We start from the raw sequence: 72,089 nt of genomic DNA, 5'->3' as shown, positions 1-72,089 counted from the left end.
AATACTATGTCAAGTTGATTATCAATATATCATATATGTTGTTTATGTTCTTGCATGCTCTCCGTTGCTAGTAGAGGCTCTGGCCAAGTTGATACTTGTGACTCCAAGAGGGAGTATTTATGCTCGATAGTGGGTTCATGCCTCCATTAAATGCAGGACGGATGTGAGAAAGTTCTAAGGTTGTGGATGTGCTGTTGCCACTAGGGATAAAACATCGATGCTTTGTCAAAGGATATTTGTGTTGATTACATTACGCACCATACTTAATGCAATTGTTTGTTGTTTACAACTTAATACCGGAAGGGGTTCGGATGATAACCTGAAAGTGGACTTTTTAGGCATAGATGCATGCTGGATAGCGGTCTATGTACTTTGTCGTAATGCCCTGATTAAATCTCATAGTACTCATCATGATATATGTATGTACATTGTTATGCCTTCTTTATTTGTCAATTGCCCGACTGTAATTTGTTCACCCAACATCTGTTTATCTTATGGGAGAAACACCACTAGTGAACTGTGGACCCCGGTCCTATTCTTTACATCTGAAATACAATCTACTGCAATTGTTCTTTACTGTTCTTCGCAAACAAACATCATCATCCACACTATACATCTAATCCTTTGTTTACTGCAAGCCGGTGAGATTGACAACCTCACTGTTACGTTGGGGCAAAGTACTTTGATTGTGTTGTGAAGGTTCCACGTCGGCGCCGGAATCCCTGGTGTTGCGCCGCACTACCCTCCGCCACCAACAACCTTCAACGTGCTTCTTGGCTCCTACTGGTTCGATAAACCTTGGTTTCTTTCTGTGGGAAAACTTACTGTTGTGCACATCACACCTTCCTCTTGGGGTTCCCAACGGACGTGTGTCTCATGCGCATCAGCCTCCAAGAGCACAGGTTTGTAGAACAGCAGCAAGTTTCCCTTAAGTGAATCACCCAAGGTTTATCGAACTCAGGGAGGTAGAGGTCAGAGATATCCCTCTCAAGCAACCATGCAATTAAGATACAAGAAGTCTCTTGTGTCCCCAACACACCTAATACACTTGTCAGATGTATAGGTGCACTAGTTCAGCGAAGAGATATTAAAACGCAGGTGGTATGGATGGTGGTAAACGGTAATTGCGATCTGAAGTAAATATTGCAGGAAGTAAAGATGCAGTAAAACAGTAAATAAGCGATGTTTGCAGTATTTGGAAACAAGGCCTAGGGATCCTACTTTCACTAGTGGCCAATCTCAACCTTGCAATCATAATTGAATATAAATATAAGCACTTCATACGTCTCCAATGTATCTATAATTTCTTATGTTCCATGCTAGTTTTATGACAATACCTACATGTTTTATTCATACTTTATATCGTTTTGATGCATTTTCCGGAACTAACCTATTAACAAGATGCCGAAGTGCCAGTTCCCGTTTTCTGCTATTTTTGGTTTCAGAAATCTTACACAGGAAATATTCTCGGAATTGGACGAAATTAATGCCCACGATCTTATATTTCACGGAAGGTTCCAGAGCACCGAAGAGGGGCCAGAGGGGAGCCAAGGGGCCCCACCCCACAAGGCGGCGCGGCCAAGGGGGGGGCGCGCCCCCCTATGGTGTGGGTCCCCTGGGACCCCTCCGAGGCTGCCCTTCCGCCTATAAAGTCTCTCCGTCGCGAAAACCCTAAAGAGAGAAGCCACAAGACGAGAAAAGTTACGCAGCCGCCACCATCGCGAAGCCAAGTTCGGGGGACAGAAGTCTCTGTTCTGGCACGCCGCCGGGACGGGGAATTGCCCCCGAAAGCCATCTCCATCGACAAAAACGCCATCTTCATCGCCGCTGCTGTCTCCCATGATGAGGAGGGAGTAGTTCTCCCCCGAGGCTAAGGGCTTTACCGGTAGCTATGTGGTTAATCTCTCTCTCCCATGTACTTCAATACAATGATCTCATGAGCTGCCTTACATGATTGAGATCCATATGATGAGCTTTGTAATCTAGATGTCGTTATGCTATTCAAGTGGATTTTACTTATGTGATCTCCGGAGACTCCTTGTCCCACGTATGTAAAGGTGACAGTGTGTGCACCGTGTCGGTCTCTTAGGCTATATTTCACAGAATACTTGTTCACTGGGTTATGATTTGAGTTGGATGTCTCTATGAAATTGTGGTGTGTTAGTACCTCCTATGAATGCTCACAGTGACAGCGTGGGGTGTTTATTAGTACTTGGGAATACATCTTTAAGGTTTGCTTTTGTAGCCCTACACGGTGAATTAATGTTCGTTATCCCGCCAGAGAGTAATTCAGAGTAGCATGATGAAGTGCTTATTTATATTCAATTATGATTGCAATGTTGAGAGTGTCCACTAGTGAAAGTAGGATCCCTAGGCCTTGTTTCTAAGCATTGAAATACCGTTTCCAACAAGTTCTGCTACATGTTTACTTGCTGCCATATTTATTTCAGATTGTTATTACCACTCATATTCATCCATATTACTTGTATTTCACTATCTCTTCGCCGAACTAGTGCGCCTATACATCTGACAAGTGTATTAGGTGTGTTGGGGACACAAGAGACTTCTTGTATCTTAATTGCAGGGTTGCTTGAGAGGGATATCTCTGACCTCTACCTCCCTGAGTTCGATAAACCTTGGGTGATTCACTTAAGGGAAACTTGCTGCTGTTCTACAAACCTCTGCTCTTGGAGGCCCAACACTGTCTACAGGAATAGAAGCGTGCGTAGACATCAGCACTTCATCATACTACTCTCCTGTTGAATAAAGAACTCAAATTCATTGGGCAAGTGTGCAAAAGCACACCTCAAAGGCGTATTCCCAAGTACTAATAAACACCCCACACTGTCACCGTGAGCATTCATAGGAGGTACTAACACACCACAATTCATAAGGGAGTTACACACGGCGCACACACTGTCACCATTACACCGAGGTCACAGTAACTCCAAAGTTCACATAATAAAACACTTGAATAGCATATGACATCTAGATTGCAAAGCCTATGATCACATAGATGAACAAATAAGTGCTACTCTCAAACACTCTCTTGTTGGATAACAAACACCATTCATTGTGTAGGGCTACAAGAGCTCCCTCAAGCCGGAGTAAACAAGCTCCACAACATCCGGAGTTCATATTTAAAGTAACCTCTAGAGTGCATAATAGACAAGAGTAACATCAACATATTCATAAATATCACACCATGGGAGAGAGAGATGAACCACATAGCTACCGGTAGAGCCCTCAGCCTCGGGGGAGAACTACTCCCTCCTCATCATGGGAGACAGCAACGGCGATGAAGATGGCGGTGGTGTCGATGGAGATGATTCCGGGGGCAATTCCCCGTCCCGGCGGCGTACCGGAACAGAGACTTCTGTCCCCCGAAACTTGTCTTCGCGATGGCGGCGGCTACGGAACTCTTCGTGGAATATCGTCGGTTGTTTTAGGGTTTTCACATCTGGGAGCATATATAGGCGAAGGGGCTATGTCGGTGGAGTCCCGAGGTGGGGTCCCCACCTGGCGGCGCGGCCAAGGGGTGGCCCGCGCCCCCCTAGGGTGTGGGCTCCTAGTGGCCCCCCCTCGTCTCTCCTTCGGACTCCGTGAAGCCCCTGGAAAAATAGGAACGTGGCCTTTTGTTTCGTCCAATTCCAAGAATATTTCCTGTGTAGGATTTCTGAAACCAAAAACTGCAGAAAACAGGAACTGGCGCTTCGACATCTTGTTAATAGGTTAGTTCCGGAAAATGCACCAAAACGATATAAATTATGAATAAAACATGTAGGTATTGTCATAAAACTAGCATGGAACATAAGAAATTATAGATACGTTTGAGACGTATCAGGGGGCGCGGCCCCACCCCTGGCCGTGCCGCCTTATGGGGTGGGCCCCTCGGGCGCCCCCCGAATCTGCCCCTTCGCCTATATATTCTCTCCATCGCGAAAACCCTATAACCGAGAGCCACGATACGAGAAAAGTTACTGAGACGCCGCCGCCGCCAATCCCATCTCGGGGGATTCAGGAGATCGCCTCCAGCACCCTGCCGGAGAAGGGAATCATCACCGGAGGGCTCTACATCACCATGCCCGCCTCCGGACTGATGCGTGAGTAGTTCATCCTTGGACTATGGGTCCATAGCAGTAGCTAGATGGTTGTCTTCTCCTCTTGTGCTATCATGTTTAGATCTTGTGAGCTGCCTATCATGATCAAGATCATCCATTTGTAATGCTACATGTTGTGTTTGTTGGGATCCGATGAATATGGAATACTATGTCAAGTTGATTATTGATCTATCATATATGTGTTGTTTATGTTCTTGCATGCTCTCCGTTGCTAGTAGAGGCTCTGGCCAAGTTGATACTTGTGACTCCAAGAGGGAGTATTTATGCTCGATAGTGGGTTCATGCCTCCATTGAATCTGGGATAGTGACAGAAAGTTCTAAGGTTGTGGATGTGTTGTTGCCACTAGGGATAAAACATCGATGCTTTGTCTAAGGATATTTGTATTGATTACATTACGCACAGTACTTAATGCAATTGTCTGTTGTTTGCAACTTAATACTGGAAGGGGTGCGGATACTAACCCGAAGGTGGACTTTTTAGGCATAGATGCATGCTGGATAGCGGTCTATGTTTTTTGTCGTAATGACCTAAGTAAATCTCATAGTAGTCATCATGATATGTATATGCATCTCTATTTGTCAATTGCCCAACTGTAATTTGTTCACCCAACATGCTATTTATCTTATTGGAGAGACACCACTAGTGAACTGTGGATCCCGGTCCATTCTTTTACATCTGAAATACAGCCTACTTCAATCATTGTTCTCTGTTGTTCTTTTCAAACAAACATCATTCTCCACACCATACGTTTAATCCTTTGTTTACAGCAAGCCGGTGAGATTGACAACATCACTGTTAAGTTGGGGCAAAGTATTTTGATTGTGTTGTGCAGGTTCCACGTTGGCGCCGGAATCCCTAGTGTTGCGCCGCACTACACTCCTTCACCAACAACCTTCACGTGGCCTTCATCTCCTACTGGTTCGATAACCTTGGTTTCTTACTGAGGGAAAACTTGCTGCTGTACGCATCATACCTTCCTCTTGGGGTTCCCAACGTACGTGTGCTTTACCATCACAAGCACTAACCATCTCCAGTTTCCAACAATGGTAACACACAAAGTCCTATGAACACCCTTTCTTATACTATTGATGGTGATACTCTATGTGATATAAATTTATCTAATCTATGGGAGGATCAAGATGATGTAAAATAAATAGATGATACCATAAGCTTATTATATCATTTGTCTTTCTGTGGTGATTCTATTCACAACAATGTTGTTTAGTCTACTTTTGATGCTTGCAAATATTATGAAAGAGGAAGAGATAAGAGTCCTCTTTATGTTTCCATGTTATTTAAAATGCAAGGTACTGATCATTATATTCCTTGGATACCTCTAAGTTGATGTTATTTATTCATATATAAAATTCCAACGCATAGGAAGAGAGTGAGACTTAAAAGTTAATGGGTTTAAATCTTGTGGTGTGCTCCATATGCTTTCAAGTAAAACTTAGTTTGAGCACACCTTTATATTTAGTAACACTTTGCTATTCATTGACGAAGCTATTTATGAAATACTTCCATCTTAAATTTATTATAAATTCATAGTGCAAAGTTCTTGTCAAAGTCTTTTAGAAGTATTGCGATAAACTCCAAAGTCCATGTTATCTTTATTACCGTCATGCTCGAGTACGAGCATAGGTTAAGCTTCGGGATAATGATGCATGTAAAATGCATGCATGAACTTTGTAGTTTATTGCCATATATTTCCAAATATTTGCATATTATATAATGTTATTTTCATGCTTTATATTGTTTTGGGGGATTTTCTAAACAATCCTCTCTCCTCCAGTTTTAACTCTGTCTGGCAAAAAACACCATCTGTTAGTATTTTTAACTTTCCATGAGCTACGAGACACGAAAAAGGGCAAGGTCAGAGGACACTTTGGAATTTTCGAGAAAAACAAAATGAACTAAAGTGGGACACCACGAGGTCAATGGGCTGGGATAAAGGGACTGTGGCGCGCCTTCCCCCTATAGGGGCGCCACATGTGCTCATATCCCCCTCGTCCATCCGATTCGCTTCAATCTTGCGCCCACGGACTTCGTTTGACCTAAAAACTCCTATATATATGACCCCCTAGGATTTCCTGCAGGCTACGATGGCGTAGATAAAAACACATAAATAGAGAGTCAGCATGCTGCTTCAGATGGAGATCGGAGGGGGAAACGCTGCCGAAATCGCCTTCGGTGGACTCCACCCCCCTTTGGCGTGTTCATCATCATCTTCATGAACACCCTCTGCACCATCTTCATCTAACCTTGTAATCTCTCGGCAAACATGATGTGTGAGGCAATATATTGTTTTCCATGATGTATTATACCTATATATCTTAGTTTGAGTAGTGACTTGTTCTTGGCAATTGTAAGATAATTTGTTGATGGTTGCATATAAGTATTTGTTATATTCTATGATTATCTCTTATAATTCTATATGAGTGCACACATATGTTGGGGAATGAATAAGGTTGTCACCGTTGCATGACGATAGGAGGAGGGACAGCCGGAGCTTGAAAAAAAAACCATGTCCCAATTCTTAGATTCATGTTATATTAGTTCATCATGGTTAATCAACAAGGGGTATAACTATGGGGACCTTTAAACTTACAGCGGTGGTTGGACTTTGTATCTTAATAATCCCCTTGTGTTTCTCTTAACTAGCCTTGGTATCAACCACCAGGAGTGTATTTGCTCATATTAATGGTTGCACCTATGTATGGCTCCTCTCTAGAAGAAACTCTAAGAAGACTATACTAAGCTTCACTAATTGTGACAATCACACAAATAAAATAGTAATTTCCAGAACACTTACAACCTTGAGTTTCTTCCTCTTACCCCAATTCACCTCACTTTACTTATCTTTCATTTGTGTTACTTCTTGCATTTCATAATTTCAGTACTTGTAGTTTTATAGTAGAAACCTCTTCACACACTATGGATCCTAGCTTTGCATAGAAAGACCATATAAGTGGGTTATAGGGATTTAGAAATAGATAGTTTACCTTCAGCTCCTCGTGGGTTCGACAATCAAATACTTATCGAATTGTACTGTGGGGATCCCCTACACTTGGGGGTTATCACGTCCATGATAAAAAAAACATGATCATCAATTGACACATGAGCTAGTCCTAGAGGCGAGACTAGGAACACCTTGGTATTTAATATTTATTCTCTGCACGTGATTTTAAGTGTTTCCTTTGAATCTCTAATTCAAGAATCAAAGCAATTATAGCATAAAGGTAGAGACTTTATTCATCACTTGGAATTGAATAATAACATTTATTATTGCCTCTAGGGCATAATTCCCTCAATTGGCATGCTAAGTGACATCACCCATATGATAGTTCACATGTTAACTTTGTGTCTTATCACATGTTGGACCTATAAACATTTACCACTCAAGCATGACAATTTTGTGAGTAACATGATGACCATTGTTATGAGAGAGGTCAAGTGAACCCATGAACCTAGTTCGATCCATTGCTTATATATAAGTGTAAATCCTTTGTCTCGTTCTCTTATATATTGTAGACGATTGAGACATCTGTGAGTTCCCTTACATCATAAACTTGTTGCAGTAAAACTTGAAAACAACCAATCACCCACTTTTCCTTTAAAATGTTTAGTGCATATATACCTAGAATCGTGACACACTAGTTGGAATAGATAAATACCTTTACCTTGTTGCTCCCGCGGTTAGATACCCTATACTTTCACACTAAGAGGTGCTACAACTATTCCCTACACTCGAGGGTTATCAATGATCTTAAGTCTTATACTTTGAAACTTGGGAGTATCATAATCATTTCAGATGGTATATATGTGTGTTTCTTTAGAATTAGCTAGTTCCTATGTTATAGTTTATCCAACATGAACGTTGTTTAAGAAAAACATTGACCATAAAGTTTGCTAAGAAAAGATGAATACTACGTCTTAATAATTATACCAATATAAACTTCTTTTGAATATTAATTCAATCGATATGAATTCAATGTAAGGTGTCAAGTGGGATCCCACCTAAATCTCACCTATAGTTGATTTTAGTTGTTATTGTGTAAATCTGATACAAAATTAACAATAGAAAAGCCAAATTACACTATAAGAGAGACTTAGGTGGGATACCACTTGACACACTAATCCAATAGTGTATCTTTTATGCCATTTTTTACAACATTAATAAACAAAAAAATTATATAAAAAGCTACATGCACACACGTTAAACTCCACGACTAGGAAACCATGACCATCAATCAACACATGAGATAGTCCTATAGGTGGGACTGGTTATTCTCTACACATGTTTTTGAGTTTTCCTTTGAATATGTCATTCAAGAATCAAAGCAGATATATCATAAAGGAATAAACTTTAATCATAACATGGAAGTAAATAATACTACTCCCTCGGATCAAAATTAATTGACTCCACTTTGTCTAGATACAAATGTATCTAGTTAACAAATGTGTCTAGGTATATCCCTATCTTGACAAAGTGGAGTCAAATAATTTTGATCCGAGGGAGTACTTATGTTTTCCTCTAGGGTATAATTCCGTCAATTGGCATGGTAAGTGATACGTCTCAAACGTATCCATAATTTCTTATGTTCCATGCTAGTTTTAGGACAACACTCACATGTTTTATATACATTTTACATCATTTATATGCATTTTCCGGCACTAACCTATTAACGAGATGCCGAAGCGCCAGTTCCTGTTTTGTGCTGTTTTTAGTTTCAGAAATCCTACACAGGAAATATTCTCGGAATTGGACAAAATTAACACCCAGGGTCTTATTTTTCCACGGAGTTTCCAGAAGACCGAAGGAGATATGGAGTGGGGCCACGAGGTGGCCACACCATAGGGTGGCGCGGCCAAGGAGGGGCCCACGCCGGGCTATGGTGTGGGCCCCTCGAGCGCCCCCCGACTCTGCCCTTCCGCCTACTTAAACTCTCCGTCGTGAAAACCCTATTACCGAGAGCCACGATACGGAAAAAGTTCCAGAGACGCCACCGCCGCCAATCCCATCTTGGGGATTCAGGAGATCGCCTCCGGCACCCTGCTGGAGAGGGGAATCATCAACGGAGGGCTCTACATCACCATGCCCGCCTCCGGACTGATGCGTGAGTAGTTCATCCTTGGACTATGGGTCCATAGCAGTAGCTAGATGGTTGTCTTCTCCTCTTGTGCTATCATGTTTAGATCTTGTGAGCTTCCTATCATGATCAAGATCATCTATTTGTAATGCTACATGTTGTGTTTGTTGGGATCCGATGAATATTGAATACTATGTCAAGTTGATTATCAATCTATCATATATGTGTTGTTTATGTTCTTGCATGCTCTCCGTTGCTAGTAGAGGCTCTGGCCAAGTTGATACTTGTGACTCCAAGAGGGAGTATTTATGCTCGATAGTGGGTTCATGCCTCCATTGAATCTGGGAAAGTGACAGAAAGTTCTAAGGTTGTGGATGTGCTGTTGCCACTAGGGATAAAACATCAATGCTTTGTCTAAAGATATTTGTGTTGATTACATTACGCACCATACTTAATGCAATTGTCTGTTGTTTGCAACTTAATACTGGAAGGGGTGCGGATGCTAACCCGAAGGTGGATGATACGTCTCAAACGTATCTATAATTTCTTATGTTCCATGCTAGTTTTATGACAATACCTACATGTTTTGTTCAAACTTTATATCATTTTGATGCGTTTTCCGGAACTAACCTATTGACGAGATGCCGAAGTGCCAGTTCCTATTTTCTGCTGTTTTTGGTTTCAGAAATCCTAGTAAGGAAATATTCTCGGAATCGGACGGAAATCAACGCCCAGCACCTTATAATTCCACGAAGCTTCCAGAACACCGGAGAGGGGCCAGAGGAGAGCCACAGGGCCACCAGACAGTAGGGTGGTGCGGCCCAAGGGGGGGCGCCCCCCTATTGTGTGGCTGCCCCGTAACCCTTCCGACTCCGACTCTTCGCCTATAAGAAGCTCCCTGACCTAAATCTTCGATACGGAAAAGCCACGGTACGAGAAACCTTCCAGAGCCGCCGCCATCGCGAAACCAAGATCTGGGGGACAGGAGTCTCTGTTCCGGCACGCCGCCGGGACGGGGAAGTGCCTTCGGAAGGCTTCTCCATCAACACCACCGCCATCTTCATCAACGCTGCTGTCTCCCATGAGGAGGGAGTAGTTCTCCCTCGAGGCTAAGGGCTGTACCGGTAGCAATGTGGTTAATCTCTCTCCCATGTACTTCAATACAATGATCTCATGAGCTGCCTTACATGATTGAGATTCATATGAGCTTTGTATGACTATTAGTGTATGTGCTACTCTTGTGATGTTATTAAAGTAGTCTATTCCTCCTTCACGGTGTAATGGTGACAGTGTGTGCATCGTGTAGTACTTGGCGTAGGTTATGGAGTTAATTATTACTATGATAGTATTGATGTGATTTATTCCGCCTTCATAGTGTAAAGGTGACAGTGTGTATGCTATGTTAGTACTCGGTTTAAATTGCAAAGATCTATTATGCTCTAAAGGTTACTTAAATATGAATGCCGAATGTTGTGGAGCTTGTTAACTCCGGCATTGAGGTGCTCTTGTAGCCCTACACAACGAATGGTGTTCATTATCAAACAAGAGTATATGTAGCACAAAGGAAGAGAACTTATTTATTTATGTGATCAATGTTGAGAGTGTCCACTAGTGAAAGTAGGATCCCTAGGCCTTGTTTCCAAATACTGCAATTATCGCTTGTTTACTGTTTTACTGCAACTTTACTTCCTGCAATATTACTACCATCAACTGCACGCCAGCAAGCACTTTTCTGGTGCCGTTACTACTGCTCATATTCATTCATACCACTTGTATTTACCTATCTCTTCGCCAAACTAGTGCACCTATACATCTGACAAGTGTATTAGGTGTGTTGGGGACACAAGAGAATTCTTGTATCGTGATTGCAGGGTTGCTTGAGAGGGATATCTTTGACCTCTTCCTCCATGAGTTCGATAAACCTTGGGTGATCCACTTAAGGGAAACTTGCTGCTGTTCTACAAACCTCTGCTCTTGGAGGCCCAACACTGTCTACAAGAATAGAAGCACCCGTAGACATCAGTGGACTTTTTAGGCATAGATGCATGCTGGATAGCGGTCTATGTACTTTGTCGTAATGCCCTGATTAAATCTCATAGTAATCATCATGATATGTATGTGCATCTTTATTTGTCAATTCCCAACTATAATTTGTTCACCCAACATGCTATTTATCTTATGGGAGAGACACCACTAGTGAAATGTGGACCCCGGTCCATTCTTTACATCTGAATACAATCTACCGCAAACTCTGTTCTCTACTGTTCTTTGCAAACAAACATCATTCTCCACACCATACGTTTAATCCTTTGTTTACAGCAAGCCGTTGAGATTGAGAACCTCACTGTTAAGTTGGGGCAAAGTATTTTGATTGTGTTGTGCAGGTTCCACGTTGGCGCCGGAATCCCTGGTGTTGCGCCGCACTACACTCCTTCACCAACAACCTTCGCGTGGCCTTCATCTCCTACTGGTTCGACAACCTTGGTTTCATACTGAGGGAAACTTGCTGCTATACGCATCACACCTTCCACTTGGGGTTCCCAACGGACGTGTGCTTCACGCGTTATCAGTAAGTGACATCACCCATATGATACTCAACTCGTCAACTTCGTGTCTTATCACATGTTGGACCTACAAACATTTACCATTCAAGCATGACAATTGTGTCAGTAACATGATGACCACTGTTATGATTGAGAAATTGTTGCGGTCAGAAACCCACCGGCGAGCAGCGACGGGCAACACAGTAGAGCCGGGAGGCTCCCAGGACTGCGGCTGGCCCTGGTCCCTCCGAGCGACGGCCCGCAAAGACTCGGCACGCACGTCCGATGCTGGTCCAAGGGCGTGCCACCTGACCTATACCTGGTCAGGAAGGTGATGGATGTGCCTCGCTTAGTTTCCTGCATGGCATACACGTAAACATTAAATACGAGCCTCGATCGGCTCTCAGGTTGTCCTGTAGATCGGCTCAAAGAGCCGATCCACCCATGATCCGTACGGGGTGTACGAATATATGGTGGTCCTGCTTGATCAAAATAAAGCTAAAACGACCTACTACGATTTAGGGTTTTCACCACATAATCGGAACATCCTACTCGTGATTGAGCCTGGCGGCCACGCACGGTGATCGTAAGCCGACCCTAGACAAGGCCTAAAAACCAACACGAGGTTGATCCCCGGAACATCCTGTCTAGGGCTAGCAAACTACACCCTACGCGCCACTGGATCCTTCAACCCGTTTGTAAGGCCTAACTATGCAGATATTAAACTAATCCTTGAAGAACAAGGAGCAACCATAACGGATCGGATCTACTAAATAATGATCAAGCGGGGTGCCGCCCTTACACCTAAGATAGGCGTAAGGGCGGCTAGATGTCTAAGGGTTGCACGACGATAGCATATGATACGATGAACAATGCTAACCCTAACACATCTAAGATAACTACGTTGCTCGCCATCAAAAAGGCTTCAGTACGAGCAACGCATGGATAGCGAATAAACGTGTACTGCCTAGATCGCAAGATGCGATCTAGGCAGCATGATGCTTACCTGGAAGGAACCCTCGAGACAAGGGAGTTGGCGATGCGCCTAGATTGGTTTGTGGTGAACGTGATTGTTGTTTATTTCATAAACCCTAGATACATATTTATAGTCCGTAGACTTTCTAATCGTGGGAACAATCCCAACCGGGCACGAGCCAAACTCTATCTAACCGACACGTATCCTACTATATTACAGATACACGGGCAAACTAGCCCAAACTTTGCATATAAGGCCGATTCACGTATTTCTTCCGTGTATATTCTTCAAGCCCATCTTGATCGCGGCCCACCTCTGACTCGGTCAAATTCTGGTGATAACACATGCCCCCCTGGTTTTGGAATTGATAATTCCAAAATCACTCCGCTCTTTCTTCGTCGGGTCATGTCGTGGCAGAACCGTCGCAGTATCCTTCATCATGATGCCTTGCCTCTTCCACTTCCGCGTGTCCTGGCAAAATTGTTTTTTTTTTATTGGGCACCACTTCCTCGGAAACTGCTGTGGCATTGAATTTCCACTATATCCCCTTTTATTTAACCGCTCTGAACCATTCGCCACTTCATCCCCTTGCTCTGTTCTAGCCATCGGCACCAAGAAAACCCCCAATCTCAGAGCAATGTCTTCCTCCTCTTCCTCCTCCGCCTCATTGGACCTCTCCTCTCAGTCCTACTCCTCCTCATCCTCCTCCTCCCGCGAGCCCACACCAGAATGGGATCCGGTGGCAGCTCAGATGGCGGCGTACAATGAGCGCGCCCCAGAGGAGTGGGACCAGGAGGACCACGCCTCCTCCGTCTGGTCCGAGGACGACAAGTCCTTGACCAGCGGAGATGAAGATCTCCAGTTCCTTGCTGATGGGGAACTGGAGCCAGGGAGCGAGGACGACTCGTTCTCCTAGGACGATTACACCTCCTCCGAGGCAGAGGAGGAGGAAGACGACGACGACTCCCTCGAGGACTACCCGCCGGCGAAGCGGTTCCGCGCTGGGTCAGACGACGACGATGACGATGACGACGATGATGAAGATGAGGAGGCCCCCACTGGGGGCCGCTGGAGCAGCGACGAGGAGCCCGCCGGCAGCAGCGCCGACGAGAGTTCTGACGACGACGAGGGCAGCAACGGCCCGTAGACTCCTAGTAGCATAGGCCTAGTAGTAGTAGTAGATCGGCCAGTAGGCCTTCCTTTTGTTCTTCCTTTCTCGAGCAATCGGCTCTTTCTTTGTAAGAAATCCTTTATCGATTTTGCCGATTGTCAAACAAAGTTGATGTACAAAGAGCCGATGGCAGGGCATCGGCTTATGCCATAAACATGCTTTAAGGCCATAACAGTTGCCTATTCATACGGTTAACAGATCCCATTCGTGTCCACACCATCCTCCGATCTCAAACGCACAGATACAGCAAATCTAATAAGAAAATTATCTCAGATGCCATGAACTCTGGTATGAAACCGATCTGTTAACCTGCTCCATTGAGCTTTGTTCCTCTAGAGTCGATGGCTACGCATCGGCTTTTTCATTATTCTCAAGTCGATGTCTGCGCATCGGCTATGATTCGTATAGCAAAAATATTTTTTACTGGCCGATTTCCAATCGGCCCCCCTCATACTTCTTTTACTGGTCATCCCACATGCTTGGGAAATACTTCTTGAGGTATTGACCATTGACGGCTACTGGGAACTTAACGCTGTCCAACTGCTCCAGCATGTATGCATTACCCTTCAAGGCCTGGACGACTTTGTACGGACCGTGCCAATTAGGAGACCATTTGCCATATGCTTTGTCCTTGGTTCCTAATGGCAACACAGCTTCCCATACTAGATCACCAACTTGAAACTCCTTTGGTCTAACCTTCTTATTGTATGCACGAGCTACCCTGGCTTTGTTCTCTTTAATCTTCTCCAATGACCAAAGTCTAAGTTCTGTTGCGTCCTCAATAGTGTCACTCATCAAAGCTGCATATTCTTCAGCTGTTAGATCATTCTGAAACGTGACACGTCTTGATCCAGCCGTAATTTCCCAAGGTAATACGGCTTCCTGTCCATAGACGAGTTGGTATGGCGAAGTTTTTATAGCTCCATGGCATGACATGCGGTAGGCCCACAAAGCTTCTGATAACGTTTCATGCCAATCCCTAGGGTTCTCGTCAATTTTTTCTCTTGATCAGCTTGATCAGGCTCTGATTGGACGCTTCAGCTTGCCCGTTGGCTTGAGCATAGTATGGAGATGATCGGATCAGCTTAATCCCCATGTCATCACAGAACTTTCTGAATTCTTTAGAAATAAAGACCGAACCTCCATCGGTCGTGATGGTTTGGGGAATCCCGAACCTATGAATGATGTGTTCTTTCACAAACTTGATCACATCTTCTGATTTCACCTTCTTCATAGGGACGGCCTCCACCCACTTGGTGAAGTAATCTGTAATAACCAAAATCCATTCATGTTTTTTACTCGACGCCGGATGGATTTTGCCGATCATATCCATGCCCCACCCTCGAAATGGCCAAGGCTTGATGATAGGGTTCATTGCTGATGCGGGTACCATCTGAATCTTCCCGAACATCTGGCACGCTTGGCACCCCTTGTAGTACTTGAAGCAATCTTCAAGCATGGTGGGCCAATAAAACCCTGATCGCCTAATTAGCCACTTCATCTTATGAGCCGACTGGTGAGTTCCACAGGCGCCTTCATGCACCTCATGTAAGAGCCGATTAGACTCAGTTGGTCCCAGGCACTTGAGTAGTAACCCTTCCAACGTCCTGTAGAACATGTCGTCTCCTATGAGGACATACTTCATGGCCTTGTATCTTATCCGTTTAGGTGCCCCCCGAGCCGAATCTTTTAAGTAATTGAAGATTTCGGCTCTCCAATCATCCTGTTCCAGGAACTGCACCTGAACTTCTGACCCGTCTGATATGTCCTTATAGCCTGACGCCATTTGTGCGAGATCGTTGGCCTCGGTGTTTTGGGATCTTGGGACCCAATTAAAGTTCATGTACCGAAACTGTGTCATCAACTCACGGCATTCCATCCAATATGGGAAAAGCGATTCACTCTCGCACTTATATTCATCCGTGAGCTGGTTAATCACCAACTTTGAGTCTCCAAAAAGCTCTACCGCTTCTGCCCCGGCTTCCAGCAGCAACTCCATTCCCTTACGCACTGCCTCATACTCAGCGACATTGTTGGTGCAAGGGGTAGATAGTCTGATGGAAAAGGAGTATGTTGCCCCCCGAGGCGACACGAGCAGAATGCCAATGCCACAACCATCGTCACAAGCCGATCCATCGAAGAACATAGCCCATGCACGTATAGATAGTGCTGCTATATTGGTATTGATCCGTTCAGCTATAAGGTCGGCCAACGCTTGTCCCTTGACCGCTTTCGCAGGCTGATACCGAAGATCGAACTCCGACAACGCAAACATCCACTTACCAAGTCGGCCTTTCAAAACAGGGGCCGACAGCATGCGCTTGACAACGTCTGACTTGCATATGACGATGATCTCTGCCGTCAAAAGGATGTGATGAAGCTTGGTGCAGGTGAAGAACAGGCAAAGGCAAAGCTTCTCGACCTCAGGATACCTTGTCACTGATACGTCTCCGACGTATCGATAATTTCTTATGTTCCATGCCACATTATTGATGTTATCTACATGTTTTATGCACACTTTATGTCATATTCGTGCATTTTCTGGAACTAACCTATTAACAAGATGCCGAAGTGCCAGTTCCTATTTTCTGCTGTTTTTGGTTTCAGAAATCCTAGTAACGAATATTCTCGGAATCGGACGAAATCAACGCCCAAGTTCCTATTTTCACCGGAAGCATCCAGAACACACGAGAACCGCCAGAGAAGGGGGACAGGGCCACCAAACCACACCCCGGCGCGGCCAGGGGGGGGCGCGCCCCCCTATAGTGTGGGCCCCCCAGAAGCCCTCCTGCGCCGCCTCTTCGCCTATATAATGCCCCTGGATCGAAAACCCTGATACGTTCGACGAAAACCACAGAAACCTTCCAGAGCCGCCGCCATCGCGAGGCCAAGATCTGGGGGACAGGAGTCTCTATTCCGGCACGCTGCCGGAGCGGGGAAGTGCCCCCGGAAGGCTTCTCCATCGACACCGCTGCCATCTCCACCGCCATCTTCATCACCGCTGCTGCTCCCATGAGGAGGGAGTAGTTCTCCATCGAGGCTCGGGGCTGTACCGGTAGCTATGTGGTTCATCTCTCTCCTATGTGCTTCAATACAATAATCTCATGAGCTGCCTTACATGATTGAGATTCATATGATGATGCTTGTAATCTAGATGTCATTATGCTAGTCAAGTGAGTTTTACTTATGTGATCTCCGGAGACTCCTTGTCCCACGTGTGTAAAGGTGACAGTGTGTGCACCGTGTGGGTCTCTTAGGCTATATTTCATGAGAATCACTTATTCAACTTTGTTGAATGGCATAGTGAGGTGCTTATTTATATCTCTTTATGATTGCAATGTGTTTGTATCACAATTTATCTATGTGCTACTCTAGCAATGTTATTAAAGTAGTTCTATTCCTCCTGCATGGTGTAATGGTGACAGTGTGTGCATCCGTGTTAGTACTTGGTTTATGCTATGATCATGATCTCTTGTAGATTGCGAAGTTAACTATTACTATGATAGTATTGATGTGATCTATGCCTCCTACATATGCATGAAGGTGACAGTGTGCATGCTATGTTAGTACTTGGTTTAGTCTTTTGATCTATCTTACACTCAAAGGTTACTTAAATATGAACATTTAATTGTGGAGCTTGTTAACTCCGGCATTGAGGGTTCGTGTAATCCTACGCAATGGTGTTCATCATCCAACAATAGTGTAGAGTATGCATTTATCTATTCTGTTATGTGATCAATGTTGAGAGTGTCCACTAGTGAAAGTGTAATCCCTAGGCCTTGTTCCTAAATACTGCGTTACTACTGCTTGTTTACTGTTTCACTGTGTTACTACTGCTGCAATACTACCACCATCAACTACACGCCACAAGCTATTTTTACGGCACCGTTGCTACTGCTCATATATATTCATACCACCTGTATTTCACTATCTCTTCGCCGAACTAGTGCACCTATTAGGTGTGTTGGGGACACAAGAGACTTCTTGCTTTGTGGTTGCAGGGTTGCATGAGAGGGATATCTTTGACCTCTTCCTCCCTGAGTTCGATAAACCTTGGGTGATCCACTTAAGGGAAAACTTGCTGCTGTTCTACAAACCTCTGCTCTTGGAGGCCCAACACTGTCTACAGGAAAAGGAGGGGGAAGTAGACATCAAGCTATTTTCTGGCGCCGTTGCCGGGGAGGAAAGGTAAAAGGTACTCACACTCCGGATCTCGGCTACTAAGCTATTTCCAGTACTGTAAGTACTCGAAGCTATTTCCTTTAGATCCTGCAATTGCAACTTTTTGTTTCTTGTTTACACTAGTTTGGCATAATGGACAAGAATGAGCTTCTTATGCTATTTCCTGATTTAAAACATGGATTGTTTGATGCGAAAATTAAAAAACCTATGGAATCTTATTTGCATGCTGGTAGTAATATTAGTATGAACGCTTTGAACACCATTGTTGATAATGATATAGAAAGTTCTAAGCTTGGGGAAGCTGGTTTTCATGATCTATTTAGTCCCCCAAGCATTGAGGAGAAAATTTTCTTTGATGATACTTTGCCTCCCATATATGATGATTATAATGATAGTGGTCTTTTGGTGCCACCTACTATGGAGAGTAAATTTTGTTGTGATTATACTATGCCTCCAACACTTGATGAGAATAATAATGATAGCTACTTTATTGAATTTGCTCCCACTATTACTAATAAAATTGATTATGCTTATGTGGAGAGTAATAATTTTATGCATGAGACTCATGATAAGAATGCTTTATGTGATAGTTATATTATTGAGTTTGCTCATGTTGCTACTGAAAGTTACTATGAGAGAGGAAAATATGGTTGTAGAAATTTTCATGTTACTAAAATACCTCTCTATGTGCTGAAATTTTTGAAGCTACACTTGTTTTATCTTCCTATGCTTGTTACTTTGCTCTTCATGAACTTGTTTATTTACAAGATTCCTATGCATAGGAAGCATGTTAGACTTAAATGTGTTTTGAATTTGCCTCTTGATGCTCTCTTTTGCTTCAAATACTATTTCTTGCGAGTGCATCATTAAAACTGCTGAGTCCATCTTAATGGCTATAAAGAAAAGAACTTCTTGGGAGATAACCCATGTGTTATTTTGCTACAGTACTTTGTTTTATATTTGTGTCTTGGAAGTTGTTTACTACTGTAGCAACCTCTCCTTATCTTAGTTTTGTGTTTTGTTGTGCCAAGTGAAGCCTCTAATCGAAGGTTGATACTAGATTTGGATTTCTGCGCAGAAACAGATTTCTATCTGTCACGAATCTGGGCTGTTTTCTCTGTAGAAAAATCAGAAAAATATGCCAATTTACGTGCGTGTTCCTCAGATATGTACGCAACTTTCATTAGTTTTGAGTTTTCTGATCTGAGCAACGGAAGTATTTATTAAAAATTCGTCTTTACGGACTGTTCTGTTTTGACAGATTCTGCCTTTTATTTCGCATTGCTTCTTTCGCTGTGTTGGGTGGATTTCTTTATTCCATTACCTTCCAGTAGCTTTGAGCAATGTCCAGAAGTGTTAAGAATGATTGTGTCACCTCTGAACATGTGAGTTTTTGATTATGTACTAACCCCTCTAATGAAGTTTATGAGAAGTTTGGTGTGAAGGAAGTTTTCAAGGGTCAAGAGACGAGGATGATATACTATGATCAAGAAGAGTGAAAGCTCTAAGCTTGGGGATGCCCCGGTGGTTCACCCCTGCATATATTAAGAAGACTCAAGCATCTAAGCTTGGGGATGCCCAAGGCATCCCCTTCTTCATCGACAAATTATCAGGTTCCTTCTCTTGAAACTATATTTTTATTCGGTCACATCTTATGTGCTTTACTTGGAGCGTCTGTGTGCTTTTGTTTTTGTTTTTGTTTGAATAAATGCTTGTGTGGGAGAGAGACACGCTCCGCTGGTTCATATGAACACATGTGTTCTTAGCTTTTAGTATTCATGGCGAAGTTTCTTCTTCGTTAAATTGTTATATGGTTGGAATTGGAAAATGCTACATGTAGTAATTTCCTAAAATGTCTTGGATAATGTGATACTTGGCAATTGTTGTGCTCATGTTTAAGCTCTTGCATCATATGCTTTGCACCCATTAATGAAGAAATACATAGAGCATGCTAAAATTTGGTTTGCATATTTGGTCTCTCTAAGGTCTAGATAATTTCTAGTATTGAGTTTGAACAACAAGGAAGACGGTGTAGAGTCTTATAATGTTTTCAATATGTCTTTTATGTGAGTTTTGCTGCACCGGTTCATCCTTGTGTTTGTTTCAAACAACCTTGCTAGCCTAAGCCTTGTATCGAGAGGGATTACTTCTCATGCATCCAAAATCCTTGAGCCAACCACTATGCCATTTGTGTCCACCATACCTACCTACTACATGGTATTTCTCCGCCATTCCAAAGTAAATTGCTTGAGTGCTACCTTTAAAATTCCATCATTCACCTTTACAATATATAGCTCATGGGACAAATAGCTTAAAAACTATTGTGGTATTGAATATGTAATTATCCACTGGGCCGGTGCGCCGGCAATGATTCTTGGGCCTGGCCCGAATCGACTGCGGCCATGCTAGGATGTTTCCCCGGCGCGTCTTTCCCGGAGGTGCGCCGGCAGTAGTCCTTCATCGCCGACGCGGCTGCAAAGTGGTGCGCCGGCAACCATTTCCACCGGCGCATGTCCAAGGTGGTGCGCCGGCACCACTTGCCTCCACCTATAGGCTTTTCCCTAGTAGTGTTATCTCTTATTAAGTTGCTTGTTGTGCGATGACCATGTTCACTGGGGACGCCATCAACTACTCTTTGTTGAATTTGATGTGAGTTGCTATGCATGTCCGTCTTGTCTGAAGTAAGAGAGATCTACCACCTTATGGTTAAGCATGCATATTGTTAGAGAAGAACATTGGGCCGCTAACTAAAGCCATGATCCATGGTGGAAGTTTTAGTTTTGGACAAATATCCTCAATCTCAAATGAGAACATTATTAATTGTTGTTACATGCTTAAGCATAAAAGAGGAGTCCATTATCTGTTGTCTATGTTGTCCTGGTATGGATGTCTAAGTTGAGAATAATCAATAGCGAGAAATCCAATGCGAGCTTTCTCCTTAGACCTTTGTACAGGCGGCATAGAGGTACCCCTTTGTGACACTTGGTTAAAATATGTGCATTGTGATGATCCGGTAGTCCAAGCTAATTAGGACAAGGTGCGGGCACTATTAGTACACTATGCATGAGGCTTGCAACTTATAAGATATAATTTATATGATACATATGCTTTATTACTACCGTTGACAAAATTGTTTCATGTTTTCAAAATCAAAGCTCTAGCACAAATATAGCAATCGATGCTTTTCCTCTATGGAGGACCATTCTTTTACTTTCAATGTTGAGTCAGTTCACCTATTTCTCTCCACCTCAAGAAGCAAACATTTGTGTGAACTGTGCATTGATTCCTACATACTTGCATATTGCATTTGTTATATTGCTTTGCATTGACAATTATCCATGAGATATACATGTTATAAGTTGAAAGCAACCGCTGAAACTTCATCTTCCTTTATGTTGCTTCAATGCCTTTACTACGAATTATTGCTTTATGAGTTAACTCTTATGCAAGACTTATTGATGCTTGTCTTGAAGTACTATTCATGAAAAGTCTTTGCTTTATGATTCACTTGTTTACTTATGTCATATACATTGTTTTGATCGCTGCATTCACTACATATGCTTTACAAATAGTATGATCAAGGTTATGATGGCATGTCACTCCAGAAATTATCTGTGTTATCGTTTTACCTGCTCGGGACGAGCAGAACTAAGCTTGGGGATGCTGATACGTCTCCGACGTATCGATAATTTCTTATGTTCCATGCCACATTATTGATGTTATCTACATGTTTTATGCACACTTTATGTCATATTCGTGCATTTTCTGGAACTAACCTATTAACAAGATGCCGAAGTGCCAGTTCCTGTTTTCTGCTGTTTTTGGTTTCAGAAATCCTAGTAACGAAATATTCTCGGAATCGGACGAAATCAACGCCCAAGTTCCTATTTTCACCGGAAGCATCCAGAACACACGAGAACCGCCAGAGAAGGGGGACAGGGCCACCAAACCACACCCCGGCGCGGCCAGGGGGGACCGCGCCCCCCTATAGTGTGGGCCCCCCAGAAGCCCTCCTGCGCCGCCTCTTCGCCTATATAATGCCGCTGGATCGAAAACCCTGATACGTTCGACGAAAACCACAGAAACCTTCCAGAGCCGCCGCCATCGCGAGGCCAAGATCTGGGGGACAGGAGTCTCTGTTCCGGCACGCTGCCGGAGCGGGGAAGTGCCCCCGGAAGGCTTCTCCATCGACACCGCTGCCATCTCCACCGCCATCTTCATCACCGCTGCTGCTCCCATGAGGAGGGAGTAGTTCTCCATCGAGGCTCGGGGCTGTACCGGTAGCTATGTGGTTCATCTCTCTCCTATGTGCTTCAATACAATAATCTCATGAGCTGCCTTACATGATTGAGATTCATATGATGATGCTTGTAATCTAGATGTCATTATGCTAGTCAAGTGAGTTTTACTTATGTGATCTCCGGAGACTCCTTGTCCCACGTGTGTAAAGGTGAAAGTGTGTGCACCGTGTGGGTCTCTTAGGCTATATTTCATAGAATACTTATTCACTGTTGAATGGCATAGTGAGCTGCTTATTTATATCTCTTTATGATTGCAATGTGTTTGTATCACAATTTATCTATGTGCTACTCTAGCAATGTTATTAAAGTAGTTCTATTCCTCCTGCACGATGTAATGGTGACAGTGTGTGCATCCGTGTTAGTACTTGGTTTATGCTATGATCATGATCTCTTGTAGATTGCGAAGTTAACTATTGCTATGATAGTATTGATGTGATCTATGCCTCCTACATATGCATGAAGGTGACAGTGTGCATGCTATGTTAGTATTTGGTTTAGTCTTTTGATCTATCTTACACTCAAAGGTTACTTAAATATGAACATTTAATTGTGGAGCTTGTTAACTCCGGCATTGAGGGTTCGTGTAATCCTACGCAATGGTGTTCATCATCCAACAATAGTGTAGAGTATGCATTTATCTATTCTGTTATGTGATCAATGTTGAGAGTGTCCACTAGTGAAAGTGTAATCCCTAGGCCTTGTTCCTAAATACTGCGTTACTACTGCTTGTTTACTGTTTCACTGTGTTACTACTGCTGCAATACTACCACCATCAACTACACGCCAGCAAGCTATTTTCTGGCACCATTGCTACTGCTCATATATATTCATACCACCTGTATTTCACTATCTCTTCGCCGAACTAGTGCACCTATTAGGTGTGTTGGGGACACAAGAGACTTCTTGCTTTGTGGTTGCAGGGTTGCATGAGAGGGATATCTTTGACCTCTTCCTCCCTGAGTTCGATAAACCTTGGGTGATCCACTTAAGGGAAAACTTGCTGCTGTTCTACAAACCTCTGCTCTTGGAGGCCCAACACTGTCTACAGGAAAAGGAGGGGGAAGTAGACATCAGTCTCCGCGTCCAACATCCTTCTGCTGAGGTAGAAAACGACCTTTTCAACACCCTCATAGAGTTGGACCACCACCGAAGCGATGGACGTGTCAGCTACTGACAAGTAGATATAGAACGACCTGTCTTGTTGGGGCGGAACTAGCACAGGCGGTGTTGTCAGATACCGCTTAATCTCATCAAACGCCTGCTGCTGTTCTGCCCCCCAGTGAAACTCGTCATCAGATTTAATTTTCACCAGTGCTATGAACGGCTCGATTCGTCCTGACAGGTTAGAGATGAATCGTCGGACAAAATTGATCTTGCCGATAAGACGTTGGAGCTCCTTCTTCGTGGTGGGCGGCTGCATGGTACGCACTGCCTCTTGACTTTTCAGGCCGATCTCAATTCCCCGTTCATGAACCAGAAAACCTAGGAACTGACCAGCCGTCACACCAAAGGCACACTTCTTTGGATTCATTCTCAGTCCGAACTTCCGAGTTCGGTCTAGGATGCGTCGCAAATCATCCAAGTGTCCCTCCATGGAGACAGATTTGACTACCACGTCATCGATGTAGATTTCCACCAACTTGCCGATCAGATCGTGAAATATATAATTCATGGCTCTTTGGTACGTTGCACCAGCATTCTTCAACCCAAAGGTCATGACTACATACTCAAACAAGCCTACTGCCCCTGGTACTCTGAACGCGGTCTTGTGTATATCTTCTGGAGCCATGAAGATTTGGTTATAGCCGGCGTTGCCATCCATGAAGCTCAACACCTTGTGGCCAGCAGCTGCATTGATCAACGTTTCTGCCACAGGCATCGGATATTCATCTTTTGGAGTGGCTCTGTTGAGATCTCGGAAATCGATGGCCACACGCCATCGGCCGTCCTTCTTCTCCACAGGAACGATACTGGAGATCCATTCAGCATACCTGCATGGCCTGATGAACCCGGCGGCCAACATCTTCTCGATCTCTTTCTTGACCTCTTCCAGAATTTCGGCCTTCATCTGACGTGCTCGTTGTTGGAACGGCCGAAATCCCTTCTTAAGGGGGAGCCGATGTTCAATGATGCTCCTGTCTAGTCCAGGCATCTCTGTGTAATCCCACGCAAAGCAATCTGGGTATTCTTTTAACAGAGCTATCATCTGACCCCTAAGATGTGGATCTAACTTCTTGCTGATAAAAGTTGGTCGCGGCTTATCCCCAGGACCGATGTCGACTTCTTCTAGCTCATCAGCCGATGTAAACCCATACCCTAGCTTTCCGTCACCTGTGAGGTCGACACCACATACAGGGAGAACGTGTGGTAAGGGTAATACGGGCCGATTGCTAGAATCGGCCTTCATCTTGATTGTAACCAGGACTCTTTGGAAGTGTCGGAGCCGATCGCGTGGAACGGCTTCCTCCTTGTCCTCGCTATGAGAGCAGCTGCCCTCGTCTCTGTCCTTACCAGGGTGGCGCCCAAGTCCTACCATGTTGATGTTGAACGAGAATCTTGGCTGGCACCCCCCAGGGTACGTGCATTCCACCATGTCAACGGCGTATGGCGGTGAATTCGGCACTTCTGGTGCTGCCAACGCGAATGGCAGCGGCGGTCGGGACTGGAGTGGCATCTCTCCCTGGTAAGTCCCTAGAGCTGGTCCTGACGGAGAGTACTGATGCCTCATGATTTCCTGGATCACCCGAAGAGCGACACGCTCCAAAGTGTTCACCAGGCTCTCAGAATGGCGGTGCAGCGAGTGAGCTACCATGAAGTTAATCTCCTGACGCAGGGACCTGGTGCGTTCTTCTGACGGGGCGGACAGGTCCACTCCATCGAGCGCGCCTTCATGTGAGAACCCTTTCCACCTGATGCCATGTGAGCTGGTTCTGTGAAAAGAGCCGATGAGGTCGGCTTCGAGGATCGCTTTGACCTCGTCATACTTCTTCTTGAGCTCCTCGGTCAGATCCTCGTACGTGACTGGGGTGCTTTCCGCCATCTCAAATGTAGATGGCGATGAGGTTGATGTCGAAGATCGTCCCACCGGGCGTGCCAGAATGTGTTGCGGTCAGAAACCCACCGGCGAGCAGCGACGGGCAACACAGTAGAGCCGGGAGGCTCCCAGGACTGCGGCTGGCCCTGGTCCCTCCGAGCGACGGCCCGCAAAGACTCGGCACGCACGTCCGATGCTGGTGCAAGGGCGTGCCACCTGACCTATACCTGGTCAGGAAGGTGATGGATGTGCCTCGCTTAGTTTCCTGCATGGCATACACGTAAACATTAAATACGAGCCTCGATCGGCTCTCAGGTTGTCCTGTAGATCGGCTCAAAGAGCCGATCCACCCATGATCCGTACGGGGTGTACGAATATATGGTGGTCCTGCTTGATCAAAATAAAGCTAAAACGACCTACTACGATTTAGGGTTTTCACCACATAATCGGAACATCCTACTCGTGATTGAGCCTGGCGGCCACGCACGGTGATCGTAAGCCGACCCTAGACAAGGCCTAAAAACCAACACGAGGTTGATCCCCGGAACATCCTGTCTAGGGCTAGCAAACTACACCCTACGCGCCACTGGATCCTTCAACCCGTTTGTAAGGCCTAACTATGCAGATATTAAACTAATCCTTGAAGAACAAGAAGCAACCATAACGGATCGGATCTACTAAATAATGATCAAGCGGGGTGCCGCCCTTACACCTAAGATAGGCGTAAGGGCGGCTAGATGTCTAAGGGTTGCACGACGATAGCATATGATACGATGAACAATGCTAACCCTAACACATCTAAGATAACTACGTTGCTCGCCATCAAAAAGGCTTCAGTACGAGCAACGCATGGATAGCGAATAAACGTGTACTGCCTAGATCGCAAGATGCGATCTAGGCAGCATGATGCTTACCCGGAAGGAACCCTCGAGACAAGGGAGTTGGCGATGCGCCTAGATTGGTTTGTGGTGAACGTGATTGTTGTTTATTTCATAAACCCTAGATACATATTTATAGTCCGTAGACTTTCTAATCGTGGGAACAATCCCAACCGGGCACGAGCCAAACTCTATCTAACCGACACGTATCCTACTATATTACAGATACACGGGCAAACTAGCCCAAACTTTGCATATAAGGCCGATTCACGTATTTCTTCCGTGTATATTCTTCAAGCCCATCTTGATCGCGGCCCACCTCTGACTCGGTCAAATTCTGGTGATAACAGAAATCAAGTGACACAAGTAGACAATAGGCCTTTCGTCAGGCCCCTTTAGTCTCGGCCATATTCTAGGCCGGGACTAAAGGCCTAACCACATCGCCCCGAATCCGTCCAAGCGTACGGTACCCATTGATCCTGGTTCGTTAGGAATCATTTGTCCCAGTTTAGGATACAAACCGGGACTAAAGGGTTCTGCGACCCGTTGCGCCTGCTGGCACCCCCTTTAGTCCCGGCTGGTTACACGAGCTGGGACTGAAGTCAAACCGTTCATTCCCACGCGGAAGCCGAACCTCGTCGCCATTACTGGCGCGGAAATCGATCATCACGCGCCGGCCGGCCACGTGAATTTGGATCGCCGGCTGATACTTTGCAAACGTATGTATAATTTTTGATGCTCCATGCTTGTTTTCTACCAATTCCCTTATGTTTTATGTGCATTTCGATACACTTTTTAGCATTTTCTGGAACTAACCTATTGACATAGTGCTACAGTGCCAGTTCCTGTTTTCTGCTGTTTTTGTGTTTCAGAAAGCTTGTACAGGAAATATTCTTGGAATTGCATGGGACAAAAACCCAGGACCTTATAATTTCGAGGGGAAGCCTGAGCCAGAAGGAGACACACAGGGGAGCTGCCACGTGGTAGTACACATGGCAGGTGCGGCCCCACCCCTGGCCGCTCCTGGCCCGTGTACTGGCCACCCCAGCCTCCGCTGACATCGCCCTTCCGCCTATTTATTCCTCGTATCGGGAAAACCCCAGGGACCAGAGCCTCCATCCACGAGAAGTTCCGACGCTGCCGTCTCAAACCCTATTTCGGGGGGTTCCTGCTGCCTCCCCCGTGGAGATGATCTCCATGGGGGAGGGCTCTGAAGAAGCCATGAAGGAGGGAGTTGATGGGCTACACTCCACGCTGCCCTCTCCGCCATCACCACCGCCATCTCCATCGCCAACTCCTCCTTGTACTCAGGGGTCCATCCTCTCATAAACCTCTGTACCGCCCTATGTAAACATGGTGTTCGATGCTATATTCTATCCTATGATCTATGTCATGTTTCATAGTTTATTTGTTCTTAGATTGGATGGGTGATTTTCTTTGATTCATTAGAGTTGTGATATGATATGTTATTGTCCTTGGTGTCCATTATATTTGTGCGCGCATGGATCAAACACCTATGGTTGGTTATTTGTAACGAAGCGGGGGGGGGGGGGGGTCTGCCGGAGCAACAGAAACCTGAGAACGCGAACCGATTAGTTGCATGTATGGGAATAAATGGGACATAGAACTTAAGGCTACGGTTGGGGAAATCTTAATGCTTGTTAGTAGTTACGGATGTTTGCTAGCAAGCCAATCATATACTGCTTGCAATCCCAAGTAGCGGAGTGCATGTATATTTAGCCTCTCCCACATAGAAAGCTCCTTCGAGGACAGTGAATCCGAGACCGTCACTATTTTGTCTTGAGCAAAGCCACCACCATTACCACCACTTTTCCACACTCATGTTACTGGTTACTTAGTTTATTTTACCGCTGCAGCACTAACATTTATTTCCATGTATTTATTTTCAAGCAAAGTCACCTCTCAAACCCGTGCCACCGCTGTAGTTTTATTTCCTAGATATTGCAAATGTTTAGTGCGCGTAGAGTTGTATCAGTGGTTGATAGAACTTTAGAGAATGTTTATCCTACCTTTAGCTCCTCGTTGGGTTCGACACTCTTACTTATCGAAAAGGCTACAAACGATCCCCTATACTTGTGGGATATCAAGACCTTTTCTGGCGCCGTTGTTGGGGAGCAATAGCGTGGGATGGATATTTTTGTGTGCACTTGTTTGCTTTATATCTAAGTAGTTTTACTTTCAGTACCATGTTGTTCTCTATGCTTGCATCATAGGGAATGTGAATTACCAAAATCAATTAGTAGTAGTTTTTTATCAAAAAAGTTTTCAAAAAGGAAAGTGATTGAAAAGATGGGTAATGGTGAATTGGGGGTCGACCTTGAACAATTATGTTCATGCCTATGAAACCAAAACAATTATTTCCATGGAAGCTTTTCAAAACCTGTATATATGGTGATTATTGTATATATTGTACATAGTCCTCTGTATATAAAAATATCATGTATAGTTACTAACTAGTTTGTTTATAATGCAAGTTTGGCACTTTGTTGCTTAGAAACAGATTTCTGTGCGTTACTGTAGAAACTTTTAAAAATCACCAGAAGGTGATCTTGGTCTGAAATTTCTTGAGTGCAAAGTATTGATTGTTAGCTAACTTTCATTAGTTCTGACTTTTCTGATTTGAGCCGTGTAAATAGGGTTACAAATTAGATCTTTACGGACTTTTTCTGTTCAGATAGATTTACTGTGCTTGACTGTGAAAAATGGTGAAACATCTCAGAGCAGTGTATTAATCTGAATTTTTTTGTGAATAACCCTGAGTTTATGATCTGTTTTTCATTAGTTTTGAGTTTTTCTGTTTGAGCTACTTAACTACCTCTTTGAATGCCATCTTTACAGATTGTTCAGTTTTGACAGATTTTCATGCTTATTGATTATTGTGCTTATAATTAATGTTTATAACCTTTGTTTGATCGACAATTGTTATAAATTGGTTGTTTTCCAGTAGTTAATATTAATGTAAACTTTTCAAAGCTTGAACATGAGTGGATTTTATTTAATGAGTATTAATTTACTAACAAGTTTTGTGAAGTTTTATGTGGATGTAGCTAATTATTGATGATATGAATAAGAAGACACAAGAGCTCAAGCTTGGGGATGCGTAGGTGCATCCTAAGAACTAATTCAAGATTACACAATCATCTAAGCTTGGATATGCCCGAGTCATCCCATATTCATCAACTACATTAGGTTTTCTTTTCCATACTCTTTATTACTCATCCACGGCTGGTTTTTAATAAAGCCTAGCTCAAACATGTTAAAGAAAAGCACTTTTGGGAGATAACTTAATTTTATTTTTGCTTTGTTGAGTATGGGAAGTTATTACTACTGCAATAACCTCTTCTTATCATTTTTCTTTCATTTTTGTGCCGAGAGTATCCTCTAATGGAAGGGAAATGATGTCTGGGGTGTTTGCTTTTCTGAATCAGATTCTGTGCTGTCACGAAAACAATTCGTGAAAATAGCCAGAACATTATTTTGAGCTGCCAATTTTTGTTCTTATGCCCCAGTATGTTACGTAACTTTTTTTTAATTTATCCCTTTTTTATTTGAGCAACATAACTATTTCTTGAATTTCGATCTTTGCCTGCCGGTCTGCTTTGACGGATTTTTTCCATATTTTTCATTTGCTTCATATGCTCCCTCTTTTTGAGTTCTTTTGTGAGAATGAGCTTTAGAAAGAAGTAGTTACTGTACCACATGTATAAATGAGTGTTTGATATGTGTCTCTACTGAAACCTTGCTGGTTTGGTTCTAATGTTATTTGCACTAATGTTGCTGATCAATTGTGTTAAGTTTTGTATGAAGAAAGTTTTCAAGTGTAGGAAGAGAAGAATGATGCAATGAGATGAAGCATGGACAAAAGTTCAAGCTTGGGGATGTCCCCTGGACACCCCAAGAAATATCCAAGAAGTACAAGCGTCAAAGCTTGGGGATGCCCAAGGCATCCCCTCTTCATCAACAAAAGCACCAGGTCATTTTTCAATACACTATATTTTCATTGCTTCATATGATATGTGTTGTTCTTGGAGCGTCTTTATTTTCTTTGTTTGTTTTATTTTGTTTTGTTTTCTGTAATAAACTTGGGTGGATCCTATTATTCTTGTGTGGGAGAAAGACACGCTCCGTTTCAATTGCCTAGAACACTTTAGTTTTCATTCCTATTTCTTTTCTAGTGTTCTAGTTTGCTAGTACTGCGTTTAGATCTTGTTTTTTCTACTCATATCTTGTTCAGAGCTTTTAGGTTCTCATTATTTATGTTTGAATAGCTCTCTGGTCTTTTTCTTATTTATCATCTATGAGAGTGTTTTCAAATAAGTCGGTTGGCGTTGGATGCATAAAAGGGTTTCATGTGAATAGTGATGCAAATAGAGGCATGTTTAGACTGTGGCATATATTTTTGCATGTCATGATAGATGTTATTTTCATGTTGAGCTTATTTATTATCTCTATATCTTGATTAGTCTCAAATAGCTGAGAGTGTTTAGTGTGCCATTGAAGGTTTTCATGCATTGTTTTTAGCATACAATAGAAAAGCATAATATTATGGTATATATTCTCCTGTGAATGTTTTATTTGGGGCGACTTGGCACATGTTTTGCAACATGTGATACGTCTCCAACGTATCTATAATTTCTTATGTTCCATGCTTGTTTTATGACAATACCAACATGTTTTAGTCATACTTTATAATGTTTTTATGCATTTTCCGGGACTAACCTATTAACAAGATGCCGCAGTGCCAGTTCCTGTTTTCTGATGTTTCTGATTTCAGAAAAGTTAGTTTACGGATATTCTCGGAATTGGACGAAACAAAAGCCCACGGTCTTATTTTCCACGGAGTCTTCCAGAACACCGAAGAGGAGACGAAGAGGGGCCACGAGGCGGCCACACCATAGAGGGGCACGGCCCCACCCCTGGCCGCGCCGCCATATGGGGTGGGCCCCTCGGGCGCCCCCCGACTCTGCCCCTTCGCCTATTTACTCCTTCTGTCGCGAAAACCCTATCACCGAGAGCCACGATACGAGAATAGTTCCAGAGACGCCATCGCCGTCAACCCTACCTCGGGGGGTTCAGAAGATCGCCTCCGGCACCCTGCCAGAGAGGGGAATCATCACCGGAGGGCTCTACATCACCATGCCCGCCTCCGGACTGATGCGTGAGTAGTTCATCCTTGGACTACGGGTCCATAGCAGTAGCTAGATGGTTGTCTTCTCCTCTTGTGCTATCATGTTTAGATCTTGTGAGCTACCTATCATGATCAAGATCATCTATTTGTAATGCTACATGTTGTGTTTGTTGGGATCCGATGAATATGGAATACTATGTCAAGTTGATTATTGATCTATCATATATGTGTTGTTTATGATCTTGCATGCTCTCCGTTGCTAGTAGAGCCTCTGGCCAAGTTGATACTTGTAACTCCAAGAGGGAGTATTTATGCTACATAGTGGTTTCATGTCTCCATTGAATCTGGGGGAGTGACAGCAACCCCTAAGGTTGTGGATGTGCTGTTGCCACTAGGGATAAAACATCAATGCTTTGTCTAAGGATATTTGTATTGATTACATTACGCACAATACTTAATGCAATTGTCTGTTGTTTGCAACTTAATACTGGAAGGGGTGTGGATGCTAACCCGAAGGTGGACTTTTTAGGCATAGATGCATGATGGATAGCGGTCTATGTTCTTTGTCTTAATGCCCTAAGTAAATCTCATAGTAGTCATCATGATATGTATATGCATCTCTATTTGTCAATTGCCCAACTGTAATTTGTTCACCCAACATGCTATTTATCTTATTGGAGAGACACCACTAGTGAACTGTGGACCCCGGTCCATTCTTTTACATCTGAAATACAACCTACTGCAATCGTTGTTCTCTGTTGTTCTTTGCAAACAAACATCATTCTCCACACCATACGTTTAATCCTTTATTTACAGCAAGCCGGTGAGATTGACAACCTCACTGTTAAGTTGGGGCAAAGTAGTTTGATTGTGTTTGTGCAGGTTCCACATTGGCGCCGGAATAACTGGTGTTGCGCCGCACTACACTCCTTCACCAACAACCTTCACGTGGCCTTCATCTCCTACTGGTTCGATAACCTTGGTTTCTTACTGAGGGAAAACTCGCTGCTGTGCTCATCATACCTTCCTCTTGGGGTTCCCAACGGACGTGTGCTTTACCGTCACAAGCAGCTACTTTTCTGGCGCTGTTACACCCCAGGGATTTCTAACTCCCTACACGCCAGCAACTACTTTTCTAGCGCCGTTGCCGGGGAGATCAAGTCACGCTGCAAGGGGAGTCTCTCACACCCAATCTCTTTACTTTGTTTATTGTCTTGCTTTATTTTATTTTCTGTTTTGTTTGCTTTCTTTATATCAAAAACACAAAAAAATTAGTTACTTGCATTTACTTTATTTATCAGTTTACCTTTGTTTATTTCATCATGCTTCTCCCTAAGTTCACTTTGAAAGATATATCAGTAGGGTGTGGGTCTATCATTGGAAGAGATAATATAGAAGAATTTTTCACTCATGTTAGTAAGGTTAAAGATTTTGAAGATAGATCCTTGGTGGAACTTGCTCCTAATTATGAAATTGCTACTGCCTCTTTAGTGCACATGTCGGAAGCCAGATTTGTTAATCTTAATCCTATAATGCAACATATGTTTCTTACACTCTGTGATATGGAAGAAGGAGAGAAGAAATATTTTGTTTTAGAAACCCTTCTTAAAGAATTTGGTGATGTAGCTAGAGAAGCTAGAAAGGTCTTTATTCAACATAAGATGCTTGGCTTTTATACCAATTTTGCAAATACCCTTGAAAAGATGGAAAAAGATAGGCTAAAGTACACTAATGAAGCCAATTGTGAGGGGGAGACTAAAGTACCAATACCTTATAAGCTCATAGGAATGCATGAGGCACTAGAAAAGAATTTTGATTCGATTGTTCCTGAAAATTTATTTGAGGAGGATAGTAAGCCTAAAAGTAATGAGAGAGGAGCTTCTGAAACTTACATAGATAAGATACAATGCATTGTTGATAAAACCCCCAACTCCTCTGTTGATGCTTCTTCTCTTGATAATACTTGATTTACACTTTCTGCGCCTAGCTGAAAGGCGTTAAAGAAAAGCGCTTATGGGAGACAACCCATTATTTTATTCCTGCAATTTTTGTTTTATATTTGAGTCAAGGTGCTTGTTACTACTGTAGCAATACCTTTTTATCTTTATTTTATTGCATTGTTGTGCCAAGTAAAGTCTTTGGTAGTAAAGTTGATACTAGATTTGGATTTCTGCGCAGAAACAGATTTTTAGCTGTCACGAATTTGAGTTGATCTCTCTGTAGGAAACTCATAAAATGCTGTAAACATTCATGCGTGATCCTCAGATATGTACGCAACTTTCATTCAACTGGAGCTTTTCCATCTGAGCTTGTTAAGTGCCTCGAAAAAATTCGTCTTTACGGACTGTTCTATTTTGACAGATTCTGCCTTTTATTTCGCATTGCCTCTTTTACTGTGTTGAGTGGATTTCTTTGCTCCATTAAATGTCAGTAGCCTTGGTTAATGTCCAGAAGTGTTGGGAATGATTGTGTCCTTGCTGAACATGTGAATTTTTGATTATGCACTAACCCTCTAATGAGAATGCTTTGAGTTTGGTGTGAAGGAAGTTTTCAAGGATCAAGAGAGGAGGATGATATGATATGATCAAGAAAAGTGAAAAGTCTAAGCTTGGGGATGCCCCCGTGGTTCATCCCTGCATATTTCAAGAAGACTCAAGCGTCTAAGCTTGGGGATGCCCAAGGCATCCCCTTCTTCATCAACAACTTATCAGGTCACCTCTAGTGAAACTATATTTTAATTCCGTCACATCATATGTGCTTTACTTGGAGCGTCTGTGTGCTTTTATTTTTGTTTATGTTTGAATAAAATCAAATCCTAGCAATCCTTATGTTGGAGAGAGACACGCTCCGCTTTTTCATATGAACACTCGTGTTCTTCGTTTTTCATGTTCATGGCGAAAGCTGAAAGCCGCTGCACTTATTGTTATTTGGTTGGAAACAGAAAATACTTCATATTGTGTTGAATAATTTGATACTTGGCAATTGTTTTGAGCTCTCAAGTAGATCATGTTTAAGCTCTTGCATCATGTAGTTTAAATCTATTAATGGAGAACTACTGTAGAGCTTGTTGAAATTTGGTTTGCATGATTGGTCTCTCTAAGGTCTAGATATTTTCTGGTAAAAATGTTTGAACAACAAGGAAGACAGTGTAGAGTCTTATAATGCTTGCAATATGTTCTTGTGTAAGTTTTTCTGTACCGGTTTATACTTGTGTTTGCTTCAAACAACCTTGCTAGCCAAAGCCTTGTACTGAGAGGGAATGCTTCTCGTGCATCAAAAACCTTGAGCCAAAACCTATGTCATTTGTGTCCACCATAACTACGTACTATGTGGTATTTTTCTGCCATTCAAAAGTAAATTGCTTGCGTGCTACCTTTAAAAAATTCATTCCTTGTCTTTGCAATACATAGCTCATGGGAAAGTAGCCTAAAAAAACTATTGTGGTAATGAATATGTCGCTTATGTATCTTAGTTCTTATAAGTTGCTTGTTGAGCGGTAACCATGTTATCTGGGGACGCCATCAACCTGTTACACCTTTGTTGAATATCATGTGAGTTGCTATGCATGTTCGTCTTGTCTGAAGTAAGGGAGATTTTCCATGAGTTGAAATGGTTTGAGTATGCATATTGTTAGAGAAGAACATTGGGCCGCTAAACCAAAGCCATGTATCATGGTGGAAGTTTCAGCTTGGACATTAATCCTCAAATCTCTTATGAGAATGTTATCTGTTGTTGAATGCTTAAAGCATAAAAGAGGAGTCCATTATCTGTTTTCTATGTTGTCCCGGTATGGATGTCCTCAAGTTGAGATCTATCAAAATCGAGAAATCAAATGCGATTTATCTCCTTGGACCTTTGTACAGGTGGCATAGAGGTACCCTTTTGTGCCACTTGGTTGAAACATATGTAATGCAATGATAATCCATGGAAGTCTGAGCTAATTAGGACAATGTGCGGGCACTATTAGTATTCGATGCATGAGGCTTGCGACTTATAGGAGGTTTTATACATAACACATATGAATTATTACTACCGTTGACACAATTGTTTCCATGTTTTCAAAATAAAAAGCTCTAGCACATGAGTAATCCCTGCTTCCCTCTGCGAAGGGTCTTTTCTTTTACTTTATGTTGAGTCAGTTTACCTACTTCTTTCTATCTTAGAAGCAAACACTTGTGTCAACTGTGTGCATTGATTCTTACATGTTTACTTATTGCACTCATCATATTACTTTGTGTTGACAATTATCCATGAGATATGCATGTTGAAAGTTGAAAGCAACTGCTGAAACTTAAATCTTCCTTTGTGTTGTTTCAAAACCTCTTATTAAGAATCTATTGCTTTATGAGTTAACTCTTATGCAAGATTTTTGATGCTTGTCTTGAAAGTACTGTTCATGAAAAGTTTTTGCTATATGATTCAGTTGTTTAGTCATTATCTTTTTGTTAGCAAACTATAGACCATTGCTTTGGGTCACTTCATTCATCTCATATGCTTTACAAATAATGTTGATCAAGATTATGTTGCTAGCATGTCACTTCAGAAATTATTCTTTTTATCGTTTACCTACTCGAGTAGGAACTAAGCTTGGGGATGCTTATTACGTCTCCAACGTATCTATAATTTCTTATGTTCCATGCTTGTTTTATGACAATACCAACATGTTTTAGTCATACTTTATAATGTTTTTATGCATTTTCCTACTAACCTATTAACAAGATGCTGCAGTGCCAGTTCCTGTTTTCTGCTGTTTTTGATTTCAGAAAAGTTAGTTTATGGATATTCTCGGAATTGGACGAAACAAAAGCACACGGTCTTATTTTCCACGGAGTCTTCCAGAACACCGAAGAGGAGACGAAGAGGGGCCACGAGGAGGCCACACCATAGGGGGGCGCGGCCCCACCCTTGGCCGCGCTGCCATATGGGGTGGGCCCCTCGGCCCCCCCCGACTCTGCCCCTTCGCCTATTTATTCCTTCCGTCGCGAAAACCCTATCACCGAGAGCCACGATACGAGAATAGTTCCAGAGACGCCGCCGCCGTCAACCCTACCTCGGGGGGTTCAAAAGATCGCCTCCGGCACCCTGCCGGAGAGGGGAATCATCACCGGAGGGCTCTACATCACCATGCCCGCCTCCGGACTGATGCGTGAGTAGTTCATCCTTGGACTACGGGTCCATAGAAGTAGCTAGATGGTTGTCTTCTCCTCTTGTGCTATCATGTTTAGATCTTGTGAGCTGCCTATCATGATCAAGATCATCTATTTGTAATGCTACATGTTGTGTTTGTTGGGATCCGATGAATATGGAATACTATGTCAAGTTGATTATTGATCTATCATATATGTGTTGTTTATGATCTTGCATGCTCTCGGTAGCTAGTAGAGGCTCTGGCCAAGTTGGTTCTTGTAACTCCAAGAGGGAGTATTTATGCTAGATAGTGGGTTCATGTCTCCATTGAATCTGGGGGAGTGACAGCAACCCCTAAGGTTGTGGATGTGCTGTTGCCACTAGGGATAAAACATCAATGCTTTGTCTAAGGATAATTGTATTGTTTACATTACGCACAGTACTTAATGCAATTTTCTGTTGTTTGCAACTTAATACTGGAAGGGGTGCGGATGCTAACCCGAAGGTGGACTTTTTAGGCATAGATGCATGCTGGATGGCGGTCTATGTTCTTTGTCGTAATGCCCTAAGTAAATCTCATAGTAGTCATCATGATATGTATGTGCATTGTTATGCCCTCTCTATTTGTCAATTGCCCAACTGTAATTTGTTCACCCAACATGCTATTTATCTTATTGGAGAGACACCACTAGTGAACTGTGGACCCCGGTCCATTCTTTTACATTTGAAATACAACCTACTGCAATCATTGTTCTCTTTTGTTTTCTGCAAGCAAACATAATTTTCCACACCATACTTTTAATCCTTTGTTTTCAGCAAGCCGGTGAGATTGACAACCTCACTGTTAAGTTGGGGCAAAGTAGTTTGATTGTGTTGTGCAGGTTCCACGTTGGCGCCGGAATCACTGGTGTTGCGCCGCACTACACTCCTTCACCAACAACATTCACGTGGCCTTCATCTCCTACTGGTTCGATAACCTTGGTTTCTTACTGAGGGAAAACTCGCTGCTGTGCTTATCATACCTTCCTCTTGGGGTTCCCAACGGACGTGTGCTTTACCGTCACAAGCAGCTACTTTTCTGGCGCGGTTACACCCCAGGGATTTCTAACTCCCTACACGCCAGCAACATGTTATGACTACATTCCAGTCAGTTATTGCCTCTAAGATCATTTAGTTTGCAACTTGTGTATCACTTTATGCTTTGATTAATATATTTTGTCGCTGTGCATGATTATGACCATTATGCTCTCTTAGTTGGTCGCACCCGGTCTTTTTCTAGCCTCCATTTGTATGAGTGTTTTATTCATGCATCCAACCACCAAAAACAAAATATGCCAAAGTGTCCACCATATCTACCTATATGTGGTATTTCATTGCCATTCCATAGTAGTTTGCTCATGTGCTACCTTTAAAAACATTCAAACCGCTCCTCGTTTTGTGACATTGTTTTTATCTCATGAGGAAGTAAATTAAATTGTGGTTGTCGTCTTCCATATTATTTAAGTAACTCAACGACTCGTGAGCTTCAACTTGCTTGTCACATAGAAAAGTATATAAAAATAAGAAGAGTTGGTTTGACCACAACTTCCAATAGGGGAAGAAAATAGGAAAATTATAAGAAAAGGGAACTCCTCCATGGTTTGTGATTGCTTGGTCGGCACCCGAGGATTCGTTTAGCCATGGTATGTGTAAGCAAAGATTGGGAGGAGTGTCATTATTTTATAAGTAGTATAAATGAAAAGAGGCTTCACCCAAATATTTCGGAACCGCTCTCAAACTTGCTTAGTATGGAAGATGACAATAGCTCTTTTTACTACTCGTTGACATGAACAACCACCTCTCAAAAGCAACTTTTACCTCCACTGTATCAATAAAAAGATCTAGCACATGAGTGATCTCACTTGCCTCTCAAAGAGAGACTATCTTTTACTTTAATGTTGAGTCTCCACCTTCTTGTTTATGCACCACTTTTGAGAGCATAGTTGTCATTCTTAGTTTTATGTGCATGGTCCCAAGATTTTTATTGACTGATTCATAATTATGGTATCACTTGTTCTCAAACTTCTTGTTTCTAGTCACTCTCTTAAATTTTTAAAGGTGTCCTAGCATTTATGTTTTGCTACCACTTATGGGACAAGCTGAGTACCACTTTATTATGCATCTATCCTATACTCTTTACAATCACTTTGCTTTCTATGCACTTTATACATTATCTTTTGTTTGATTACTCTTCATGATTATAACATGGTTATTAAGTTTTACTGCAAGATTATATCTACCATGTCTATGTTAGAGTGATTATGATCCCAGCTATTTTGCTTTTGTAAATTGATTGATCAAAGTACTGTGACAGCATGTCACCTTAAAAATTATTTGTTTGTTATCACTTACCTAGACGAGGACGAGCAGGAGTTAAGCTTGGGGATGCTGATACATTGCAAACGTATCTATAATTTTTGATGCTCCATGCTTGTTTTCTACCAATTCCATTATGTTTTATGTGCATTTCGATACACTTTTTAGCATTTTCCGAAACTAACCTATTGACATAGTGCCACAGTGCCAGTTCCTGTTTTCTGCTGTTTTTGTGTTTTAGAAAAGTTGTACAGGAAATATTCTCGGAATTGCACGGGACAAAAACCCAGGACCTTATAATTTCGAGGGGAAGCCTGAGCCAGAAGGAGACACGCAGGGGAGCTGCCACGTGGCAGTCCACAGGACAGGCATGGCCCCACCCCTGGCCGCGCCTGGCCCGTGTACTGGCCACCCCGGCCTCCGCTGACATCGCCCTTCCGCCTATTTATTCCTCGTATCGGGAAAACCCCAGGGACCAGAGCCTCCATCCACGAAAAGTTCCGACGCCGCCGTCTCAAACCCTAGTTTGGGGGGTTCCTGCTGCCTCCCCCGTGGAGATGATCTCCATGGGGGTGGGCTCCGAAGAAGCCATGAAGGAGGGAGTTGAGGGGATGCACTCCACGCTGCCCTCTCCGCCGTCTCCTCCTTGTACTCAGGGGTCCATCCTCTCATAATCCTCTGTACCGCCCTATGTAAACATGGTGTTCGATGTTATATTCTATCATATGATCTATGTCATGTTTCATAGTTTATTTGTTCTTAGATTGGATGGGTGATTTTCTTTGATTCACTAGAGTTGTGATCTGATATGTTATTGTCCCTGGTGTCCATTATATTTGTGCGCGCATGGATCAAACACCTAGGGTTGGTAGTATTTCTAACGAAGCGGGGGAGTTCTGCCGGAGCAACAGAAACCTGAGAACGCGAACCGATTAGTTGCATGTATGGGATTAAAGGGGACCTAGAACTTAAGGCTATGGTTTGAGAAACCTTAATGCTTGTTAGTAGTTACGGATGTTTGCTAGCAAGCCAATCATATACTGCTTGCAATCCCAAGTAGCGGAGTGCATGTATATTTAGCCTCTCCCACATAGAAAGCTCCTTCGAGGACAGTGAATCCGAGACCGTCACTATTTTGTCTTGAGCAAAGCCACCACCATTACCACCACTTTTCCACACTCATGTTACTGGTTACTTAGTTTATTTTACCGCTGCAACACTAACATTTATTTGCGTGTATTTATTTTCCTGCAAAGTCACCTCTCAAACCCGTGTCACCGCTGTAGTTTTATTTCCTAGATATTGCAAATGTTTAGTGCGCGTAGAGTTGTATCAGTGGTTGATAGAACTTTAGAGAATGTTTATCCTACCTTTAGCTCCTCGTTGGGTTTGACACTCTTACTTATCGAAAAGGCTACAAACGATTCCCTATACTTGTGGGATATCACCGACGCCGGCGGGCGGCCACGAGAATTGAGCACCCGGTGGCTGGCATGTTCATCTTCACCTCCCTCAACTTTATATGCTTCACATCTCCTCCATTTCCCACATCTCTTCACATCTCCATTATCCATCTCTCCCAAAAAGCTCTGCCCCGTCGACGTCCCGGCCCCAATGGAGCACCTCGCACGTGCCCCGTCTCCTCGATCTCAGGTGTACTACCTCACGGCCAAAGGGATGCACTTCAAGATCACGGTCACTCTCCGTGCATCAAGGGTGGAGAGGTGGATCCGCGCCATCAAGAAGGATTTTCTCGACGCCACACCAATCCAGTGCGTGGGATTGGACTGCGAGTTCACCAACCCTCGCGAGGGTAATCAGCGCGCCACCATCCTTCAACTCCCGGTGGCGACCGAGAATTTGGTCTTCCAAATTTGTTGGGCCAATGAAGTGTCACAAGTTCTGAAGGATTTCTTGCAGGACAAGACCATCAGATTCTGCGGCGTGGCTATCGGCAAAGATGTGGAAATGCTGAGTTCCTACGGAATTGATATTACGTTTGTGTTCGACCTCCAAAAGATAATCCCGAACCCCACCAAAATCCCATTTTGAGTCAGTGTGATCTGACAAATTCTACTTTTGGGACAAAACTGGAGAAGAAGAAGAGGAAGAGGGACAAGAAGAACAAGAAGACGAACGACGTGGAAGAAGAAGAAGCTGAACTGATTTTTGGATGGAGTAATGTTCCATTGAGATACGAGCAAGTGCACTATGCCGCTCTAGATGCTCGCCTGGGCTTCGAGATGGATAGGAGATATTGGAGGCTAGTTGGCTACAATAGCCAAGTTGATCGTCTCAATATTTAAAGATGATGAGTAGATGGTGGAGTGGTGTGTGTCTTCTATATTTGTATGAACCTATGAATCGTCTCAATATATCGAATCTTTCAATTGTTATTCAAATTCCTCATATTTTTCTAATTTCGGTTTACATATTCCTCACATATTCATTATGTCGTATTCAAATTCCCCACATTATTTGGCCATATCTATTATATACTAGCTGAATGCCCGCGCGTTGCCGCGGAGCAATAATGTTAGCTATTGAGGTATTGATTTTAACAATAGTGTAATTCACCATGTGTACTTCGTGTGCACCTTATAACTGTATTGCAACAAATATCACCCTATACTTGCAATAAGTACTAACACATGGCAGGACCAGAACCTAGAGAAGTAATGAAAAACAGTTTCCCAAAGAGGGTGGACGAAGAGGCTCATAGCATGGTAGTATATACATAATTATATTTTTCTTCCTCAGACCAGATACAGAATGGGTATGCTGTCTTTTTTATCCATCTGCATGTCAATTAGCATTTCTAAGTAAAAATCTTGTGCAAGTTAAAGTGCTGGAGATAAAATTTACTGTATGTGCAGCTTTCTCCATTCTTCTTAGAAAACTACTCTCTGATCCAAAAAAAAAAAGAATTGAAAAGATGTTTTTGCAAACAAACCCTCGAACTTTCTACTTCATCAACCCGCACTCCTCCAAACCAAACCAGAAACACTCTACTCGCCCGACCTCAGGCTCAACGTCAAACGTCCCCAACCCCCGTCTCAGATGTTGACGTCCCTGGTGGTGGCGCGCTGCCCCGACAGGCGGTGGAGTCGTACCGAAGGTCGCCTCTGGTCGAGGAACCCTCCTCCCCTTAGGATTTCGGCCGCCTCCGGCCGATGAGCACCATGGATTAGAGCCGGGGTGGGGGGGGGGGGGCACCATGGTTTGGCTTCAGTGAGCGGCGGCGGGCGAGATGGCGGTAGGCGGTGGGAAAAGCCAAAGCCGGCAACCAGCGCCCAGGAGATCTGCGAGCACGGTGGTCAAGCAGAAGTTGTTTTGGCTATTCTTCTTTTAATTAATTTAGAATTCGAATTGGGATTACGAAAAAGGTAATTATACTATGCATTCAGACACTTATTTCGGATCGGAGGGAGTATATGAATATATTTTCTTAGGAAAAGTGATTTCTTTAGTTTGCAGCCAAACCACACTAATATAAGCTCGAATGGAAAATTAAATTATATCCCTTGCTAGCTGCTGAACTTGCATGCTTCTGTACTACATGAGAAGACATTTTACCATGCAACTCGTGTGTTTCTCTTAAACCATATCTATCGCACACCTTTTTTTTATAACTAATATGTTACGCGCCATGTAATTTCATTTGTTCGCTCATGTCAAGAGCAAGATAAATGAAACAGCCAAATAATAATCTTATATGTCCAATTGTAAATCTGAAAGATGGAAAAAAATGGATTCAGCAATCAACACACATCATTCGGGGAGGGAATCAGACTACCGGAGTCATCAGACCTTGCAGCTAGCACTTACCAGGCAGCAGTCAAAGATGAGTGAGCCGTTGCTTGCGTCGTCAGGTACAGAATGGTGACGCTGGTGGTGAAGAAGCAGTAGCTTATCCTGCACAGGAAGCCTGAAGAGTCGAGGGTGGAGGATACAGTGCGGAGGAGAACGCCCAGCTCTCTGCGGTCACACATAGCCGGGCGCCCAGCTCGCCAGGTCGTGCGGAGGAGGAGGACGTCAATCTTGCCGGGGTTGTGCAGAGCCAGAGACCCAGCTCGTTAATTAGGGTAGCGTGGAGGAGGAGTACGGTGATCTGGCCGGGGTCGTGCGTAGCCGGACGCCCAACTCATCAGCGTCGCGGCGCCCAACTCATCAGCGGCGCACGGAGAAGGACGCTGATCAGCTCGCCAGGGCCGCGCGGAGTAGAAGGATGCCTATCTCGCCGGATTCCCGCAGAGCCGGATGCCCTGGTTGGACGGTCGCGGGCAGAAGGAGTCTGGCGACCTCGTGGTGAGCCCGTCTAGCGCCGCCGCGGGCGTTGAGATTTGAGGCGTGACGACAGTTATCGAACGAGGACTAGTTGTCCTACTTTTTAGCGCTAGTTGTTTTTGCAGAGTACGTATCGTAGTCGATGTCCTACTTTTTAGCGCTTGCTGTTTTTGCAGAGTACGTATCGTAGTGACTTGCTTTCCGTGAGCGAGGGCGTGGGCCATGTGTGCGGCGCGATCGGCCCATGGATGCGACGATCGAGCGACGAGGGACTGGACGACGTACCACGGTCGCATCCGCGTTTAATAGTCTCTATCTCTATCTCTATCTCTATCTCTATCTCTACTATATAAAAAGGAGGAACTGGTTCTGTTTCCTCCGGTCGAAAGTTTCGTCCAACATATTTTCAATAAGACATTTTTACCCTTCCACCAAACCACATATATTTTTACAGGAGATTTAGGAAACTACCTAAAAAGGAGGAAACGGTTCCATTTTTTTGCCGACTGAGTACTACGGAGTACATCGATTCCTTTCCGTCGAAATCCAGTGATTTTCTCCCACGCGCGATCGCTTACGTGTGGACCCTCACGGCGTCACCTTTACTACTTCCGTAACATCCTCAATTAGTGTTGATTGGCACCCTGTCACACCCTTTCTCCATCCTTTCCATCAAGATCCTTTTGTCATGCGCGATGGGGGATTGCCGAAGGGGCTCAGCCATGACTCGAGGATGCTGTCGCCCTCCACACATGAGCCCCTGCGCATGTGCATTCGCCGCTGTACTGCACGCTGCCGTACTACGTAGCTGCCCCTGCCCGCCGCCGCCTCTGCACATGTGCCCTCGCCGCCGCTATGCGTATCGCCGCCATGCATCACTCAAGGACGCCGACGCCCCTGCCCGCCATCGCCCCTGCACGCGTGTGCTCGACGTTGCCCTACGGGTCGTCTCCCAACATCACTCGAGGACGCCGACACCTCCGAAAATCTGCAGTCCATCACCAAGGTCACTGGCCCACTGCAGTGAGTCCGGTTAATTTGTTCTTTTCCATAATAATTTCTATTTGGTTCCAAATTCTAAGGTGGATCGTCCTACTGATGTGATTCATAATATTAACACAATATTTTTCTGAACCTGCACACTAGGAGATTGGTCCAGACGATATTTAAGGCATGAGCAATGTGACGTCATACACTCACACTCAATGTAAGTATACATATCAGAAATACATCATGTGCATTTTTGAGTTGTTAAATAATATATAAAGTTCTTCTCCAAAAAATATAAAGATGAAGAAGTATGCCTTGATGCGCAGGCTGGGTCGGAGATTTGTCAGAAATTGGTCTCCTTGAGGCGGTGGAAATAGAATTGTGGACGGTTCATAGGACTCCTATCAGATCACATACTGATTGATTTGAATTCATCCACATCTTCACTTTGGTTGATCTTTCCGGATGCAGATGTATCTGCTTTATCCTAAATGATTTCTTTTTCTTGATTGTCATTGGTGTCACAACTGATGTTGCTGGACTACATATTGCCTCAGGCTACGCTACGAGCTTGCTGAAATTATTTGGTCTATTCTTACAACTTTTTTTAGATGATTCTTCCCACTTCATATACTTAATATGATTTATTAGCTTCTTTCACTATTATTAAATTAAAGTGAGCACAACTGTGTAAGCCAGATTTTATTGTGTGACCTCTCAGTTATTCAAATCCCCTGATGTATAAATATAATCCTTTGTATTATCAGGAATATGATGTTGCTCTTCTGTTGAGAGATCGGAGATGGCTCAGGTAACTCTTTGTTGTACCACAAGAAAAAAAACTCTAATACCCATTGAGTACTCAACCTGTATAAGCTTATAGGCTGTAGACTATCTTTTGGAGTTTTGGTATTTAACTATGCCTGAGTATTGCGACAAGGGTTATTTATTCACTCCATGATTCAGGTAAATCTGCAATGCATTTTGACGAATTCTAGGAGCAATTTCCTCAGAAGCTTGCAGCGGTACTACATGATCTCACATTAGTTCTTTTCCATACCCATGGACCTTACAGTGGTACGATTTTAATATTCTCTAATCCTCCAGGCCGGTGTTGTGATTCATCACCATGTTTTCATGTTTAGTTCTGTCTCAAAAAGGTAATTTATGAAAATGAGTTCCTGTTGCAATGCATCTTTTGTTGTACAATGCAGTGGATTTTTATGAAAATGAGCTCCGGTTGCAATACCGCTTTTGTTCTATAATCCAGTGGTTGGACAAAATGTATGGAGTTTTTATTTCATGGATATCAACAATACCATTCATTGGCGGAGACTTTAGTGAAGCTGATATTTGTGAAGGTCTTTCTGATCAACTCTTAGTACGCTTCCTCTTTTGTATGCCTTCTGTTTCTATCTGTTGCAAAGGGATTGTAATGTGCAGGTCAATTAGGCGCAAAGCCATGACTTGCTCTCTCCTATTTTCCATTTTCTCCTTACCTGTAGTATCCCGTGCTTGGTTTCTACTTTTTTTCATTTCTCTTGTAGGTCCGTTGGCCACGGCTGCCATGTGCTTTGTTGGATAAGAAGCACTATTCCAGTTCAGTGTCTAGACCAAACCCTTTGAACCTACAAGACCCGAGTTAAGGTGGACAAGTTGTGTTTTTCAGATGTTTTCAGCCACTACCAATTCTTACCCTTATATACATTTAATGTTCTCCTCAATAACTGAATTTATATACTGTAAATATATGCTTACTCCAGCCATGTTTGCAAGGTGTAAACAACACTTAATTTCATTTTTTTTACTTCAGTTTGTTTGGCTACATGTTGATACTATTTATTGTTATTTGTTGTAGTTATCTCACTGACTTCACTATAGTACAACAAATAGATGGCCTTGCTGATGCGAAGGATCTTTTCTTCGGAGGTAAGCAGCCAAATCGGTCATCTACATGTGTTCTGTCAGTTCAAGGGTAAAGAAATTTAGAGTATATATTTCAGTATCACTGTCTTGACTTGCCATTTCATTTGGGTTTGGGAAAAAGTAACCACAATAATGTGCCAGTAAATGACTTAGTTATTTCGTGTATAGCTTCTTGCTCTCCAGGAGTCTCATCTGACCATAAGCTCTTATTTCAATATTATAGATTCTTGGAGATATGGTGTATTGAGAACCAGCTGAGATAACTGTCCTTAGTTGGTCGTGAGGATGTATTCACCGAGTTGTTCAAGATTTAAGAATGAAGTACTGAAGCTTACTCTGCATCCATTGTGCCAAAGGCTTACGTAATTCAGCTAACATAATGGGCAATCATGCATGACAATAGAACAAAATGAATACAATTAGTTAATTTTCAGAGAATTTCTGTCAGCTATCCCTGTCAACAGCCATTGATACTTGAGAACTGAGATAAATTATTGTGTTCTTGCATGTATGAGTTATGTGCTATATAAAAAAGAAAAGGTTAATATGAATGGAGACAGAAAGCGGGAAGCCCAAAGATATGATTAATGTCGAGGTGGAGATGCAAGAATTGAATTGCAGTAGAGAATCTCAACGTTACCGGTTGATTTAGAAACTTGGATAATAATTAATGTTTTCGATGTCAGGGTAGGTAGGGCTGTACTAGCATCAAAGTGGTTTAAATATACAATTCACTTGATGATCAAGAAGTAAGGTTTTTTTGTAGGCTTTCAAGCATAATCAATGAGGACGTGGTGCCCGTGCATGGGTATGGCAGTGAGGTAAATCATATACCGATACACTCGAGTTAATGTTTCCTAATTAGCTGGGTATTAAAACACACTCTTTAGTATTACCCCATCTACTATATGTTGATCTGATTCTATGGTTAGTTCCTCTGATAGGAATTCTAATTTTCAACAAAGTTTAGTAGCATAGTTCTTGCAAATATGAGATTAGAGCAATTTATATGAAAAGGCTTCATGAAATAATACCTGCCATAGTTTTAGCTAGACAGAAGCGCGTACCCTTTACAACAATCAAGCGTGGCAACACGTGATCTTTTTTAAGCAGTTTGAATTTCACCAATTGTTGTGTGTTTGGTTACATGAACTTCCTGGTGTAACGTGGAATTTAGCAGCTGATACAAGCGTCGTGGCGCTTCACAACAGCAACCGCCGTTCGCTGGACATGCCCTACCTATTCTGGCTCCTGCGGCTCAGAGGGGTCAGCGAGGGAAACTTTTGGGTCCTCGTTGTGACGGTATGTCCGCTCTTATCCCTCTCTACCGTGTTGTTCTATGCCCCCCCCCCCCCCCCCCCCCCACACACACACCAATGAGTAGAAAGTTTTGAAGTGAACATGTCGATATCTTCATTTAACTCAAACTAAAAATTACTCTCATGGCACTTAAACACTTAGCAAACCCACTCCTAGAACCCATTTTGTTCCATTAGCACTTGATTAGGGTGTGTATTATGCTCCATCTATCGCAGTTAGGTTACTTAGGTATGCATGTTGTATTCTAGGAGCAATTTCCAAAATTAAATAGAACATATGAGATTAGTGAGAGGAAAACATTTGTTTCATTATTGTTGGAGGGGAGCTTACTGTACTGTGTAAAATCAGCCCCTCTCCCACCAATGGTACTTGAATGTATGTAATATCTGGAATTTAAAGTTTGGTCTGCCAAATGAAAATAGATCATTGCATCTTTCACTCATTACGAGCCATTTCACTAAAAATAATACGACCTCCCTAATGCATGTAATCAACACTTTGTACTGATACTTCAACTATTCTTATGCCCCTCTTCAGAGCTATTCCTGAGAAAATTAGAAGAAAAGAATACAAAGAAGCTGCTGCAAAAGCACATGCATAAGAGGAAGCCCTGGCCTTACAGTTAGGCGGCGATGCCGATGAACCCACCACTAAGCTGGTGTTACTGATCCTGATGTATCTGTATGATCCTTCCTTTCCCATTTATTACTATTTGAGGATATTTGATGCTTAATGGAATGACGCGCAGAGCTTCTGCGGGTTCTAAAAAAAAACTATTTGAGGATATCAAAGCAGATTTCAGTGTTACCGTTTGTTTAGTCGAAATTATGCACCTACATGTAGCAGACCTGCCATACGTTATAGGATTAGTACTTGTTAATCACTCATGTGTGCTTATATGGAAGGATACAAGTTATTCATTAACAATAACTGATCTTAACAAGTATTACAGTTATTAGTTAATAAGTACTGGTTTTAACATTTGATATGCTTCCTAGGGGGATTAAGTCTCTATTAGGTAGAACGGGCATCACAAATCCAGTACACACAGGGAACACAAGACAAATCTCCACACAACCAACTCCAATCTCATTGGCCACTAACGCAAGAAAAATAAAAGAGAAAGCTAGAGGGGAAATGTACCAACGAGAAGAAACAGCCAGCACGAAGAAGACGTGCGACCACCGCCACTCGCGCCACCCAAATCCGCGCCCACTGACGCAACTTGCCGGCCACCGCAGCGCCACAAACCCGCAGGCACTGCCCCAGCCCACACGGAATAAGACCCAGGCCCCGGTCAAAAGGATCTCAAACCGAACTCGCGAGTCGCGACCCCCTCCTCACTGGACACGCACATGCAACCCCACGCTCTAGAACGCGAGGGCACGTAAGCGCACGCGTTGGGGCCGTCAAAAGGACAGGAAACGCAACCAGGAGCGCGCCCAACCCTCAGAGCTTAGTGCTCTTTAGGCATAGTATGGCATTAAAAAATCTTGACAATCTGAGCTCTGTTTGAATTTTGCATGATACAAATAATTCAGTAGTTCAATGTCCACGCAAGATTTCTAATTTTTAGTTTTAGTCTGATATCCTACTGAATCTTGTGCAACCATGAATTTGTATCCAAGTACTGAAGAAGAATTTCTCTAGAGGGCTTGAAGTTTCTGAGAGTTGTTGTCAAGTGCATCATCTACATCCCTTTTAAGTACGATAGCAGGAAGCAAGAAGTTTTGTGCTATCCCATATAATTCCATGAGGCTGTGTTGTCAAAATTATGAGATAGGTGGACGTTATGAAATTCGTATTTTAATCATCTTTTGAATTTTCTCACATGTATTGTCACCCGTGGCAACGCACGGGCATTTTACTAGTAAAGATTAAAAGTACATTACAGGTTAACCAGAAAATTTAGAATTACTAGAAATTACCACAAAAACCGTAGAATTTTTACCACAACAAACCACAACCGCTAGATTATAGAAAAAAAACTTATTGATAATAGAGTTAAAAGAAATTACCCACCATTGCCATTACTTAAATTTTTACGTACCTTTTCCATCTTATATTGGATCTAATCAATTTGTGCGTGCTCATCGCTCTAAACCAAAAAGGAAATCAAGGTTGCATCTCTTCATCCTCACGTGGCCCCAACATCCTCTATGGGCGTCGGCAGTTAGGTCCTTCTCCTGAGCCTGATCTACTCCGTTTATGTATGATCATCAATCCTCACACTCTGCATCCATATCCTAAGCCAGATCTTGCAAACTCATGGATCAAACGGATCAATCGAGCCATCAGTCTGGCACCGGCGGCCGGACGATCCCGGCGACCACGGTTGTGCTTTTCGTGCATCTGATTGTCACACAGGCCGGCACGGACGACCATCGCTGTGCTTTTCTCGCGTCAATCCTCACGCGACGATCCCGGCGACCATGGCTGTGCTTTTGTTGCATCTGATCACAGTCCGACACGGACGACCATCGCTGTGCTTTTCTCGCGTCAGATCCTCACGCGACGATCCCGGCGACCACGGCTGTGCTTTTCTTGCATCTGATCGTCACGCAGTTCGGCACGGGCGACCATCGCTGTGCTTTTCTCGCGTCAGATCCTCACGCTTAGCTTTGTGTTCACGGCCTGATCTGGAGCGAGGCTGCACCTCGGTGAGAGTCACTTCATGGTGTCTTCAAAGACGTCTCTGCCAATTTGCCTTCAAAAGGTTTACTAATATTTTTCCTTAATCTGTATGTTTGTGCTCTACAGGTTCGGTCTCCCAAGCGCGAGGACGTGAAGGATTTGCATAGATGCTTAATTAGATGCATCCCGCTGGTAGGCTATCTGTGCTACTTCTGTACGTCTGGTCTTCGTCCTGGATTATTGTGGTTTAGTGAATCGACAAATTTTTTTGGTAGTCCTATCAACGATTTAAAATCATAACAGAAATAAGAAGATCTCATCCCCTCCATGGCTGTATGCATATCGGTGTCATCAGGTACGCACCATGTAGGATCCAGCCATGAAGATGCATGGAACGATCCGTGGAAGATTTGCCTCACGCACAAAATTGGACACCTAAGAGCAGACTGATGAATACACCATCAGTCAAGCAAGATGGATCGATGCATGCATGGAAGATTTGCCTCACTCACAGCTAATAGCCAGGTAATGGCACATGACATGTATCTTTCTTATACCGCTCCATATATTTCTGTAGTGCATGCTAGCAAGGTCCTGGAAGCACGGATGAAAGTAGCACGTCGGGAAAAACAATGTTAGGTTTATTAACTTCCATTGCCTCGATGACATTGAACACATGTCAGCCTTGGATATTTCTCTAGACCGTAAGGTTGTCCTCACTAGATTGGGATATCGGCAGCAGAGCAACAAGAAAAATCGGGTTCATAGAGTTTGATCTCCGGCCGCAGATCATGTGATACATGTTCGTTTTCATGATTTACCCTTCAGTATATGGTACCGAAGTTTTCAAGAGCACCCTATCTATTTGGTATAGTATCGCTATAGCGAATTCACGACACTCCCGCTAAGGATTTTTTAAGACAAATATTCATAACAGTCTTGCTTTCATTGAATATGTTCATGATTTCTATAAGTTTCCCATCTATGCTCGGTGTATAAAGTGAGGCTGGAAATGTGCTCCTTCATGTTACAAATTTCCCAATTTTTACTTTGTTCTTTCTAATTCTGAGTTCAAAGTCAAGAATATATATATATATACCGATGTGCTTAATTAAGAATTTTTTCTTATAAAATTACAAGTGGGAGAAGTACATAAGGTTTGAGTCTTAGAATTTTAATTCACCAAACTCTTAGTTCTTACAATTCATTGTACATACTGACAATTTTCTAGGTTTGCGAACAATGTTAATAGCTTGCTTTGTCACCGCTGTTTTGACGGCACAACATATTCATTTATGTGATAAATATGTGCTAAAAGGGGATTTCGAACAAATAAAAAAATAAATACAACAGGATTGACAGAGATGTTAAGCTGATGCCCCTTGAGAGATACGGGGAACCAACGTTACATGTCAGCCTAATAGATGGAAACGATATGGTCATTGTTGCCATTGGAACTCTGTCTTCGGAGTGAGACAGAATAGCCGAGAGAGAACATGAAACAATCTTAGATTGAAGCCTGCAAAAAGAGGACAAAGCATGATTAAAAAAATGAAGGTTCAACTGATGATGCATATTTATGTAAAACTTAACTGATTAACATGATGTCATTTGGAACTGAACATCAATTTACTTCTCCTATAATGTTCAAAAATAGACTTCCATGCTTCTTTTAATGTTACATCTTATTTTATTTATATATAAATAAAACGTTGCCATGTATAATAGACTTCCACGCTTCTTCTAATGTTACATCTTATTTTATTTATATATAAATAAAACGTTGCCATGTATCTAGAATTTTCAGTTGACTACACTTTAAACAGACAAGATAGGTTCAAAAGGCGAACTGGAAAAAACACATTTTTCAAACCGTATAATGGAGCAACCTGATATATAATTTAGTTTATATCAATACTAAAACAATAAAATAGTGGAAATACATATGACATAAGGATTGTTAATTATCTATATGAATTAGAATCCTCCAATTCCAGTGAAGAAAAGCTGAAAAAATAAAGGGGCATGCAGATATTGTCAATTAATTCCATCTATCATGCTTGATGCACATGAAAAAAATCGGCCGCAGATTAATTAAGTTATTCCATAGATCTACAATGTTGTTCATTTCTCAATGAAGGAGGTAAATAATCTAGAAATTATACGTCATTATATATTTTCGACATACTAAAGATGATGCCCTCGCATTTGCGAGGGCCACTGTGCTAGTTATATGAATAATGCATACATTATTTGATAATAATAATAATAAATGAATAAAAACAAAATTATGTCGTATTCAAATTCCCCACATTTTTGTAATAATAATGCATATATTATTTGTCCAATTGCGGTTTACAGATTTAAAGATATTAATTATTTGGCCATATTATATGAATAATGCATATATTATTAGATAATAATAATAAATAATTGAGAAAAAAATTTATTTAATTTTCAAATTCCCCACATTTTTCTAATAATAATGCATATATTATTTGTCCAATTGCGGTTTACAGATTTAAAGATATTAATTATTTGGCCATATTATATGAATAATGCATATATTATTTGATAATAATAATAATAGAAAATGAATAAAAGCAAAATTATTTCGTATTCAAATTTCCCACATTTTTCTAAGAATAATGCATATATTATTTGTCCAATTGCGATTTACAAATTTAAGGATACTAGCAAAAGTGCCCGTGCGTTGCACCGGGAGCAATAAATATTTTTTTTAAGTAAATGGAGCAATAAATATTTAATCGCTCCTACAAACCGTCCGTGTAAAACTTTTTTTTTCACAATCGTCTCATATTTACTAATATAAATTATTAAATATTATAAGTATAGATAGACATACTTACGTTTTAGGAGAGAAAAAAATCTGACCTCGTGATGGCACACAAAATAAGTTATCGTCATTACAACCACAATGTGTCACAAAAACCAGCCACTTTTAACGAGTCCACAACTGCTCCGTGGTTAGGCGTGCCACCACCAACAATGCTAGACTTGACACCTAATCCGGTAACAAATTTACGTAAGGCCCCTTCCCGTCAGTGTAGCATTATTGTGCCACCACTCCCTACTCTGTCCGCCAATTCAGCCAGGCACCCTATTTCGTATTTCTACGTGTAGGGGTCCTTACATGCCTTGTAGAACATTGAATTATGCTTTAGGCTCGACTCCTTTTTCTTGAAGTGCAGATAGAAAAGTGCATGTCTTTTAATTTGGTTTTTTCCTTGAATGTACGCCATGGAAGTACCATGTAGGTGTTCTTTCTTCGTACGTGTGTAATTTGTTCTGATGTGTTGTACAGAGAGCACAATATGTACAGCCGTCCATATGCCAATGGGGCTCCACCATGCAATGTGGATATACTATTGCCAATTTCTTTCAGGTGCAAGATGCAACTACCGTGGCGAACTACTGGTCATTGGCAGGATCAGCCGCAATCAGATCACTGATCATAGATACCTGTAACAGCCTCACGTACGTATGTCGCCGACCACCAACGTAGTGGGAGGGACATGAGTTGCCGGACCTGCATCATCGAACGCCCAGAACACCATGTTTTCAAAGAAATCATTTGCACTTTCTTTTGTTACCTAGACAGGCAGACACCAAACCGGAGAAACGAATCTCAGATTCTCAGCAACCACATAACTTGGCGCCCGGATCGATCAACAACAGAGCTCGCAGATGGAGCGCGCGTACGCTTCCACGGCCGCAACTGCCTAGTTGACGATTGAGGCGTGCCGGCGATGTAAGATAGCATGGGGATCACCAAAGCCGCGGGTTAGGCATAGCGCCTAGCTCGTCTATGCGACGCCAAGGACGTCACGCACCCAGCCATCTGGATCGATGTCAGCGTCACCCGACCTTGTCGATGTAGCGGAGCAGCTCGATTGGCCCCAAGCATGCTTGCCTAACCAAATTCTTTTTCTCGGCCTTGTCGATGGTGCGGATGAGCTCGGCTCCGAGCCCGCTCTCAAAGGCCAACATCTTCTACTCGCCGACTGTCAACGCTAGTGAGGAGCAGGGGGACGTTTTTGGATGACCCAGCGGTACTGCTCCTTGATCATGTTTCGCTACTTCTCTCGCACCCTCTACGCCATATTCGTGATCCGATCTTCGCGGACCGAGTGGAGTCAGAGTTGCGCTGGTCGGCAACGGCTGCGCTATGCGAAGGCGCTTTTCACCGGATTGGAACACCCGGTGGTCGTCTCCGTTCCGCAGTGGCGCGGCTCAAGATGATGTCAGGTTGGATGGTTCTTTGTAGGCGCCTGGGCGGGACTCGTCGTCTCTTGCTCGGAGAACGTATCATGTACATTCCAAGTTCTTTTCCTTTTTGAGAAACTGTTATGTTTCTAGTTTCCAAGTTTGGATTGGATTTTGATTGAAGGAGACACGAGTAAAGGGTGTGCGTGTACGTGTAGAATTAGGATACCATCGGGAAAGAGACGGACCAGGCCACAGTTTGGAAGCCCATGACACGTAGACTCCATGTCGATTACTACTTGGAGGTCTGAGTTTGGCATACGAATTCCGGTTGATGTACGTAGAAGAACCAACGAACGGACGAAGAAAATAGCCCACGACGGACGAAACCATCTTGACGGACCAAACCACGGAAACGCTTCTCCCTTTATTATTAGGTATAGATTAACTATTTGTCCATATTATATGAATAATGGATAATAATAATAAATGAATAACAAATTTATTTCATATTTAAATTCCCCACATTTTTCTAATAATAATGCATATACTATTTGTCCAATTGCAATTTACAGATTTAAAGATATTAATTATACCATAATATATGAATAATATATGAATAATGCAAATATTATTTGATAATAAAAATAAAAAATGAATAAAAACAAAATTATTTCATATTCAAATTCCTCAAATTTTCTAATAATAATGCATATATTATTTATGCAACTGCGGTTTACAGATTTAAAGATATTAATTATTTGGCCATATTATATAAATAATGCATATATTATTTGATAATTATAATAAAAAATAGTTTTATTACTGACTTTATTTTAGTTGGAATTCAATATTATTATCTTAGTCGTTATTGTTTATTTACATAATTGCTTTTGATTTCAAATAATACAGAAATGTGACATAATGGTATAAGAGTTAATAGGATTGACGTGGTAGTATTTAAACCAAGGTACAATCACATTCGCTGGAGCACAGCAGGAAAGAATCAAGGAGTTAAGCGTGCTGAGGGTGGTGTAGTGTGAGGATGGGCGACCGACCGAGATGTAACCATGTCTACAATTGGACTAAAGATTAAGTGTAATTAGTGTTAAAATTGGTCAAAGTGAGAGAGTAATGATTCTAACAATTAGAAAAAAAATGAAAGATGAAAAATGAAAAATAAAAAATGAAATTAGAAAAATGAAAAACAATTTCAGGAAATAATAGTTAATCCCGGTTGGGCTTTTGAGCCAGGACTAAATGTCCTCCAGCCCAAACGCTGTATCGCAGCCACGTGGAGAGTCATTTGTCCCGGCTGGTAATCGGGCCACTAAAAGGTTCGCCTTTAGTCCCGTCTGGATAGTCCTGGTTGGCAAACCGGGACTAAAGACCGTTACGGGTTAGGACAGAAGGGCCTGTCTCCACTAGTGTGAACCCATAAACCTAGGTCCATTGATTACATAAGATTAAACATTTGTAATGTCCTCTTCTATTGTAGAGGATTGAGACATTTGTGAATTCCTTTGCATTCATAACCTTGTTGCGCTAAAACTTGAAAACAACCAAAACATTGGAGGAGTTCTAAATTCGAATTATGCCGCCCCCAAACATATTTCTCTGAGATCGGCCTGAGTTCCCAAGCTCAGGCAGTGGAATCAGAACTTTTAGAATCTTAAAAAATGTGAACCCATGTGTTAATATTTGGTACAACATATTCCCACGGTACTAGTTAATTTGACTTAATAGAAGAGGCAATAAAATCAATATAAGCTGATAGGTTAAATAAAACTAGATCCAAATTTATTTTATTAGTTATGCCAATTTATTTGAAAAGACCAAAAAATTGGATGCAAGTGTTTGCCACATTGAGTCGAAGTTGGCGACAGAACCGTTGGAGGACACGGCAACTAGCCAACGGCGGAGCCTGGCGGGACTAGTAGGGGCCACTACCCCCCAATGTTTGTCAATTTTTTAAACCCCCCAGATATCTTGGAGCTAAGAGCTATGTATGTTGTACTCCATCCGTTTCAGTTTACTAGTCATCTCTGTATCTCTAGTTCGCCAATTCGACCTATATAATTTAAATTATATAATGCAAAAATTATATCATTAGAAAATACAACATCTAAACTTTCTAATGATATGATTTTTTATAACATATAACTAATGCTAACTTGATCAAATTTACGACCTAGAGGTAGGCGTACGCTTAATAAACTGTGAGTGAGGGAGTATTGTTTCTAGAATCAAACAGGCTCGAGCAAAGGGACCATCGTAATGGCCGGACTGCAGCCTCCTGAGGACGTGACGAGTCTTGGTGTGGAAGGACTCGTCGTCTCTATCGACGTCGCTGCTCTGCACCTGTCACGTAGCACCAAAGATCGTGCAAAAAACACGAAGTCAATTGCAACGATGATGGAACAGAGAGTGAACAAAGATCATGCATGATAACATGGACTCGAAAAAAAGAGGTAGCCTCAGTTACATTGGACACACTTATATCCAGGATTTGAGTCAGTTTACCAAAGATCATGCACTACAAATTTGTACACACCAATTGTTTACTGACCAAACCCTGAATCAATTTGTGCCAAAATATTCATCATCATCGGCACAAATCTTAAACAAAAGCAAATCACAAACACTAATAACGCAAGATCTAACACAAAAGGATTGAACTAGGAACAGACGCACCCTAATAACGCAAGATCTAACACAAATGGATTGAACTAGGAACGGACGAACCCTAATAACGCTAGATCTAACACAAAAGGATTGAAATGGGATAAGAATAAGGGAGCAAAGGGTTACCTCCGGCTCGCCGTCGACGATGCTGGTGTTGTAGGGGTTCTCCGGCGCGACGTATAGCACTGGTTCATACGGGTTCCAAGCGACGGGGGCCTGGACGGGGGTCTGGACGGTGGTGGCGGCCGATGCGCCGGCGGCTGATGCGCCGACTGCTACGTTGGAAGCAGCGACAGGGGCCTGGACGGGGGCAGCTGCCGATGCGCCGGCGGCTCATGCGCCGACAATTGGCATCTCATTCTTGTCCATCGCCGGCGGTTTTATTCGGGGTTTTTTCTTCGGTTGTGGAGAAGATGATGGGACAGGAGAGGCGGTTGCAGTGAGAACGTGCGTCGAGGGAGAGAAAAAGGGCTCTGTAAAGACGAAGGTGGCGTGTACCGCAACAAACGTCCACTATGCACGGCTGCAGCGTGCACCGCGACACGAGTCTAACCCTAGGACTTTTGGTTACTCAGTTATAACCGCGGGCCTTATACAGAAATTTTATCTGTACTCAGTTTTCCCCTCGAGTACTTAGACTGGCAAGTGCAATATACTCAGTTTTACCCTCAAGTAGCTGGTCAACAGAGAGTCAACAAATGAGATTAACATATCTAATTGAGTCATTTCATGCGCAAAAAAATCCAAAAAAAATAAAAAACATAATGGCACCTACTCATGGAGTCTTCCTACGCAACCTGCCACCTAGAAAACCTTAACAAACATATATAAATCAAGTTTTACCATAAATTGCCACTTCTCAGAATCACTAGTGTAGCTATGAAGATGCATGGTTTTCCACTCAAACCCCTTTGCAAAACATCTTCCCCAAAAATATAGTTTGTCTAAATGATGCCATAATTGTCACACTCATGTATATTTGAATTGCAAATAATTTGATGTAGCCCAATATGAATTATATTGTACAAAACACACATTTTTCATTTTGTAATTCTTTTGTTTGAATCCCTTAGTCTATTTACTATTTATGTGCCCTTGGATTCTTAGTACTGCTCAGTTTTGCCCTCAAGTTCTATCACAAATGCTCTCAGAAGCCCAAACTTATCCTGATTGGTTGAGCCGTTGTCACACGGATCGACTCCACGAACCGTTGATCAACTGATCTAACGGGCAGTATACCCCTCCCCGTCTCTTCGTGGCCACCCCTCTCTCTCTCTCTCTTCGTGGCCACCCCTCTCTCTCTGTCGGTGGATGCGTTATTGTCACCCCTCTAACAATTATCAACTATCTTTAGATTTCCTTTTCTTTTAGGGAATATAGTTTGGGATATAGTTTTGCTAATTTAAAACGGCCAAAAAGTGGTATAATTTTGGTATAAACATGAGGCATACATATTTGCGGATTTCGGTGAATGCATTATTGTCACCCCTCTAACAATTATCAACTATTTTTCGCTTTCCTTTTCTTTTAGGGGATATAGTTTGGGATATAGTTTTGGTAATTTGAAACGGCCCAAAAGTGGTATAATTTTGGTATAAACATGAGGCATACATATTTGCGGATTTCGGTGAATGCATTATTGTCACCTCTCTAACAATTATCAACTATCTTTCGCTTTCCTTTTCTTTTAGGGGATATAGTTTGGGATATAGTTTTGATAATTTGAAACGGCCCAAAAGTGGTATAATTTTGGTATAAACATGAGGCATACATATTTGCGGATTTCGGTGAATGCATTATTGTCACCCCTCTAACAATTATCAACTATCTTTCGCTTTCCTTTTCTTTTAGGGGATATAGTTTTGGTAATTTGAAACGGCCCAAAAGTGGTATAATTTTGGTATAAACATGAGGCATACATATTTGCGGATTTCGGTGAATGCATTATTGTCACCCCTCTAACAATTATCAACTATCTTTCGCTTTTCTTTTAGGGGATATAGTTTTGGCATATTTGGGGGATTTCGGTGAATAGATTATTTGTCACCCCTCTAACAATTATCAACTTTCTTTAGCATTCTAATATAGTTGGTAATTTCGGTGAATGCACACACTAACTATGAAAACAACTACAAGTACATGTAACTGAATAATGGATTTGTAACAAGGTATCCCTTGTAACAACTTCTAGCGCCTGGTGAGCAATGATAAGAATCCGATCGCAATTATACAAAAGAAAAAACAACCAGCCATCAGATTAGCTTGCTTCTTCAACTCGATCAGCTGCCTTAACTGCTTGTTCATTTTTTTCAGTTCTCCCTTCACTTCCACCAGTCCTACATTGGGAGCATTAGGCATAATCGGAACGGCTCCTCTCTCCGCCACATTCTCTACAGCAATTCCCCCCTCCCAAATTGCGCTCCCCAATAGCGCCAATTGATTCCTGCAATTGAAGCCTCTGAACGTACACATCGATCCACTCGAAATGCCTGCATTTCTTCAGGATCTGAAAACAACAACGTGAACCCTAAATCCCAAATTCGAGGGAATAACAAGAAAATCGAGAGAAAACAGAGAAATTGGAGCGAGATCTAACCTTATCCCCCTCTCTATATGGCAAGCTCTCGCATGCAAGGAACTCATGTCCACGGTGTTGCCGTTGTCGTCCGTCTTACAGATCGATCGCTTTAGAGGCTCCTGGCGTGGGCAGTCAGGGCATCTTGTCAAAGGCACGGGTCCATACTGCGGCCATGAAGAACGGGAGGTCGAAGAGAAACTAGACATCACCCGCCTGCCGGAGAAGGGATGCCGCTGGCAGAGAAGAAGAACAATGGGGCGCGGGGAAAGAAAGGGGAAGCAATGGCACGGGCACGTGCGCGAGGAAAGAAAGGGGAAGCAATGGCACGGGCACGGCCGCATGGGCGCGGGGCTGGCTCGGGCTCCCATTTTGCAACGGTCACCTGGGTAAGCTGTGGGTCTGGTGCGCTAACGTGGACAAGTTGTGGGTCCCACGATGATCTGGATAAGTGAAGACGTGTCCACTGCGGGGCACCAACAGCGGCCCCACTTGCCAGCACCAACCAACGTCAACTAAACGGGAATCCTCCGTCCGAGCTCCTTCTGCGGGTTTCAGACGAGATCTTGGGGAAAACTGAGGAAAAACTAAGGAGCTGGGGAAAACTGAGTACAACTAAGGACCCGAGGGCACGGAAATAGAAATCCCTATAAAGAATTATGGTTCTATATTTCTGGTACTAAAAAGTACTGCTACTACGCTACTAGTGGGTCAGGTTCTTCAAATTCTTTTGTCATCCATGACATAATCATGTGATTCTCTGAAGGCAGCCGAAAATAAATACCAAACCACAAACATGTAAATACCAATGAAGGTTCTCCCATAATTTTAGATTAAGCCGTAATGCCAAGGCTACATGCAGGAGCGCAACAATTAAAGTAGTCAACTAACATGATGTAGCCCCGCATATCGTCGACGCCACACCATGGCCAAGGAGTCCCCCAAGTGGACCAACAACACAAACCCCCGCCATATATGTCAAGGTGAACTCTTTCCTCTCTATGGTTGACCTCAACACCAACTTGAATGGTATGCTACCTCATGCCTATCATCATGGTGTCCATAGGTGCCGACATCGACAAGGACCAAGAGAGAAGGAACTCCCATGGTGCAAGGAAGAGAGAAGAAGAAGAAGGAAAGAAGAGAAGAAGGAAGAGGAAGAAGAGGCGGGAGGAAGAGGCCCAGCCGGCCCAGAGGCCGGCCAAACCGGGCCCCAAACCGGGCCCCAAGCCGGCCAGGCCGGTCCTAGGGCCGGTCAGACCGGGCCCCAGACCGGATCCACCCCGGCGACAACTGGCATCGTACCGATGCCAAACCGGGAAAATTTTGCGAACTTCCCGGTTGGCGGCCGGTTGACCGGCCCTGGCACCAGGCTGCCCGGTCTACAGCCCGGTTGAAACCCGGTTGACCAGATTTCACGGGACAGACTCGACCGGAAACGGCCCGAGTCGACCAACCGCGTACCTTTTCGACCCAAGCAGCCTTGTACCTCTATATAAGCACCTAGGTCATCCCCTTTACTCCTTAGACAAGATTTAGGCTTAGACATGGATTTGAGCTTTGTCTCCCTAGGGTTTCATCCCCTTTGTATCAAGGCTACCCTTGTTGGATGATTGGATTTGGTGTGTGAGATTCTAGTGCTACCACTCTCTCTCCCACTCCTAGATTCATCTCCCTCACCGATCTCTCACCTCAGAATTCTACCACGTGTCTCTTCCGGGTTGATTCTATTGGCGTGGTCCATCAAGCCATGAGGGTAAGTATCGATTGTATCGGGTAGGTGTGCGTGCGTGAGTTCCTCGTGTTCTTCGTGTTCATCGTGTTCTTCGCGCTCTCCCTCTCTTTCCCCTTTGGATTTCGGGTCAACCGCGAGATCGGGCCACAAACGGGATCTTAGACCTCATCATATGGTATCAGCAGCCTTTGGTTTTCGCGGATTTGACCCCCCACCCACCCAATTTCGTCTCTAAATTTTTTCCCAAAAATCCCCAAAAAATAGCCCTAATTTGGATTTTGACGGATCTGTGATTTGGTTGCGTTTTGAGTGGTTTTGGTCCATGGATTTGATGTTGTTGTGCTTGATCTACTATTTCCCCAACTTTTAGCCTCCAATTCCATCGTTTCCCTTCGATTTGGGTCGATTTGGCTTGGTTTGGGGAAGAACAAGAGAGAGATTCGTGAAACCCGGTTGAGAAACCCGGTCAACCGGCCCCCAGACCGGACCAGCCGGCCCAGCACCCGGTCGACCGGGCGCCAACCGGACCAGCCGGCCCAGAGACCGGTCAACCGGCCGCCAACCGGACGCCACCACTCCCACATCCGCCGCCGACCACCACCACTCCTCTACACCACCGGCAAGCTCCGTCACCCTCCCAAACCACCGGCAAACACCACCGCGGCCCCACCGCCACCGCCGCAACCGCAAGAGCATAGCCACCACCGCCAAGCTACTTTGACCGTTTTCTTCCGCTAACTTGTGTTTGCTTGTTCCGGTTTGAGTGCCTTGTTTGTGAAACTAACCCGCAGCTCCGAAGCAAGCGACGACATCCGAGGCACCCCGAACTTGCAACCGTACTCTTGACACCATCATCGCAAGTTGTGTGTTCATCACCGCCTAACATCTTAGGTATAACTTGCATTCCCCTTGTAACCCCTCTTCTTTTGCGATCTATCCTATCGAGCATTGCTTATTGAGTGTTGCGAGACATTGCACGTGGCCCCGATTGTGAGGTGTGTGTGTAGTGTGGAGTCAAGCTTCTAAGCAAAACTCGTGTGGCAAGATAGCAAAAGCAAGCTAACGCTAACATAGTGCGAGAAAAAGCCCCAAAAACACAAAAAAAAGAGTGTGAATCGCACCATACATACAAAAGAGTACAAGTGCCACCATAGATACAAAAAGAGTGTCAAGTGCCACCAAATACAAAAGAGAAAAAAGCTTTTAAGCAAAAGAGAGAAAAGAGAAGAGAGGCCGCGTGTGAATCTTGTTGTCTCTTCGTTTGCAACCAAAGCTTTGCCTCTCCTTGTGTTAGTGTGACACCGAGCACCCTTGCTTTCGGGCTTCTTACACTTTTCCGCTCATTCCTTGGTCGCACTAACCCCGTTCATCTCGTGTGTGCGTTCCACATCTTTTCCGTGTTTATAGTGATCATCGCTTTGACATTTGATTTTTGGATTTCACCCACTCTTGACAACAAACTTGATTTCGGATTTCGTCTTTTGGCTTTCCACCACACTCACCTACCACAATAATTGCTAGCTTTTGCGTGTGTCTTTGTGTGAGTGCCCGATACAATTGTTCTAACTCTCGGTTTGTTGGATCACCCCAATCTTGTCATACCACGGTAAGGTTGCGAGGTAGTGTTCTTCCACTAACATACACCATATAGATACCATCGTGTTTCAAAAAAAAAACATGGATAGCGAAGATGAAGATACGGAGGAGTACATGGAGCACTTCGAGGAGGATACCTCTTCAAGCACCGCGGATGTGGAGGAACATGTGGAGCTCGACACTGACTATGGCTCCGCGAGCATCGCCAACATGACCGACATTGAGGAGCTCTACACCGACTATGGCTCCGCGAGCATCGCCAACATGGACGACATGGTGGAGCACCACCTTGAGGACGACATCGACGAGCTCTACATCGAGAATGGCTCATCAAGCATGGACGACATGGTGGAGCGACGCCACGCCTACGACATCGACACCATGGCGGAGCCTCACCTCGACTCCACCTTGAACAACGCCGATGCTCCCACATACCCATACTTGGCCAATGGAGCTACATATGGAGATGGAGGACCTCCACGATGGCACCATCATATGGATCGTCAAGAGCGTCCCCATCATGAGCGTCATCGACACACTTCTCCGAGCTCCACAAGGCGCCACCATGAGAGTGCTTATGCACAAGATCGTCGACCTCAAGTACATCATATGGAGCATCAAGAGCGTCCCCAACATGATCGTCATCGACACTCTTCTCCAAGCTCCACAAGGTGCCGCAAGCAACATGCCAAGTCGCACGAGCCATCATCTAGGCATGGCAAGGACCGTCATCGACTAACACCATCTCATGATCGTTGTCGACCACCGCCACCTCATGGTCTACATCGACATCCGTCCACACATGATCTTCGACGATACCACTCAAGACATGGTGATGAGGCAAAAAGACGAGAGCCTCGACATGAAGACCTTCCGCACACGGCGATTTCTACCTCTTGTGCCACCACCACAATGGCCCCTACCTCGTCATATGCCTACGGACTCCGATGCTACAAGTGCAAGCAACAAGGCCACCTTCCACGGGAATGTCCCAATCTCCTATGTGAAGTATGCAAGGCCAAGGGTCATGAGGCATGGCAATGCACAATGACAAGCGCCAAGACGCTCTACTTCGACGAGCTACAAGCCCAAGCCACCAAGAAGCCTATGGCGCCCAAACTTCAAGATGAAGACCTACAAGGCCAACGCAAGGATGACGTGGATCCGAGCCTAGCTCTCCACGACACTACGGCGCCATCGATGGAGGACGACTTGGGAGGCGATGAAGTTGAGATGGTTGAGCATGGGAACTTCCCTTCAACCAAGGAGGCGCATGGAGATGAGAAAGTCGAACCTCCTCCTATATGCTTGATTGATGAGTTGGTACCAATCCCATGTGAGCATGAGAGCCACTTAGCCCACTTGAGTGAGAGTGATAGTGAGTTGAGTGACTTCCACCCCATATGTGAGTTTGAGTGCTTCCGTTTGGAGGACATGAGTGATACACCAAGCGAGTTGAGAGAGGTAGATGATAGGTCCATGGAGGACATCGCATTTGCTAACACATTAACCTCTCCCTCGTTTGTGTCTTCTTATGTTGCACTAGGTTCCACGGAGGACGAGTTCCCGATCATGGAGAAGATGTACATGGTGCATGAAGATGATGATATCCCACCATGCTTGCTTCAAGACGGACATGTCGACCACATGGATCCTCCTACTTCCACAACACCTACATCAAATGAGTCGGCCTTCAAAGGTAACAACATAGGTGTTGATGATGCCATGATCCCACTAGTGGACATGATGACTTATGAGTGCATGCATGATCTTGATGATACGTTTGCTACCACTACAAGAAAAGTTCTGATAGACAACGTCTCAAAATCGTCCGCTAAGGGGTATTTTTCGTCGCCTATGGGCCTAACCCGACGATATGGGTTCTGTTGTGGAAACTGCGTCAGGCAAAGTCCTACGACGATTTTTTCGGTCCGTCGCGCTTGGGCGCCCTTCCGCCACGGAAAATCGGACCGTTGCCCAAGTGTTTCCGGGAGCCCATTGACTGCTGACGTCATGCAAACTGACACGTGGCAGATGCCGTTAACCGGCTAAAACCCCGTGGTAGATGGTAGGCCCACACGAGGCCTGCCACGTCTTAAGCGGGCCGGCCCATTAAGTTTGCGGGCCGGGCCAGCTGACTTAGTTTGACCGGTCAACTATATAGCTGGGCTGGTCCATTAGTTACGTGGGCCGGGCCTAACCTCTAAGGTTGACTGGTCAAAACATTAATGGGCCGGCCCACTAAGCATGTGGGCCGGGCCGAACGCACTCGTTTGACCGGTCAACCGGCAAAAGGGCCGGCCCAAAGACATGTGGGACCCACTTTCCTATTATCGGGCCGGCCCATTTAACTAGTGGGGTCCACCTTAAAGCAACTGGGCCGGCCCAAGAAGTTATTGGGCCGGCCCAATTAGCATGTGGGTCCCACTTTCCTGCTATCGGGCCGGCCCATTTAGTACGTGGGGTCCACAATATATCAAATGGGCTGGCCCAACAAGAAAGTGGGCCGGGCCAAAAACACAGGTGGGTCCCACTTTCCTGTTAAAGGGACGGCCCATTTAGTATGTGGGGTCCACCATATAGCAAGTGGGCCGGCCCAACAAGATAGTGGGCCGGGCCAAAACCACAGGTGGGTCCCACTTTCCAGTTAAAGGGCCGACCCATTTAGTATGTGGAGTCCACCATATAGCAAGTGGGCCGGCCGAACAAGATAGTGGGCCGGGCCAAAAGTACAGGTGGGTCCCACTTTCCTGTTAAAGGGCCGGCCCATTTAGTATGTGGGGTCCACCATATAGCAAGTGGGCCGGCCCAACAAGATAGTGGGGCGGGCCAAAATCAGAGGTGTGTGCCACTTTACTGTTATAGTGTCGGCTCATTTAGTATGTGGGGTCCACCATATAGCAAGTGGCCGCCCACCAAAAAAGTGGGCGGCCAAAACACAGGTGGGTCCCACTTTCCACTTAAAGGGCCTACCCATTTAGTATGTGGGGTCCACCACAAAAGCAATTGGGCTGGCCCAACTAGTTAGTGGGCCGGCCCGGTGGGGTGGGGTCCACCTTAAAGCAAATGGGCCGGCCCAATTAGAGTGTGGGGTCCACCGTAAATCAAGTGGGCTGGCCCAATAAGTAAGTGGGCCAGCCCGTTTAGTTGCTGTTTATATGCCGGCATAATAGGCGCTTTAGGATTTTGCGGGCCGACACATATGTGATTTCGCTTAATTGGGCCGTTTAAGGGATGGGAATTCGTGGTTTAGATACTGAGAATACTAGCAAAGAGCACGTGCTTTGCACGTCCCCAACCCAAACAAGGCAACATAACAAAAATACATGCGACTTTTAGAACTCAAAAAAATACACATAGTTACAAACTAATGAAATATTGTGTGAAAATATTACGTGATACATTGACAGCGTCTATCATATGTTGCGCCAAATATGACGACAACATTTTAACTTAGTATGCTTACAAAAAGCTGTTAGTTGAGTTGATATCCATATTGTCTTAACAGAGCTGATTCATAAGTACATCACTTCATGTTCGTAGGATCTGAACTAAATTTGGTGTTCCTCAAAAAGAAGTGAAGATCGGAAACATGGACACACAGGGCTATCATAGGCCTTCACTTTAGGTTATTCGCGTTCAGAACAGGTACATGGTTCCAAATTCCCCTGCAAAAGAAAGTTTAAGACATGAGACATTCATTCATTAATACAAAATGCTTTCTTCTATGAGAAGGAATATTAAATGGCATCTTCTACAATACCAAACAGAACGCAACCTTCAGCATAGTTTTTGTAAGAACCTACCAGCATCTAAAATTACAAAAAAAAAATAGTTAATCACACTCAAGATTCATAAATCAAATAATCCACTCTAGTCATAAAAGAACAAGGATCATCTTTTAAATCTACAAAAATATATATCTCTCTCCTTAGTAAAAATCATCATAACATTGATCTAGAGAGTATGAAGAACCATATTCCAGTACTATACTGAAGAAAACAAAGAAGTACTGAAGAAAACAAAGAAGTACCTGTAGTTGCGCCGTGGTTTTGCATGCAACGGAACTATAGTGCTGCCAAAAAAACATGCTACTTCCTGAAAAAGGAAAAAATAGCATCGCTTTTAGCTGCATGATTGAAAACATATTTTTAACATATATAAAATAGTAGCCAGTGATCAACATACCTATGTATTAGGCCTGAATGCAAAGCGGTAGCATACATGAAACAAAAGGCACTGATTCATAATTGAAATTTATCATACTAACCGATGCATCTGAATCAGTGTAACCAATAACTATATCTTCAGGTAGGCGCACATAATCTTCACCAACTGATTCTTCGGTACCATTTCCAATTCTCAAGAGAAAGTCAGAGAACCATGGATCAGATTGTGCTCTCATGTTGCGATGTAATTTTATTTGTTTTATATCTTTCCATAGATAAGATTTTTTAAGACAAGCATTAACAATTTGTGCCCTAGTGCCGCGCCTCACTACAGGAATGACTTGTCTGAAATCTCATCCAAACACTATTACCTTTCCTCCAAATTGTGATACAACCAGTAATATCTTGTAAGGATCTATCAAGTGCCTCAACAGCTTGTCGCTTTGTCATGGCGACTTCGTCCCAAATTATTAAAGATGCCCGTCGAAGTAATTCTGCCGTCCCACTCTGTTTACTGAAATTGCAAACAGTATCTTCTTGAATACTTATTGGTATTTTAAATCTAGAATGGGCAGTCCTACCACCAGGCAATATAGAAGCTGCAACAATTGCTATAAGACCTAAGGAACGCACCTTAGCCAATAAAGCTTTATAAAGATATGTCTTTCCTGTACCACCTGGACCATCGATGAAAAAGACTTTACTCTTGTTGTGTAAAACATGATCTAGTATTTTATCAAAAGTAAGCCTTTGTTCATCGTTTAATGTTGCCTTCAACTCCAAATCTTCTTTATCAACTGCAACAGATATCTCTTCAGCTAGTTCTCTCCGCCCTAAGTTTTTCAAATCACCAGTATCCAATGAATCTAGAAGATCAAAGGTCATGATGTCCTTCCCCATCGAATATAGCAGATATCCGATATCTTTGAGCACCATTTGCTCAATTTGTATTTTTCTTTTATTGACAACTCAATGTTAATATTTACCTTGCCCACTTAATATACAACTCTCATCGTCTTCATAATCATCCTCGATCAAACCTTCTACTTGCCCATAATCATCGTGTGAGAATGAATCATTTTTTAATCATTAGTAAAAAGAATATTTAGGAGAGAAAAGCGTGGATGGATAAAATGCACTACTCCACATGCATACAGAAATAGATGGTATACAACTTAAAAACTTCATTACCTTCTATAGCAGGAAAAGGACCATTTGGGACATAGATCATACTGTCATGGTCTTCATGGTCTTGGACTGCAGCACATACTCGCATTTTTCGAGTATGTACTGATCATGTAAGTTCCCATTATCTTTGTGTGTGGAACTGCAAGATGCTTCATCAGATGATCTTTTTCCGCCGAGCTTGCTCATCACGTCCATATATGTGTTTGTCCACTTACATTGGCCAATACCTTCTGACGCACAAACATAATCATTTGTTTCTTGTAGGGTAGTACTGCAACCTGCTGCATTAGACACTCTCATTCTCTTGTATTCACTGCCCCTTTCCAGAAATGTCGACATTCGCTTATGAGCGGTGCTTGTTAATTTAGTACATGAGGTAGATATGGCAGATGGATCTGATGTGGACATGTTTAAGAGTCCAACTGCATCAACAATATTAGAAAGAAAAAAGTTAGAAAAAAAGATACAAATAAATACATCTCTTGCATTGTGGTATATAAACATTTTATCATCTGACTGCATGTCTTGAAAATAAACATAAATTCTGGACTGTATGGATAATCAAGTCATGTAAATTTGTATTTAATAGATAGGATGGATTTTCAACTGTATTGATAGATACGTACCTTTATCGCGACTGTTGGCGAGAGCTGGTGCGTGCATGTTGCCATGGGTAATTTTATTAATTTGGCTAACTGCAGATTGCACACCATCGCTAAATGCATCATGATTCTTCCTTCTTCATTTGTATTCACGGTTCCTTTGCAGGTAGGCATCACGCTGTTCTGGAGTCATCGTCACGTATCTTTCCCGGTCACGATAACGCTTGCGCTCAGAAGCATTTCTTCCTGTAATACCTTTATGTCCATCTGAAGGGTGATTGTATGGATACACCAGATGAATATACTGTGCGTTTAGTTTCATTAACCAGAGGATCTACAAACAATAAAGCTTTGCTGATGATGACAAAGTTCACGGTGAACAATATTTTTTCGAACTGGTGATTGCAAATATCAAGGATATACCTTGTTTACCATTTGACGATATCCGCAAGTCAGCCGAATTTGTAATATCTTGAAATGGACTTCGGGATTCTTGTATTTTAGTGTATCTTGTTATATGATTAGTTTAATTTCCCTTCATTTCATCTGTAGATAACTGTCAATACACGATTCCAATTAGGCGTTACATATTTAAAAAATGTAGCATAATAGTCATATTATTAGCAGAAGTACGGAGAAGATGTGGTTGTAAGACACACGAAGTTAAATTCACTCCAAATAGTTTTAGAAAAACTTATTATCATAACCCAACCTTAAAGATGGTTTAAAACACACCAAGCTTAAAGAGATATCTTGCTTTGCATTTGATGATACCCGCGAGTCAGCCGCATTTATAATATCTTGAAAAAGGTTCCATATTTGTATTTTTGGTGGATCTCGCTGTATATTATCTGAATTCCCCCCATTTCCCTTTCTAGATAAATATCCGTACATGATTCCACTAAGGCGCCGCATTAGTATAGAAAACATGTGCCTATACAAACACACGAAGCTCAAGTACCCTCTAAATATTCAACAGAAAAATAATTGTCATAACTCCATTATTTCTCAATGTCATTTCACAGTGGAAAAATATCCACCGTCCATACAAAGATGGTTCAATTAAATGTATAAAATCACCAAAGTTTTTTAAATTAGTCATAACATGTATATACCGGTCCATTAGAAATTAGAATGGACAGAGAAAAAAATCAAAATGATTCGTAGACACAAACACAAACACTTGGTGGGCATAATAGCGGATAGCCTGTAACTTCATCCTTTCAGAAATAGCATATTACCTCTTCGAAATGGAAGTGTCTTGGGTCGATGATGATGTATCAAATGCGTTGTTGGGCTGTACTAATATGGCGCGGCTGCAGTAGCAGTTGCAACCCACAAACCGAGAGGAGCTGAAATTTTAGGCCAGCAGTAGCGGTAGCACCAGAGAAATAGACGACCACAGACGGCCGAGTCCAGATGGTAGGAGGCTCGAAGCGTGAGCAAGCGGCGAGCTGGGCGAGCGCTTGCCGCGTCTGGTGGAGAGCGCGACCACGGACGGCCGAGTCCAGACGGTAGGAGGATCGAAGCGTGAGCAAGCGGCGAGCTGGGCGAGCGCTTGCCGCGTCTAGTGGAGAGCGCGACCAAGGACGGCCGAGTCGGCTCGAAGCGTGAGGAAGCGGCAAGCGCTCGACCAAGGACGGCCGAGTCGGCTCGAAGCGTGAGGAAGCGGCGAGCTGGGCGAGCGCTTGCCGCGTCTGGTGGAGAGCGCGACCACGGACGGCCGAGTCGGCTCGAAGCGTGAGCAAGCGGCGAGCTGGGCGAGCGCTTGCCGCGGCTGGTGGAGAGCGCGCGTACGGCAGATGTCAGGGAGCGGTGCTGGCGGCGGCAGCGAAAATGTGAAGTTCCGCCGATTGGTTTGGAAGCAGGTCGATTGGATGGAACCAACTTGGTGACGAACGGACGAATCGCTTGTGGGGGAATTTTTTTAGTCACACGGAGGGATAAGTAGCAGCGAGGGCGAGAGCACGGAAGAGATGGAGTGCGAGCGGTGGAACTGGAAGCTGCTAGAGATTGTTTTTTTTAATCGAGATTCTAGGTGCTTCTAATCAGGCGCGCACGAAAAACAAAATTGAGAGAGCGCGCTGGCTGGTAGCGAATCCTGGAGATCCTGGCCATTGGATTTGTTCCTGTATAAATCTAACGGTAGATCGAAGAGAGAGAATGGAGCCCAAATTCAAATTTCAAAATTGGTACACTATATAGGAGTATAGATTTAAGCAGCATTGATTTCTGTCGGATAGCCTCACTTAACACAAGCAACAAAGAAAAAATGCGCGAAAGAACTATAAAAACTAACTAAATATTACATCAGCTGCAAGGCTTTGAAAAAATATTACAGAACCCAGAGAAATTGAATGGTAATTAAACCTAGCTATACAATGAAGCGATCCGGCAATCTTTTAAGTTGTCCATGCAGCACCTATATCTGAAACAAAGACATTACAAGTTAAGACAGCAACAATGGAAAGGCAAAGACACTACAATATTGTTTGCCAAAGAATTTGGAACTCATCATTTCATCGTTATAACAAGATGATTGTAATGCGCACAATAAGCAAACAAAGAGTGCATGCCGCATACCAACAGCCAATATAACAGAGCATGTTAGAATGAAACAGCAGGCTTACTACTGTCGAGTCCCATGCAAACCAACATGTTCAGGGAGTACAAAATTGGCATGAACAACATAGTAGCAGGCTATAAATTTTGTAACAACGACTGAGCAAGATGAAGTTATGATGGCTACATCTACAGAGCAGGGAATGTAAACCAAAAATAGAAGTTACGATGGCAAAAGCTAAAGAGGAGGGAATGTGAACCAACATGTGCCAAGTGCAATTACTTCATTTTGGCCGTGAACTAAATAATACTCCTGAACTTATAGTGAAGGGGATGCAAATCAAGATGTTTCGGGATATAAACTTGTAATGAGCAACACATAGAGGATAGTTAATGCTGGAGCTTAGGATGGACCAGATACAGAATATAGTGGGATCACCTGTGAACTTGCATAAGAGGGAATGCAAACCAATATGTTCAGCATTCCATATGTGAGTGTCATGCCAAGTCAGAGAAACAAGTCAATAATGCAGCTTTTGAGGAACAAGATGGCACGCAAAATTATTATCTAGTAGTATGACAAGTTTATTTGTACTACAGGCTAGATAGCAGAGTGATAGCATGCCAAACTAAGTCCTTACTTTGTTAGCTTACAATGAACTAGA

General features: G+C 43.3%; 1 protein-coding gene and 1 long non-coding RNA gene across 2 annotated transcripts; both read left to right on the top strand.

Moving 5' to 3' along the window:
* Positions 1 to 40,542: 40,542 nt before the first annotated feature.
* Positions 40,543 to 40,980, top strand: LOC127315379 (uncharacterized). Its single transcript, XM_051345873.1, has one exon. The coding sequence runs from the start codon at positions 40,543 to 40,545 to the stop codon at positions 40,978 to 40,980; it is 438 nt and encodes a 145-aa protein (XP_051201833.1).
* A 2,891-nt stretch (positions 40,981 to 43,871) lies between these two features.
* Positions 43,872 to 45,881, top strand: LOC139833347 (uncharacterized). Its single transcript, XR_011748939.1, has 5 exons — positions 43,872 to 44,238; positions 44,362 to 44,422; positions 44,532 to 45,016; positions 45,172 to 45,230; positions 45,313 to 45,881. It is a non-coding gene; the product is annotated as an uncharacterized lncRNA (long non-coding RNA).
* Positions 45,882 to 72,089: the final 26,208 nt, after the last annotated feature.

The sequence above is a fragment of the Lolium perenne genome, chromosome 7, assembly GCF_019359855.2.
Source record: "Lolium perenne isolate Kyuss_39 chromosome 7, Kyuss_2.0, whole genome shotgun sequence".
Classification (NCBI taxonomy): Eukaryota; Viridiplantae; Streptophyta; class Magnoliopsida; order Poales; family Poaceae; genus Lolium; species Lolium perenne.
This window is presented reverse-complemented; position numbering and strand designations above follow the sequence as displayed.

Excerpts from the sequence above, each read along its gene's own strand:
- LOC127315379 (XM_051345873.1), top strand. The coding sequence starts at position 40,543 with ATGGAGCACCTCGCACGTGCCCCGTCTCCTCGATCTCAGGTGTACTAC.